The sequence below is a fragment of the Hemiscyllium ocellatum genome, chromosome 14 (assembly GCF_020745735.1).
Source record: "Hemiscyllium ocellatum isolate sHemOce1 chromosome 14, sHemOce1.pat.X.cur, whole genome shotgun sequence".
Taxonomy (NCBI): domain Eukaryota; kingdom Metazoa; phylum Chordata; class Chondrichthyes; order Orectolobiformes; family Hemiscylliidae; genus Hemiscyllium; species Hemiscyllium ocellatum.
This window is the reverse complement of record NC_083414.1, coordinates 29,164,031-29,236,119: the sequence shown is the minus strand read 5'-3', so window position 1 is coordinate 29,236,119 and position 72,089 is coordinate 29,164,031. Positions and strand designations below refer to the sequence as shown.

At 39.3% G+C, this 72,089-nt stretch overlaps 1 protein-coding gene across 2 annotated transcripts; it reads right to left on the bottom strand.

Moving 5' to 3' along the window:
* Positions 1-30,232: 30,232 nt before the first annotated feature.
* On the bottom strand, positions 30,233-59,785 carry fbxw12 (F-box and WD repeat domain containing 12). 2 transcript variants are annotated; one of them, XM_060835156.1, is made up of 10 exons: positions 59,649-59,785; positions 57,625-57,662; positions 48,079-48,242; positions 41,447-41,568; positions 40,326-40,535; positions 38,628-38,792; positions 36,771-36,984; positions 32,268-32,449; positions 32,052-32,182; positions 30,233-31,036 (listed from the first exon to the last, which is right to left on the bottom strand). In XM_060835156.1, the coding sequence occupies exons 1-10, from the start codon at positions 59,748-59,750 to the stop codon at positions 30,937-30,939; spliced, it is 1,428 nt and encodes a 475-aa protein (XP_060691139.1). In that variant the 5' UTR covers positions 59,751-59,785; the 3' UTR covers positions 30,233-30,936. The 2 variants fall into 2 exon arrangements, with proteins under 2 accessions (XP_060691139.1, XP_060691140.1); XM_060835157.1 differs by having other exon boundaries at positions 38,628-38,738.
* Positions 59,786-72,089: the final 12,304 nt, after the last annotated feature.

Below are 72,089 nucleotides of genomic sequence, written 5' to 3'. Positions count from 1 at the left end.
TTCCTATAGCTCAAACCCTGCAAACTGGGTAACATCCTTGAAAATCATTTCTGAACTGTTTCAAGTTTCGCAATATACTTCCTAGAGACCAGAATTGAATGCAGTATTCCAAAAGTAGCCTCACCAATGTCCTGTACAGCTGTCATATGACCTCCCAATTCCTACACTCTGTACATTGACCAATAAAGGAAAGTGTACCAAATATCACCTTCACTGTCCTGTCTACCTGCGATTCCACTTTCAAGGAACTTCTGTTTGGTAGTACTGTACAGGCAGGACCTTACCATTAAGTGTATGAGTCCTATCTTGATTTGCCTTGCCAAATGCAGCGCTTCACATTGGTCCGTCCAATCAAGGTCCTGTTGTATGCTGAGGTAACCTTTGCTGTCCACTGCACTAACAATGTTGATATCCTAACTATCAGAGATACCTCTCCACTTTCTTTTACTTTGCCATTCCAAAGTCGTATGTACCTTCCAGGATTCAGGTCCCAATCCATGTTATCTTGCAGCCAAGTCACTGTAATATCTACTAGTGCTTACTTATTCATTATATATTATGAAAAGATTTTAATGGCAATGCTATTGCAGGGTAAGATCATTGTTTCCATTGCTAAAATTTTAAATGTTGGACTTTACTTTCCAGACTCTGAAGATGTGATGTGGTGATACATGGAATTAATTTCTATGCCTTTTGCATCAAAGTACAATCTAAACAGTTCAGAAAAATGAAGCACACTCCTTGTAAAACCACTGAAGTATAAAAAAATCCAGTTGGTGTACTTTTTATGCATAAAACCATAGCCAATGTTTTTGGATTCCTGTGTGGATATTTTATGTGGGTGTTAATCAATTTGAAGTTAAGAGATAATGGATATGTAGTATAAGGACATTTAAAAGTTTGCACATAATCCTCACTAATTAAATTTCTGCCCTTAATTGGCAAGATCTTTGAAGAAATTATGTTGTTTCTTCATCGCTTGGCCATCATCTGTTTATGTTGTTGAGTGTGTGGTGCTGGAAAAGCACAGCAGGTCAGGCAGCATCTGAGGAGCAGGAGAACCGACATTTCAGGCATAAGCCCTGCATCAGGAATCTGATGCCCGAAATGTTGAATCTCCTGCTCCTCAGATGTTGCCTGACCTGCAGTGCTTTTCCAGCACCACACTCTCAATCTTGATCTCCAGCATCTGCAGTTCCCACTTTCTCCCATCACCTATATATGACAAATTTATTTTTAGTTTCCTCACCATGTCATTCCTAAACATAAATTAAAATTCACCCTGTTACTTCGTATAAAGTGCAGTGAATGTATAAGATATTAGACATAATCCAGATGATTTTGGAGGCATGTGGAATGTGTTTATATTGGGAACACGTTCCCTCTTTCCTTTTACATTATTAAATTATTTGACCAAAAGTGCAGATAATTTACAGATTTCTACTATAATAGATATATCCAAAGTGTTTGCCCTCATAATTTTATTTTAAAACAATTTTACAGAAAGAAATGCCAAAAATAGCAAAGGTTGATGTTCTGTTTTATGGTTCACTTAACTTTGCTATAAGCAAAACTTGGCGGAAGTTACTAGAAAACATTTATTGCTAGTGTGCATTTGCATTTTACGAAGTGCTGCATTATTTTTCAAAATATGAGTAAATATTTTAAAATGCATACTTATGTGAGACCTAACACTTCATTTGGAAATATATTCTAAATTGATTGATGCAAATATTGATAACATTTTTGAAATAACATGGATACAATACGCAGCATATTCAGATATTCTTCGGCATAGTAACAATAAAACATAGAACAGTACAGCACAGAACAGGTCCTTCAGCCTATGATGTTGTGCTGACCACTGATCCTTATGTATGCACCCTCAAATTTCTGTGACCATATGCATGTCCAGTAGTGTCTCAAATGTCCCCAATGACCTTGCTTCCACAACTGCTGCTGGCAACGCATTCCATGCTGTCCCAACTCTCTGTGTAAAGAGTCCGCCTCTGACATCCCCTCTGTACTTTCCTCCAACCAGTTTAAAACTATGACCCCTCGTATTAGTCATTTCTGCCCTGGGAAGTAGTCTCTGGCTATCGACGCTATTTATGGCTCTCATTATCATGTATACCTCAATTAGGTCCCCTCTCCTCCTCTTTTCTCCAATCAAAAATGTCTGAGTTCCGTCAACCTCTCTTCACAAGGTAAGCCCTCCAGTCCAGGCAGCATCCTGGTAAACCTCCTCTGAACCCTCTCCAAAGCATCCACATCTTTCCTATAATAGGGCGACCAGAACTGGACGCAGTATTCCAAGTGCGGTCTAACCAAAGTTTTATAGAGGTGCAACAAGATCTCATGACTCGTAAACTCAATCCCCCTGTTAATGAAAGCCAAAACACCATATGCTTTCTTGACAACCCTGTCCACTTGGATAGCCATTTTAAGGGATCTATGTACCTGCACTCCAAGATCCCTCTGTTCCTCCACACTGCCAAGAATCCTATCCTTAATCCTGTACTCAGCTTTCAAATTCGACCTTCCAAAATGCATTACCTCGCATTTATCCAGGTTGAACTCCATCTGCCACCTCTCAGCCCATCTCTGCATCCTGTCAATATCCTGCTGCAGCCTACAACAGCCCTCTATACTGTCAACGACACCTCCAAGCTTTGTGTCGTCTGCAAATTTGCTGACCCATCCTTCAATCCAAGTCATTAATAAAAATTACAAACAGTAGAGGACCAAGGACAGAGCCCTGTGGAACACCACTCACCACAGACTTCCAGGCAGAATATTTTTTTCCTTCTACTACCACTCGCTGTCTTCTGTTGGCCAGCCAATTCTGTATCCAGACAGCTAAGTTCACCTGTATCCCATTCCTCCTGACCTTCTGAATGAGCCTATCATGGGGAACCTTATCAAATGCCTTGCTGAAGTCCATACACACTACATCCACAGCTCGACCCTCATCAACTTTTCTAGTCACATCCTCAAGGAACTCGATAAGGTTTGTGAGGCATGACCTGCCCCTCACAAAGCCGTGTTGACTGCATTTAATCAAGCCATGCTCTTCCAGATGGTCATAAATCCTATCCCTCAGAATCCTTTCTAACATCTTGCAGACAACAGACGTGAGACTTACTAGTCTGTAGTTGCCGGGGATTTCCCTATTTCCTTTCTTGACGAAAGGAATTACATTTGCCTCTCTCCAGTCGTCAGGTACGACTCCAGTGGAGAGTGAGGATGCAAAGTGGCGAAGCAATTGCGTTTCTCGTTTCCCAAAGCAGCCGAGGACAAATCTGGTCTGGGCCTGGCGACTTGTCAATCTTAATGTTTGACAAACTTTACAGCACATCAGCTTCCTCTATCTCTATCCATTCCAGCATGCACACCTGCTCTTCAAAGGTTTCATTCACTACAAAGTTTGTTTCTTTCGTAAAGACAGAAGCAAAAAACTCATTTAGGACTTCCCCTACCACCTCAGACTCCACACACAAATTCCCTATGCTATCCCTGATCGGTCCTACTCTTTCTTTGACCATTCTCTTATTCCTCACATAAGTGTAAAATGCCTTTTTGTTCTCCCTAATCCGTTCTGCCAAGCCTTTCTCGTGCCCCTTCCTGGCTCTCCTCAGACCATTTTTGAGCCCCTTCCTCGCTTACCTGTAATCCTGTAAGCTGAGCTTGACCCTAGCTACCACCACCTTATGTAAGCTACCTTTTTCCTTTTGGCGAAAAGCTCCACCGCTCTCGTCATCCAAGGTTCCTTTATCTTACCACTCCTTGCCTGTCTCAGAGGGACATATTTATTCATCACTTGCAACAACTGTTCCTTAAACAGTCTCCACATGTCTATAGTGCCTTTACCATGGAACAAATGCTCTCAGTCTATGCTTCCTAACTCATGTCGAATCGCATCATAGTTTCATCTTCCCCAATTAAATATCCTCTCATTTTGCCTAATCTTCTCCTTCTCCATAGCTATGTAGAATGTGAGGCAGTTGTGGTCACTATCACCAAAATGCTCTCCCATCACAAGATCTGATACTTGCCCCAGCTCGTTTCCGAGCATCAAGTCTGCAATGGCCTCTATCCTCGTCGGCCTGTCAACGTACTGAGTTAGGAGACCCTCCTGAACACACCTTACAAAAACAGCTCCATTCAAATCTTCTGCTGGAAGGAGGTTCCAATCAATTTTGGGGTAGTTAAAGTCACTCATTACAGCAACCCTACTACGTCCACACTTTTCAAAAATCTGCCAACCTATGCTTTCTTCCATCTCCCTGCTGCTATTGGGGGGCCTGTAGTAAACCCCTAACGAGGTGACTGCTCCCTAATTTCCACCCATACTGACTCGGTAGGCAGATCTTCCTCGACATTGGAAGCTTCTGTAGCTGTGATACCCTCTCTGATTAGTAGTGCTACGCCCCCTTTTTTTTCCCCTCTCCCCATTCTTTTTAAATGCTCTAAACCCTGGAGCATCCAGCAACTATTCCTGCCCCTGAGAAACCCATGTGTCTGTTATGATCACAACGTCATAGCACCGGGTACTGATCCATGCTCTAAGTTCATCACTTTTATTCCTGATACTCCTTGCGTTCAAGCATACTTTAACTGACCCCTTGATTCCTTCCCAGGAAAATCCTTCCCACTAGCTGGTCTACCTCTTGCTATTGCCTCATCTACATCAACTCTCACCTTCAGTATACAGCTCAGGTTCCCACCCCCTGCCATACTAGTTTAAATCCTCTCGAACTACTCAAGCAAACCTTCCACCCAGGACATTGAGGCTATATTAATAGAAGATAAATGTGCCTAAAAAACAGCTAACACTGTCTATGCATGAGTTCAAGCGATACCCAAAATTTAAGAATATCAAAATAATACCTTCACGTAAAGACTGGATCTTTATTTTTTTGTATTTTTGATTATGGACTGAAAAGGGAAAATAATTGTATTTTCAAAAAGAAAATAAGAACTATTGAAGGATTGTTAAAAGCAAGTCACTTGGCTAGTAAGTACTGTTTTACACAGCTGAACATTCCAGCAGTAGTGGAAGCCCAGTTTGCAGATTAGCTGGAACCAAAAGTTGTGTAGGAATGGAACCTTCATTGACAACAGCTAACTGATAGGTGTGTGGACCAGTGGCATAACTAGGAGCACGAGTAGGCAATTCAGCCCTCAAGCCTGCTGCGTCATTCAATATGATCTTGGCTGATCTTATCTCGGCCTCAAGTCCTCTTTCCTGCCTGCTCTCCATAGTTCTTTAACCCATTATTAATTAAAAATCTGCTTATATCTTCCTTAGATTTGTTCAGTGCACTGCTGGTACTGCCCTATCTGAGAAAGTGTATAAGGTATGAGCAGGTAGGGAAAGAGTTAAGTTCTGAGTTTTGTGAAACATGAGGTTCCGCTGAGCATGACTCAGATCAGATAAGAACTTGCAGTTAACAATGGGGTGCTGCAGGCAATGGTAATGGATTAACAAGGTGAAAAAGAATTCATTATGTCGAGCCATTTAACAATATTAGAAGCATTCAGTATGTAAGGTCAGTTTAGCAAAGTGAAAAGTATGCATTATGTGAAGCCAGTTAAGGTTAAAAACACACATTGTGTAACACTAGATGGCTCAATCTTTGCTATTGACACTGGCTGGTTGCAACGGTTCACCCAATCAAAATATAAGTTGGCTTATCTGGATGCCCCTCCCTGTAAAATGGCTATATAATTCATTAAGAAACTGCTGTTCCAGAAAAGACTGAGAACTTGTGCATGTGGGCATCATTCTCTCTCCCTCCAGGGCTCGGAATAAAAATGAAGGAGGTAAAACTATCCTGTGTCTGAGTGTTTTGCTCTGACTGAGGGGGGAAACAGGATGGCAGTCTGGGGTAGTGAATTCCACAGGTTCACAACCCTTTAAGAGAAGTTTTTCTCCTCATCCCCTGTTTTAAATCTGCTACCCCTTTATTCTAAAATTGAAATGTTGTTCTCAGTTTCTGAGAAGGGGCTACATGTTCTGCATCTACTCTGTCAATTCCCCTTTAACATCCTGAATTCCTCAATTAGATGTCCCGTCATTCTTCCAAATTGTAGAAGGTCTGGGCCTAAACTGCGTAATTTTTCTTTCATTAGATAGACACATCATTTCTGGAATAAATCTAGTGAACCTCATCTCAACTGCCTGCAACAATTGCCTGTGGGTGGCATGGTGGCTCAGTGGTTAGCATTGCTGCATCACAGTGCCAGGGAACTGGTTTGGATTTCTGCCTCTGGCAACTGTCTGTTTGGTGTTTGCACATTCTCCCTGTATCTACATGGGTTTCCTCCAGGTGCTGCGGTTTCCTCCCGCAATCCAAAGATGTGCAGGTCAGGTGAATTGGCCATGCTAAATTGCCCATAGTGTTAGGTCCATTAGTCGGGGTAAATATAGGGGTATGGGTCTGGGTGGGTTACTCTTCAGAGGGTCGGTGTGGACCTGTCTCCATACTGTAGGGAATTTAATCTAATTCCTCCTCGAGTAAAGGAACAAAGCCTGTATGCCAGACGCTAGATGTGATATCAGTAATGCTCTGTGCAGTTGCAGCAATGCAGCCCTACTTTTATACTCTATGCCTTCAGCAATAAGTACTGAAGTTTCATTTGCCTTCCTTATTACCATCTGTATCTGCATACTAATGTGATTCAAGCCGAAGGACACCATGATCCCCCTTGCACCAAAAGCGCTCAAGTTTCTCTCCATTCAGATAATAAATTGCCTTTTTTTTTTGTCCCACCGAACTGCATAATGTTTACACTTATCCGCATGAAATTCCATCTGCCAACTTTTGAAACATCTATTGAGAGCAAGGCCTTCTGCCTGCCGACAGTTATATGATTGGCTTCCAGGTAGCTGAACAGCTTGGGATGTGGATGTTTTGGCAGTAACCATCTGAAGGAGAAGATGCTGCTTTTCCTCTGCAGTAAAAAGGATCAGAAGTCTGAAGGTGGCCTGTTTTTTTTAAATTTCCTCAGCGGTTGATGTAAGCTATGGCTCTTACCTAGTAAAAAGCAGTCACCAAATATTACCTACAAGCAAGTGAAAGTAATTGGAGAAGCAATATAAAGGAGCAGCAACATGTCCTGGCAAGCCAAAAGGATCACCTCTGTAAACTCTGTGAACAGGGACTGTTGAACTGCCTCCCTGATTTTTCCCTCTTTACAAAACCCATCATTGTTTCTATCTGCCTTTGTTTGCATGTGAGAGAGAGCTGAAGTAAAGTTCTAGAGTTATGTCAATGATCATAATTGTTTAAATTTTAACTAGAAACAACCTGATCTGTTCTTTCTGTCAACCTGAGTCTGGAAGACATGTAAAATGGGTAATTTTGCATGCTACTAAAAAAAATCTTGAAATTATGTGAGAATTCTGGAAAAAATGAGTATTGATTTCCAGCTCACTACCCCTGTGGGGTGAAGAATTGCTAGTTTTAAGTCTTAGCTTCTCGGGAGATCTGAACAGCTAGTATTTATATGTAAAAGCATAATCATAATCCGTTAAATATAAATATTTGAGCTTGCACTACTGCTAATTAGGATAATTACAGATTTTTAAAAAACACCTATACCATCCATCCAGCCAGCCACCCAAATAAGTGTGGAAGTATCCATTCTGCCCCACATTGTAGTGAGCAGTAGCTTTTAAAACAAATCTAGTGTTTTCACCCTCACTACCATGTTTGGAAATCAGTTCCATGCATTGTTCACTTTTGTGCAATTTAATTTAAACTGTATTGAAAGTGTATTATTTTTTCTGTTCCCTCAGCAATCTTAAATATTTCTGTACGATTACACCAGACCCATGAGCTGATGAGCAAAGCTTTTTTTTGTTGATAACTCAGTCCTTGGCATTATGAAATATCTTTTGGTTATATTCAGCATGTTTTTGTCTGTCAACACAAGTGCAGGATTCAAAGTATATGTTTGAGTTAAGGTATTCTATAATTTGACTTTTGCTTAGAGTTACATCACTGCTATTTGTTTGGAAAGTTTTCTTTTTATTCCATACTTTATACTGTGCTTTAAAGGTATTTTAAGGGAATTGTGTTCTGCTTGCTTTGTATTGTCTGAAAGGAATATTTTTATAAAGCTTTCTTCTTGTCTGTTTTGTTTCACTTCTGCAGGTGACCTGATATAAAGCTGTAGAATGCTGAATAGCTAGCTGAACATAAATTGCATCCTCATAAAGATTGTGAGTATAGCTGGACTAAGAAAATATTTTCAAGCCTTGTGTGGTAACTTGACTTTTAGAGAATAGTCATGGGATTACTGTTATCACATTTCCTTATTTTCAAAGATATTTGTGTTCATCTTTAAATCTCAGGCCAATGTGCCTTCTTTTGTTAACTTTGCAACACTCTCTCATTGGGAAAGGCACCATATAATTTCACAATTCTTGGATATCTCAAAGCACTTTACAGCCAATTAAATACTTCTGAAATAATATCCACTATTCAAATATGGCAGTCAACTTGCACACAGCAAACAATGTGGTAAGTGGTGGGGCAATGTGGATGTAATGTTGATTGAAGTAGGACAGTAGGGACAACTTACCTGTTTTTGCACATCATGCTATGGGGTAATTTTTTGGGCATTGGTTTAGCATCTCATTTAAAAGACAGCACCTCCAACAGTATGTCACTCCCACAGTGCTGTGCTAGAGCGTGTCATCTTGTTCTTTTGCTCCAAATGGTCACATTTGAGCTGGTGACCATCTGACTAGAAGGGGCAATAGCTGACAACTCAACCATTGTTAACACCATATTTAACCTTAAAGAAGTGACAGTGTTAATGGACCACTGCCTATGATATGCTGTAATGCTGCTTTCATAGCATTAATTATTGGAATTATTTTTGAAGAGATTGAAATGGGCATGTTTACATTCTCTCTGTTAAATTGTTTCTGAACAGAATAGAATAAGTCATATTGTGGATTTCCACTGTTTTGCAGTAGAACCTTTGTTATCCAATATAGCCAAGCAAACCTTCTGGTGGTTAGTGGTAATTGAGTGTAGATATTTTGACTTTATACTTCTAGTCTGGGAGTGAATTCACGTAGAATAGAATTAACAAATTAAATTGATATTTTTCTTGAGCTGTGCAGCTGACTTGGATGTCATTGGGATATCTTCTGGGGAAGTTGAGATCTGTACAAGGAACTATGATATGGCCATTACAAAGACTTGCATATCATAGGGGCAGGAAGGGTTGTTGCATGTTCCAGGATTTAGATGTTTCAGAAAGAATTTGGGGGGAGGTAAAAGAGGTGAAGGACTGGCATTGCTAATCAAGGATAGTATCACAGCTGCAAAAAGAGAGATCGTTGAGGAAGGTTTGCCTGCAGAGTCTGTGTGGGTGGAAGCCAGAAATAGGAAAGGAACAGTTACTTTATTGGGAGTTTAATGAATTGGAGAAGATTCTGGGAGACAAGATTTTTGATTACTTGGAAAACCCTAGTTTGATTCGAGATACTTTACCCACCACAGACGTGAGTCTGACTGGTCTATAATTCCCAGGATTATCCCTATTCCCTTTCTTGAACAAGGGAATAACATGGCTTTGTAAGGTCATGCCTCTCAAACCTTATTGAATTCTTTAAGGATGTGCCAAAACACTTTGAAGGTAGAGCAGTGGATGTGGTGTACTTGAATTTTAGCAAAGGGTTTGGTTGGGTTCCCCATGAAGGCTTATTCAGAAAATAAGGAGATATGGGAGACAGGGAAACCTGGCTGATTGCCTTCTATGGGCCAACCAATTCTGTAACCAGAGGGTGGTAATAGATGGAAAGTATTCTGCCTGGAGCGTGGGGACCAGTGGTGTTCCACAGGATTGGTTCTGGGACCTCTGCTCTTTGTGATTTTTATTATTTGGATGTTTGGGGATGACATGAAGATTGGTGGAGTGGTAGGTAGTGTGGAGGGCTGTTATGGGTTGCAACGGGACATTGACAGGATGCAGACCTGAGCTGGTAAGTGGCAGATGGAGTTCAACCTGGAAAAGTGTGATGTGATTCTCTTTGGAAGGGTGAATTTGAATGCACAATACAGCGTTAAAGGCAGGATTCTTGGCAGTGTGGAGGAACAAAGGGACCTTGGCATCCATGTTCATAGATCCCTCAAAGTTGTCACCCAAGTTGTTAGGGTTGTCAAGAGTCATATATTTTGTTGGCTTTCATTAGCAGGAGGATTGAGTTTAAGAACCATAACATTATGCTGCAGCTCTACAGAGCCCTGGTTAGACCACACTTGGAATAGTATGTTCAGTTCTGGTTGCCTCATGACAGAAATGTTGTGAAAGCTTTAGAGAGGGTGCAGAGGAGATTTACCAGGATGTTACCTGGACTGCAAGGCATGTTATAGAGATGTACAGCATGGAAACAAACCCTTTGGTCCAACCTGTCCATGCTGACCAGATATCCTGACCCAATCTAGTCCCACCTGCCAGCACCCGGCCCATATCCCTCCAAACCCTTCCTATTCTTATACCCATTCAAATGCCTCTTAAATGTTGCAATTTTACCAGTCTCCACCACATCCTCTGGCAGCTCATTCCATTCACATATCACCCTCTGCGTGAAAAAGTTGCCCCTGAGGTCTCTCTTATATCGTTCCCCTCTCACCCTAAACCTATGCCCTCTAATTCTGGACTCCCCGATCCCAGGAAAAAGACTTTGCCTATTTATCCTATCCATGCTCCTCATAATTTTGTAAACCTCTGTAAGGTCACCCCCTCAGCTTCCGATGCTCCAGGGAAAATTGCACCAGCCTGTTCAGCCTCTCCCTCTAGCTCAGATCCTCCAACCCTGGCAACATCCTTGTAAATCTTTTCTGAACCCTTTTAAGTTTCACAACATCTTTCCGATAGGAAGGAGACCAGAATTGCACGCAAAATTCCAATAATGGTCTAACCAATGTCCTGTACAGCCACAACATGTCCTCCCAACCCCTGTACTCAATACTCTGACCAATAAAGGAAAGCATACCAAATGCCTTCTTCACTATCCTATCTACCTGTGATTCCACTTTCAAGGAGATATGAACCTGCACTCCAAGGTCTTTTTGTTCAGCAACACTCCCTAGGACCTTACCATGAAGTGTATAAGTCCTGCTCAGATTTGCTTTCCCAAAATGCAGCGCCTCACATTTATCTGAATTAAATTCCATCTGCCACTTCTCAGCCCATTGGCCCAACTGGTCCAGATCCTGTTGTAATCTGAGGTAACCTTCTTCGCTGTCCACTACACCTTCAATTTTGATGTCATCTGCAAACTTACTAACTGTACCTCTTATGTTTGCACCCAAATCATTTATGTAAATAACAAAAAGTAGAGGGCCCTGCGCCGATCCTTGTGGCACTCCACTGGTCACAGGTCTCCAATCTGAAAAACAACCCTCCACCACCACCACCCTCTGTCCTCTACCTTTGAGCCAGTTCTGTATCCAAATGGCTAGTTCTCCCTGTATTCCATGAGATCTAACCTTGCTAATCAGTCTCCCATGGGGAACCTTGTCAAACGCCTTACTGAAGTCCATATAGATCACATCTACCACTCTGTCCTCATCAATCTTCTTTGTTACTTCATCAAAAAATTCAATCAAGTTTGTGAGACTTGATTTCCCACGCACAAAGCCATGTTGACTATCCCTAATCAGTCCTTGACTTTCCAAATGCATGTATACCCTGTCCCTCCAGATTCCCTCCAGCAACTTGCACACCACTGAGGTCAGGCTCACTGGTCTATAGTTTCCTGGCTTGTCCTTACCACCCTTCTTAAACAGTGGCACCACGTTAGCCAACCTCCAGTCTTCCGGCACCTCACCTGTGACTATCGATGATACAAATATCTCAGCAAGAGGCCCCGCGATCACTTCTCTTGCTTCCCACAGAGTTCTCGGGTACACCTGATCAGGTCCTGGGAATTTATCCACCTTTAACCGTTTCAAGACACCCAGCACTTCCTCCTCTGTAATCTGGACGTTTTGCAAGATGTCACAATCTATTTTCCTACGGTCTATATCTTTCATATCCTTTTCCATAGTAAATACTGTTGCAAAATATTAATTTAGTATCTCCCACATTTTCTGTGGCTCCACACAAAGACCGCCTTGCTGATCTTTGAAGGACCCTATTCTCTCCCTAGTTCCCCTTTTGTCCTTAATATATTTGTAAAACCCCTTCTGGATTCTCCTTAATTCTGTTTGCCAAATCTATCTCATGTCCCCGTTTTGCCCTCCTGATTTCCCTCTTAAGTATACTCCTTATATACTTAAGTATGCTCCTTTCTTTATACTCTTCTAAGGATTCGCTCGATCTATCCTGTCTGTACCTGACATATGCTTCCTCCTTTTCCTTAACCAAACCCTCAATTTCTTTATTCAGCATTCCCTATAGCTACCATCCTTCCCTTTCACCCTGACAAGAATATACTTTCTCTGGATTCTTGTTATCTCATTTCTGAAGGCTTCCCATTTTCCAGCTGTCCCTTTACCTGTGAACATCTGCCTCCAATCAGCTTTTGGAAGTTCTTGCCTAATACAGTCAAAATTGGCCTTCCTCCAATTTAGAACTTCAACTTTGAAGAAGGTTCATCAGGGAGCTAGGGCTTTCCATTATTGGAGTGAAGAAGGATGAGAGGTGACTTTATAGAGGTGCACAAGATGAGAGGCATAGATAGAATGGATAGCCAGAGACCTTTTCTCAGGGTGGAAATGGCTGTCACAAGGAGTGTAATTTTAAGGTGATTGGTGGAAGGTTTAGGGGAGATGTCAGAGGTAGGTTCTTTATACAGAGAGTGGTGGGTGTGTGGAATGCACTGCCAACAGTGATAGTAGAGTCAGATACAATAGTGACATTTAAGCAACTCTTGCATAGGCGCATTGAAGATTAGTACAATGGAGGGTATGTGGGTTAGTCAGATCTTAGAATAGGATAAAAGGCTGGCATAACATCGAGGGCCGAAGGCACAGCACAGTACAGGTCCTATGTATACACTTGGATGTAGATTATGCAGCAAAGACAATATTTTATACAAGGCTCTTTGCCACAAATGTTCTGGCAGATAATCAGGTGAATGACTTGAGGTTAAAAGAGGGTCATGTCATCTTTGCACTTTTTAGATATCTAATAATTATAATGTCAGGGAACATGGAAGTTGTGTACTCAGCTGCCTTTGCTGCTACCCTCCTACAGCCCAACAGGACAAACTGTCCGAAGCTGATGTTTTTCTTTTGTTCCTGTCCTTTCTCCTGCAACATTCTTTCTGACTGCATCTTGACAATCACATTGATCTTATTATGAGAAAACTGTTTACCAATTAATGTCCTTTCCTTGGCTGAAATTTCTGAAATTATTTGCAACTTTAGTATTATGTTTGGATATGAAATGAGTTTCAGGCTACAAAAGCATAATCAATAAATGCCCACTTATATCTGGATAACATTGTTCACCTTTGCTGTCATGCCTTATCTGCTGCTGAGACCCTCATCTGTGCCTACATATCCTTATTTCAAAACTTTGCCCATACCTTGACTCACTCCTAAACTTATTCACCAATGCCCATCTGCTTACAAACCTTTGCTGACTCTCTTTTGCCAATGCCTCAATTTTAAAATCTTTAATTCTTATTTTCAGGCCCCACAGATGGCTTGCACATCTACAATTTTGATTGTTCCACTTTTGGCAGCTATGTTTTCAGTTTCCTTGGGTCTAAACTCTAGATTTAACTTCCTGACTCCACCTGTCTACCTCATCACGGCATTTTTTCATTCATGGGATATAGATGTCAATGGCTAGGCCAGTAGTTATTGTACAACCTGAAATAGCCTTGAGATTTAATTAAAATTTTAGTCATAGGCCTACCATCAGTTGTGTGAGTACCTTCAGACATTGTGCTTTGGTGAATATACAAGTTAATGCAAGTTATTTCAGTGCAGGCAGTTTTATTTGGAAAATGTAATGTTTTTGGTACAGGACAGTATGTGCTATCGTTAATATCTAACTAAAAGTAGTTAACATATGTAAAAGAAGCAGACCACTAATTTTGAGGATTAATAACTTGAGACTTTAATTTTTATTTTCTCTCTCCCCACAGATGGCCTGCTGAGTAGTATTTCTAACATTTTGTTTTATTAATAAAGTAGCTATTGCTACACTACCTGAAATCTTACCAAATTCTTCCTCCAGTGCAACAAATATCAGTAAAAGGTTTATCATGTTTTGAAAAGAGAAAGTCATGTTGTTGATCATCCAGAAGAAACAGAATCCTAATTCTTAACAGGATGTTGAGTCATTAATCCTGAGTGGCATTTGGCAGCTATGCAAGGCAGGTTTGATGGACCAGGTGATTCTTACTCAATCTGTTCTGAGGTTTGTATGATGAGAGGAGAAAATGTCCACAGTGGAAGAACTAGAAATCCATCCTGACCTCTGCAATTGTCATGAGTGGAAATGTATTCCATAATTACTTTGATTCATTATCCTGTCTTGCTTTAATAGATTGTTAACTTTCTATAGTCTTGCCATGGTACTCTGTGATTCTAGTCTCGTCGACAGTTATGTTGAATTGTTTTATTACAGCCAGCTATGTAAACTGTTATTTCTGTGCATTTACCAATCCTACGCCAAAAATTTGGATACTTGTGGCATTTCCAGAATGTTTAAGATTTTTACATTTAAATCTTTGGAGTAAAATGAAGCTTGTGTTAACATGTTCGGCCTTTCTGTTCTGTGCACTGCTTGTCAACAATATATCGCTCTCCCCATTTCCCCCCTCTTCCCCGACCCATTGTTTTCTCTAGTCTTTCCATGGCTTGGTTTCACTGATGCATAAAGATTGTTTGTGGACTTTAGTGTAAAACTAGTTGACTGCATTCATTCTTGTCTGTCTTTTTGTTGAAGAAAATATAGCAAAGGGAGAAAAATATTGATCATAATTTCTATTCATGAATAGGTTGGACAATCTTGTGATAATAATGTATCCTATTTATTTGTCTTAAATACAATTTTAACCTCATAATCTGTTATTAATTCAAGTTGCCTAAGCCGGTATGTTCTTGTTTGCTACTAGAGAAACTTTTGCCCCACTGGGAATTTAAAGGGCTGTGATTTTGACTGCAAGCCAGCAGAAGATATTTAACATTGACATATTCCTGAAAAATTGTTCATTGTCGTCTACACACATTTGAAATTTGCAGATCTGATTGAATATGAATGCTAAAAAAAACACACTTGCCTGGAAAAGATTGGCGATAGCACATAAACAATGTCATTAACACATGAGGAGTAAAATTGCAGACTTGAGAAAGGAGCTGCCACAAAGTACCTCTTTAACCACTGTTACGCTTTTATTGCTGCCACTTCAAATTATTCATGCAGCTTTACGCCCCTGTGCTTTCTATGCATGATCATAACTCTGTTTTTACACAAATAAAAGCTGCAACATCCAGTTGAAATGTTACAGCATGAAGATCTTGAGGCCTTTCATCAAGCAAAATGTTCCTAATACAACCTAACTATGTGATGCTGCTTGCCTTTTTTGACAAAAAAAGGTTTGGTGTTTTTAATACTTATGCCTGGAACAGAACCATGCTACTGAACACAGTAGTGCATAGTTGGTTTTCTACCCTAAACCTCTTGCTGCTGACACATTGAGCCAGGAACAAAGTTTCATAAAATTGTCAAATTCCAACCTGAACATCTCAGACCTAGTTTAAGATTCAAAACATTAATATTTATGGTTGTAGAGAGCAAGCAGGAGAGTGGAATTAATCTAGGAAGCCATAGGGAAGAAACATTGACTTTGATTTTAGGAGCATTATCCTGTCTTTGTGCTTCACTACTCTACATGATTATTGCAGATGTTGAGAACATTTTTTGGGGATTAATAATATAAAATGTTTCTTGAACTGACTACTGGTGATTTAAAGTTTCAAATAGAATACAGTTATGTAAACTTTAAATTATTTTTGTTTTTAATAACTAGAATGAACTGCTTTGTAATATTAAGCATTTGAGGATGAATAGATTAAATAATTTTCTTTTTGGAACTGCCCAGTATCTTGTAAATTTCTTAATATGGATAGTCAGAAATTAATTTTCATTTTGTAAGACTTCGTTTGAGTTAGTTTTCTATATATAGAAAATGTAAAAACATTTCAATAAAGTTGCTAATTCGTGTTTGAACAACAATGTTTTAGTATTTGGTTGCTGTATGCCAAATGATAATCTGCTAATATAGTGTATTGAGGCCAGCAGTTACATGGATAATACACCATTTTGAAAAATAAATCCACATTTCAGAGCTTGTTGATTATGAAATTATTTCTTTAAGGCTGAATTAGATACAGTTGAGAGAGGGCAGCCAATTTGTTCACCATCAGGATTAAGAGGTATGCAAATCAGTATAGAGAAATGGTGGGTATACTGAGTTAAGTCATGCAGCATGTTTTAATTCCAATGATATTACACTCTCCAAACAAAATAAAAGCGCTCAGCTCAGATTTCTATCAGAATTTTTAATGTATTTGTATATTTGTTTTGCAACAGTTTCTGAAACTGGAATAAAATATCAAATTTATGTAATTTTCAGAGCATCAGTTGAATTTATAGTTTGGAAAGGGAAGTGTTCAGGATTTGATGTTTTCATATTTATTTATAACATGCTGTAAAGCAGTTTTTAGATTACTTCGGCCCAACAAGTCCACTCCGACCCTCCGACCCATTCCCCTATGTTTACCCCTTTACCGAATACTCCGGGCAATTTAGCATGGCCAAATAACCTAACCTGCACATTTTTGGACTGTGGGAGGAAACCGGAGCACCTGGAAGAAGCCCACGGGGAGAATGTGCAAACTCCACACAGTTGCCTGAGGCGGGAATTGAACCTGGGTCTCTGGCGCTGTGAGGCAGCAGTGCTAACCACTGTGCCACCATAAATGGTATGCATAAGATTTCCTTATTATGTCTAAATCTTATGACAAATTTTCAAAAGATTTTAAATTCACTTTCTCTTCCCTTCTATTCTTTCTGTATTTGAGCTCATCCAAAACTGTTGCCCATATTCTTACATGCACCAATTCCTGACTGTTCATCACCCTTGTGATTCATTGACATCCAATAATTTCCAATCCAGCATACGTCAATCTTGAAAGCTTGCACACTTGTTTTTGAAATTTTCTTTTTTACTTATCCCTTCCTGTCTCCATTTAACTTCCCCCTAATATGCTTTTGCAATTTTGACCTCTTGTGCACCCCCTATTTTCATTGCTCCACTATTGTTGACTGTGTTAGCTGAATCTTGTACTATGAAATTTCCACTCTCAACTTCTCTGCTTTGCAGTGTCTCATTTATGGTGTTCCTTAAAACATCTCTCTTTACCCAGGAATTTGGTCACCAGTCCTAATGTCTCCATTGTAGCTCAGTGTCTTAGGATGTTGCATTTTATTAAAGACAGATTTATAAATGCAAGCTTTTGTATATTGTTTAACTGAGGTATGTTTACAAGGTAATGTGTTTTGAATTAGATGTGTTTTAGTTTTTTTGATTAAAATGCACCATTATTTCCATTGAAATCTTGAAGTTTGATTGATAGAAATGTTCCCTTATGAGTGAGCTACTCTGCTTTGTGTTTTAGGGTGTTGGTTTACATTATGTTGGTGCGGAAATGTAGCAAGATTAACTACAGCTGCTGATTTATGTTTGAAAGCTTAAATGTTGCTGAGTATATGATTACCAGATAAGTGAAATTCTACTTCTCTGTTGAGAATTTATTTGATTAGGAAACATCGAAAATCTGCTTTGCATCAATCTGTATCCCTTGCGTTGCATTTTGCAGTGAGAATATATGGCTTCCTTAAAAGCTCAAAGAAGAATAAGTAAGTAATTATCAGCTGATGAAAATGTTAAAGCTTTTTAAAAGAAATAAATTAACCATGACATTTGTCTTCATATTTCTGAGGATGTGCTTGAAAGTGTTAGTTCTGGAAATATTTATGTAGATCGATTTTCCCTATTATAAAATTTTGGTGAAGAGTTAGCCAGTGTATTTTAGAAAGCAAATATATTCTTGGTTGTTTTTGGTAATCTGTCTGAATGAACAAAATCAGAATTTGGAAACTTTAAACAGGAAATCAGCATTTTATCTCCCACTTTTTAAGTGGTTTGGAGAAATGGTGAGATGCTGTAATGATAACATCTTTGACAGTAGACTTAGGTGGTGATGCTGTTAAGTTTGTATTTTTTCTGGCAGGCATCTCACATTTATGTATCCGATTTTGGATCTGCATCTTTGGTAGCTGTCCAAAGATTTGGCATTTTGGCTTCAGTCCAGAATTCTCTGAAGTGTGAAGAAACTTAAAAGTAACCATGTTGTAACTTGTATTTGAGTCCTAACTATAAAAAAAGGAGTGCATTCAGGCCAACAAGTAAGGTGTCCTACATTATTTTTTAAAAGATGTGCTTTGTTGCTAGAATACATGGAATTCATAATGCTGCCAATCTCCATATTACATGACCAAATAATACAATGATTTTATTCTTTATATCTTAGCTTAGCCATTAAAGTGGGTATTCACACTGTTAACAGTAGTGAACCGCATAAGTAGAATTATAATTTTTTTTGGCCTTTGTGTCTTTGACTCCAGATTTCTTTTTGTACAATATGGAAAATAATGACTACTTAAATATTAAACCCTCTTTAGAATTTTAGTCAATCCTAACATTTTGCAACTCAAGTTATAACTGATCCATTTCCTGTACATTGGTTTATGAAATAAATTTGATTTTATATTTCCTCACTTCAAAGTGTGACATATACTAAGAATGTGAAATCCCATTGACCACACTTGTTCAGTAATTATAGTAAACTGATAAATTAATGTGTTTTTTTGCAATTGTGATATTGTGGTTAATAATATTGTATTTCATTATCTTTGATCATAATTTAGCCATCACTTGTCAAATTTCTTTGTAATGCTCAATGGCAAAAAATACTTAGCAGTCTTATTGTGTAAACTGTTAAAATTGCGGTGGCTTAATTGACAGATGTCTGATTGTAGTTGCGATAGCTGCACTGTTACAAACAAAACCATAGTAGATATTTTGGAAATACTGCTGCATGGTTTATCCTGTAACTGACGTAGCTGGAGTCAGTAAAGTGGGCATGCATCAGCATGCTCTCTGAAGCAAGCAATGCCTTGGTTACCTTGGATTTGTTTTCCTGTGCGACTGATCTTTATCACCAAAGCAGTATAAAGGCAAGTGAAATAATTTTCTACATAAAATAAAATGTAATGGTTTGTCCACTTGATTTTCTTTCTTCATCTCGAGTTCCTGTAAAATGCTAATCTGAGGAAGGCCCTGTGCCAGTTCCTTGCAAAGGTTCACGTTTTTGTATCGCTGCCAGTGTATTCCTAATATGTATCCATTTGGTTGCTGCTTGTACCAAGTACTCGCTCCCATCTGTGCTCAATGCTAAAACAAATTCTTTGGCGTAGGTTACAGACGGAGGGGTGCAAGGAGTGCATATGAGAGCAAGTCTGGGATTTATGCCAAGCTGTGACCAAACATTAAATAGACGATTAAATAAAATTCATTGTTCGTTTGTCAGCATGAAAGAATATATCAGTATAATAAGGCATACAAGATTTGTTGATCATATACGTGTGTTTTATTTGTAATTTTGGAATTGAGAGCATCCACATTGGATTGTAGAATGACATCCGCCCTTTTGAATATTAATGTAAATGAATACGAGGCTAGTTTTGTAAGGGCGTTAGCATGCATCAGAAGTGCTGCTTGTCTGTTCATCAAGGCTTGTTTTTATAAAGAATTTTGTTTTGTCTGAAAAGCGTATATAAATCATCTTTGTTTAAATTTTCTAGTTGTCAAATGGATCTAAGGTAGCCAAATTAAAGCAGAAGACTTTTTGAAAACGCTTTTAACATCTAATTTTTTTCTCCCATTTTTACAGTCAGTGTTCCACAAAAGAAGCTTGCGGCTTCACTTTTTTTGTTCTACAGAGTGATACCAAGGAGAAGATTCTCTGTCCCTATTTGGCTTGCGTTTGAAGTGCGGCAAGTATCCACCTTTTGGCAATAAACCATTCAGCGTCATGTTACGATTTTTTTCTTTTATAATGAGGCGCAATGTTTTTGTCTCTGAGCCAAGGTTTAAATAATATGCGTTTATTTATATTTTTGTTTTTCAGTGTTAATTTTGTGTTGGTATTTGCTTTGATTTTCTTGAGGGAACACCCTCACAAAGCCAGTGACACATTAACGAGGACTATGACAAAAAAAAACCTGCAGCAAGCATCTTATATTTCTGAAGCGAAATTTTTTTTAATGCCAAAATAAATAATAAACTAATAGAACGTACTATGAGTTGATATAAAAGAAATAAGATGGCTAGTGAATGTCCCTGCAGAGCAGGGACAATACTGCAATGCAGATGTGCATTTTAAATAATCTTCGGTTAAGCCTTCTTGTACTCATGTTTTCTGAAACTCTTCAGTTTAAGTTACATTAAAATATAGAAATAAATACATTATGAATCTAGTATAAATAACGTAAATGCAGGAAATTCGAAAGCTGCACGCACAAAACAAATATGGCTGTTCACTGAATGATCTGGTGCATTGTTAGGTTGAGAGATTCTTTTTCTAAAGTGTTTGTTTAATGGGGAGTGACTTGCTTGTGCAGAAGTTATTATGCAGTTTTATAAAATCACACAAATGAAGGAATCTAGTATTTAAATTGTAGTTGATGTAATATTTCGTTAGTTTATCTGGCGCAATTATCAACCTTTTATGCCGATTTGCCAACAAATTTCCTCTTTTTACAAAAAATGAGTACTCAAAACAATGTTTCAAAAGAGTACTTATTGAAGTTTGGGTGGGCTACTGTGGAATATTTGACAGGGAATTATGGAAAATTTTGATTATGGTATTCCTTTTCTTCCATATTATCATAACAGGCAATTTCAACCTGCTTTATATATTTAGTGGAAGAGTCGCAGAGCTTAAGGCGTAATACAGCTAAAGACATGTAGGACTGAAGATTATTGGCATGCATAGAGAACAAGTTTATTAAGAATTGGAGAAGGAAGAGCAGCAAGTGTTCATTTAAAGATGGATTGATCAGATTAATTATAAAAGGTTGTAGAAATTCTGGAATATCCTTGTACAATAAACGGCTTAAATCACTGGAATGAATTAATATTTAGAGTAATTGGGAATAATCAACTTAAGTTAATCTTGGAATTTAGTCATTCCAAAATGCCCTTCATTGGCAAAACGATGAATTGTGCAATTTTATATTGGGGGCATTTGACAATTTAATAATATGAAATATGCAACTAAATTGTACTGTATAATTTTTGTGGTGGCCTGAAGCTATTTGTTACTGCAGCATTTATTGACTAATGACCAGTGTCCACAATATTGAAGAATGAATTTCAACCATTCTTTTAGAATTAATTCTTTGTGCTGTCTGATACATTAAAATTTATATGAATGCAGTAAATAATCCATGTCAAGTGAGATTAATCAAAATGTTGCTACATTTTAGGGGAGGTACTGTGGTTGACAAACAAAGACCTGTGTCATTCTTGATCCAGTAGATCACCTTACTGCCATATAAGAATTTCCTTGATATCCACCTTGTATCTAGATTTCACCAAGCAAGGAAATGGTCTTGTGCTATTTCTTGACACACTAGTGTAGTGTATCAGGAAGCTACAGTTTGTTCTATATTTGCCTCCTCCACGCTGCTCTTCTGAATGTATTTGTTCATGTCCAAGTGTAGTTCATTGGGTTCTAGTTACCTTCCACTGAATTAGCAAAATACTTTCTGAACTTAAGACAACTGAACTGCAAAAATTCAGTAGCATATTGCCTGTATTATTGGGCCAGCAAATGGTGTCTTGGGTCCAAAATGGTGTCCATTCTGCGCAGATCACTTCTGGTGTGTACTCTGCTCGATGCTATTTTGGGTGAGTAATTAATACTGTCTCTGGAAGAGTGATGTAGAAGTATACAGCTTAAGCAGCTCATACAGTTGGGTAAACATGTAATTATATGAATCTCTTGATGCCTTTTTCAACCTTTGCTTTAATTAAAGATATACTTAGAGCTGAAACTTAATTTAGTTGTGTGAAGCACCACCATTAGTATTACTTAAAGAGATCATTGATTCCTTTCAGGTTAGTTGATATTTGCTGGCTTTTGCTGAGTTAGTAGAAGTATTTGTAGACTTGTAGGTAAATATTTCAGATTGTAGAAATGTGCAGGAAGTAGTATAGCACTTGGTGAAGGCTTTGATTCTCATTTCGAGTTCTGTATTCACTTCTGCTCCTATCGCATATGCTGTATTTTCCATGCTCCATGTCTGTCAGGCTGTAGTCAATGAGCAGAAGTGACTGGACAAGCTACTTGAAGGGATGATGAGGGGGAGAAAGGCTTTTAATAGGATGCCACATCCACCTAGGATTTTCACAGATTGTTCCTTTTTGAGGCAGAGGATAATGTGTGAGATGTCTCCATTACACTCATGAGGTTGCTATAGGAACACCTTTAGTCTGTAAGTAGGATTGTGAATTGGTGAAATTGACCATGGTAATGAATATTCTCATTTGAGATGGTAGCAGTTCCATAGTGCATGTGACATTTACTGCACCCATCACTCTGCGTGTGCCACTTGTAACTTCAGAATTGTACCAAAACTGGAAGGGGGTTCAGTTGCTGATGTGCAACAATACACAGCACAATATTGCAGGTAAAAGCTGGTGACTGGTAGCAGTCATAACGCCTTTGTTTAGTCTGTAATGCACTGTCAACATTTGAACCACCAGAAGAAACCAGAACTTGGCAACTGAACAATGAAGTCTATTTGCTGTCTAAATTAAGGTGTACACCCATGCATGTACATGTTACGCACTTAACAAAACCTATGCTACCACACAAGATATCATCATGCATGGACGTTTTGGAATGTTTAAGAAATATTTCCTTGGCTTGGACCATTCTGGTGAAATTCTTTATTACTCAAAAGTCTGACTCTGTTTGCTGCATAAGCTCATTATTGCCACCAAATATATAGTGAACAGTGGAAGAAGGCTGGATTTAACTCCCCAGCATCTTTCAAAATGGGATTCCCACGATGGGCTCACTTGACTACTGTGCCAGTGAACACAACTCCAATTTCCCATTCAACTTCACTTATCCTCTGTTACTCAGTATAACAGTGTTTTTTGACTGGGATGCTAACATTAAAGTCCCCTACAAAGTGCCTGTTATTAAACTCAGTGAAGTCACACTATTCCATTACAAAAAATACCTAAAAATTCTTAACACATGCTTGTTGTATTTCTGCTTCTGTACAGAGCTACCTAATGACGACTGCTTGACTGGCAGAAGGTTCGCAGTGCAGCAACCATTTTTTTATGTATACAAATCTTTTGTACATGCATGCCCTTCAATCTTTTTCCTGTAAGTTTCATCATTGAAGTCCTCATTCATGTCATGCACAACAGAACTTTTATGCAACATTTCCATCTAACTGGTACCTGTGTTTCTGTTTTCTGCTCGTTGCATGTTTTAAGCTGATGTTTAAAGGAAATACAGTGTTAGTATCTGAGCTGTTGACTATGAGAACCAGTGATGATGTTTCTTCATCGACATTCTTTTCCTACTCCTGGTTTTGCTCTTACTTCATTACCTGGCCAAGTTGTAATTCTTGGGTATCTGAAAGATGAAAGCACAAGGATCGTGTTGTGAAGGAAGGAAAAACAAGGAATTAATGTTTAATCCAGCTATAGTTTGTAAATCAAAACGTCTGATAAAGGAGAAATAGGATGTGAGCAGAAGGCTCTGGTATGACTGTAATATCAATTTCTGGGGTGTCAGTTTTGCTTCTTGGCATGGTCATTTCAGTGGTGTACAGCACCATCTCTCTGAAGGTGAGGGCACACATCTGTACCTGTGTCTACTGCTCCTTGTGGTTTGGACACTCTCTTATCATGCAAGAGAGAGAAAAGTGTGCCATTGAATTTGGTACATTGTGGCTGAGTACTGAGCCTGAATGGTGGCAGTGTGCACCATCTTTGAGATGTGTATGTGTGTGCGTGTGTGAGAGGAGCAGGAATAGGCCGTCTGACCCTTGGAGCCTGCTCCCCCACTCAATAAGATCATGGCCAGTCTTTTCATGGACTCAGCTCCACTTAACCAAGTTTTCACCATATCCCTTAATTCCTTTATTTTTCAAAGAAGTATCTAAAAGCGATCACTGAAGTAGCATGAACAACCTCCCTGGGCAAGGAATTCCATAGATTAACAACCCTCTGGGTGAAGAGGTTCCTTCACAGCTCAGTTCCAAATCTGCTTCCTATTGAGGCCATGCCCTCTTGTCCTAGTTTCACCTACCAGTGGAAACATCCTATCTATTTCTACTTTATCAATTTTCTATATTTCTATAAGATCCCCCCCCATTCTTCTGAAATCTAATGAATATAATCCTAATCTACTCAGCCTTTCTTCATTCATAAGCCAATCCCCTCAACTCCGGAGTCAACCTCGTGAACCTCCTCCGCACCCCTTCCAGTGCCAATATATCCTTCCTTAAGTAAGGAGACCAAATCTGCGCGTATACTCCAGGTGTGCCCTCACCAGCACCTTGTACAGCTGTAACATTTTCTCTCTGCTTTTAAACTCCACCCCTTTTACAAAGAGGACAAAATTCCATTTGCCTTCCTAATTACTTGTTGTGCTTTCAGACCAACCCTCTGCAATTCATGTGCAAAGACACCGAGGTCCCTCCACAAATCAGCAGGCTGCAACCTTTTGCCATTCAAGTAATAATCTATTTTGCTGTTACTCCTACCAAAATGTATGACTTCACATTTACCAACATTGTATTCCATCTTCCAGACCTTTGTCCACTCACTCTATGATTCTCTGCAAAATTTCACAGTCCTCCGCACTTTGCTCTGCCACCATCTTAGTGTATTCGGCAAATTTTGACACCGTACACGTGGTCCTCAACTCCAAATCATCCATATAAATTGTATATAATTGTAGTCCCAATACCGATCCCTGAGGCACACCACTAGTCAATGATTACCACCCAGAATATCACTCATTTATTCCCACTCTTTGCTTCCTGTCAGTCAACCAATCCTCTATCCACGCTAATATTCTACCCTTAACACCATGCATCCTTATCTTATGCAGCAGTCTCATGTACGGCATCTTGTCAAAGGCCTTTTGGAAATTATATGAAGTTGAGGTAAAGCTATGAGTGTTACGCATGAGGCATATATTGCTATCGATTGCTCCCAAATAAAGGGGTGTTACTTGTGTGTGAGGCTAGTGATGCTGTAGGTGGAATTTGTCATTTGAGGATGCACTCGCTGATCTTGATTGCTGTCATGAGATCATTGCATCCAGTTGTCTGTTGTTTCACTGCTGGTTTTAACTGTGTACTGGCTGCTAGTGCAGTGCCTATCTCTCTGTCCTGTTCATCTTCTGCAAGGCTTCCAGTACTGCAATGAAATGTCTGAGCTCATGCTATTTTCTGTAATGCAAGCCCCCTTCAAGAGGCAAAAGTTGGTTCTAAATCGTGTAAGCTAACTTGAACTCATGGGGTTTTGTGACCTTTTGTGCCAATATATCACTTAGGAGTGCATCCCAACTGAACCTGAACACTCTTCATCTTTCTTGGCTGTTTTTTTTTAATTCATTTATGGATATGGACATAGTTGGTTGGACCAGCCAATATTGCTTCACTCTAGTTGCCCTTGAGAAAAGGTGATGAGCTGCCTTCTTGAACTGCTACAGATCATTTGGTATAAGTTTGGTGCAGAATTTCTGAGATATGCTGAATATCGGTGAAAGTTAGCTACTTTTTCTTTCCTACATATCTATCTTCGTCATAAGTAATCTAATTAATTCAACTTGTCTTTTAAGTGAAAGGAGTGAGAAATACATCCGGCATATACTGAGTTCCCCGGACAAAGATTGTTTCGGATTTTTAAAGAATTACACTGCACATTTGATCTGAGCATTCCTACTGTATTAGCAATATTCTTTGAAATAGGTTTAAGTAACCCATTTTAAATTATGCAGCCTGTGGCATCTGTGCACTGACCATAGGTATAGAGTTTAGTTTTTGACTTTTTTTTTATTTGAAGTATATTGTAGAAACTAAAATTGTCAGAAATTCTGAACCTTGATTGGAACAGATTGTCCTGGAGATCCTCTGTTTTTGAATGCTTGGATGACCGTAACCAGATTAGATTACTTACAGTGTGGAAACAGGCCCTTCGGCCCAACAAGTCCACACCGACCCGCCGAAGTGCAACCCACCCATACCCCTACGTTTACCCCTTACCTAACACTACGGGCAATTTAGCATGGCCAATTCACCTGACCCGCACATCTTTGGAGTGTGGGAGGAAACCAGAGGAAACCCACGCAGACACGGGGAGAACATGCAAACTCCACACAGACAGTCGCCCGAGGTGGGAATTGAACCCGTGTCTCTGGTGCTATGAGGCAGCAGTGCTAACCACTGTGCCATCGTGCCGCCCACTAAATGCTGCTTTTTTTCAGCTTGGTGACAGAGAATCAGAAAGCTTAAAGTTCCCAATAGAAATTAGCAAAAAAATGTAATCAGTTGTGTTGAACAACTGTTATCTCTCATTCTCTCTGCAAGGCTATATTTTGCCATTTAGTTATGGTCATCCAAGCATTCAAAAACAGGACCTCCGGAACAATCTGTCAGAAAAATCCGAAACAATCTTCATCCAGGGAACTCAGTATATGCCTGATGCATTTCTCACTCCTTTCACTTTAAAAACAAGTTGAATTAATTAGATTACTTATGATGAAGATAGATATGTAGGAAAGAAAAAGTAGCTAACTTTCACTGATATTCAGCATATCTCAAATTCTGCACCAATGGCCTGAAAGTACTTTTCAGGAAACAATACCTGGGGGAGAAAAGTACACGTTAAATGGCAATTAGCAATAGAATGTAATATAAGACTCAGTGTAGTTTTGGTTCTGATCAATCTTTACACAGTGCATTGTTCAGCTGTGTAGAAATTCTAATCTGAAGAGAGTAGAATCTAAGTAATTTGTCATAGCAAACAATGAAATGATGCTACCAGATAACGTTTTTGCTATTTTAAATTTCATAAATATTAAGTAGATGTGTTTGATTTAACTGATACAAGAGTTTGACTTTGTATTCTAGAACATGTTAAATAATTCATTCTTTCACTGTGTTTCTGCAGAGCACTAATTGCACAAAAAGAATGCAGCAGAAATAGAGTTTGCTCTTTGGGATGAGGTAGTAGGTTGTATAGTTTTAGGGTCACACCCACACTGGGAGATAACTATACAATCTACTGTCTTTCCTAAGGTTGCAGAATATCTTCCACAACCATCTAACACCAATTGATCTGTTGCATGTAATGCTGTTATATATCTATTATAAAGGTCTTGTATCTGTGATTTAAATCTCATTCTAGGATTTGACAGCAAACACTAATTGTAATAATGCAGTACATTTTCTTGGTTTGTGACTTTATTTATTCACTTCTGTGTTATACTTTTTTTAGGAGTCTAGAAATTGCAATAAAGTCTTGTAGTCTAGAAATTCTTGACGTGTGATTTTTGATCAAAAGTTTTCAGTACAAGTATTATCGTGAACTAATTTCCTTGTAGATAACAGTTAATTATTCCTTTCAATGACTTGGGTATATTTTAGATATATTTAGGTAATTAGTGCGGAAAGTTTACCCACCTTATGAATTTAACTACAGAGCTGCTTTTTCTGTATTATGTGATTTGTCCAGATTAATTAGCCCTTTCCTGTCAATTTCCTTTTTTAAAGGTTTTACGTTTTATAGTTCTGGAACAGGTGTGTGGATTCAATCAAAATGGAGTTGGTTGAGAGTTGAGGTACTCAATTCCCTGAGATGCTCACCTCTGTCAAGCATCGGGAGTATTGGTAGATGCTGCATGTTCATTTTCAAAGGGCAGCAAGGCCCTGCATTGAAAAGTGCATTGATGAACATTGTGAGTGCACAATTGGGTTTCATTGTGATACCTTGTATGTTTGAACAGCCTATCAATGTTGATATTGTGATCGTTAATGGCCATTTTGGCAAGATATTGGTGGATGGGTGTCAGCCATAAACTATAAAGCAACAAGAATTCAAAACTAAGCAGAGGTAAAATAGGGGACGGTTGTAAAATAATTGTCATTCCAACAAATAATGTCATTGGTAATCTAATTTTGTAAAGTTATCAGGTAGTGCCAAATTTTCTTGACAAAAAAGAAAAAAGTTCTGATTTCACAACAGACCTATTTTTATGAAAATAAGGACACTTTTTAAAGAAAATAAAATAAACATGGGCCTCTATTTAGACACTGAAGATTGCTTCATTGTATGGTTCTTGTACTTGAAAATGTTGAAGCAATTTCTCTTGACAGACAAAAACCTTAAGATGATCATTGTGGATAATATGGTGTGCTCCTGGGTAGAGGTAGTAGGTTGCATAGTTCGAGGACAGAGATTTTGGCCCAAAAGAGATAACTATACAACTTGCTGCCTTTCCTAGGGCATCATACTGAACATCACAACTGAATCTTCTGCAACCATGACTAGTCAACATAAACTACCTTAAAAAAAGGTGAGTTTTAAGTTCTGATCTTTAAACTTCTGTGTGTTTGAGGACAGCATAGACTTCTATTGTAAGCGTTTATGCTTTTGTGAGAGTTGCCATTATTTATTCATTAAAAAGTTGCTAATATTAATGATGGGAGGATTTTAGGATGTTTATTCCATTTTTTTGATAAACCTACTTTGGAAGTATATTTAATTAGGTGTGTATTTGTAGAATTATTTAAATAAAAAAAATTCTTTCAAAATTGTAGTTTCCTCTTTTTGATTGTAGATAATGTCTCGTTTCCCATATCAGGCAACTGTTAGAATATGGTTGAACCTAAATGGATGGCTAGTTTTTCTTGATGTTCAACATAATTACTATTGAATTCTCCATCATCAATATCCTGGGTGGGGGTTCCCATTAATCAGTAATTACTTGTATACTTAGTCATATTCAATGTGGCTTTAAAAACATCAATGAGAACTCTGCAGTGTGTAACCAAACTGCTGACTGTCCAAAGCCTGTCACCATCTATTAGGCACAAGATGGGCATATGATGAATACTCCCCACTTGCCTGGATGAGTGCAGCTCCAGTGACACTTTAAGTTTCACTGTCTAGGATAAAGCAGCTCGATTGTTTGGCAGTGCTGCCTTAAACATCCACTGATTTGCAGCAGCGTGTACATGTACAAGATACACTACAGCAACTTGCTGATGCTTTTTCAACAACACCATCCCAAATTCAACCTCTGCCACCTAAAGGGAATGACACATAGGAATGCAATCATCCGCAAATTCCCTTCAGGCTGTGCACAATCCTGATGTGGAACTGTTACTGTACCTTCACTCACTGGGTCAAGAACCTGGAATTCCCACCTACCTACATTCCTTCCCATCTCAGCATTCCAGGGTAGTTACAGATGGGCACTAAATGGTGCATTTGTTAGCTATGCTCAAATTCCTTGAAAGAAAGACTTAAAAACTTTCAGAAGTCTTTTTGGGATCATTTAGGCATTGCTATCAAGTTAAAATAGACAGGTCACATTTTTGTCCAAATGTTTCATGGTTCCAGCAGTAGAGTTTATATTCACTAATTCAGTGCTGCAATACATAATACGTTTATAAACACAATCTAGTATTTATAAATGGGATAGATAGTTTGGGGAAAGGTGTTTTGTAGAACAAAATATTCTGATGTTTAAGATCCTCTATAAGAATGATGGCATGGAGCATTCAGGGATATGTCTTGATAATTGAATTTTTAATAATCTCTTTATTTGGCTTGACAGTGTTTTGTGCTGTGCTAGCTGATAACAGCATCACCAGAGCATTAGGCCATCTAGGATTGTGATAAGCAATAGGATCCAACAGTTTATGTCCTAAATAGATTTGAGAAAAAAACAGGAAATCAAAATAATCAAAGCAAAATTTGCTTAAGTAAGAGAAATGAAGAGATCAAGAAAAAATTAATTGACAATGGCAAAAGAAATGTAATTTTAAAAAATAATTTACTATTTGCAAGAATAATTCATAATTCCTTTATGGGCCGAACAGGTTCATTGACATTACAGAAGTGCAAATCTTCAATAATTAGGTACACTGGTAATTTTGCAGCCCTACCATTCTCCAAATTTAATTGAGAATATTGCATTTTATGAAAAATATGTTGAATATCATTTTAAAGGGTCTGATGGAATGGCAAAATTTGTTCAGCAAATTGTAGCAACTCTTAATTCTCAATGTATGCCTTTACTACTAAAGTTCCTGGACATTTCACACATGAATAATGATGCACACATTAAACTTGCCATTACTTCAACACCAAAATCTTGGCCAACATTTTTGCCACTTACAGGGTAAAAGGTTTTTATTTTAAATTATATCTAGGGTATTATAAAGGATTGGCTAAAAGAATTGGCTGTGAGCAGTTTCTTCTTTTCTGGACAATCCTATTAATATTATTTCATTATTCTATACGTTCCCTTAGCAATTAAAATGTTATTTGGGAATCATCTTACAGGGGAAAGTGTATTCAGTGTGGCAGCCACTGAAAACAAACCTGCAGTTTTATTTTCAACTTGCCAGAGTCAATATACAATACACAGCTAAATCAAAAATCAACATGATATTATGAGCCACATGTACATAATGTTTAGTCACTTTGCAAAATAATACTTAACATTCATGCTATACAGATTATGGTAGTCTTTGTGATGGAAGAACTCTTTACAGATTGAAGTTGTATGCTTTTAGAACGTCTTTTCCATCCTTTGATTGAACAGCACCAACAATGCTTACATAGTCACACAATACATTTTTAAATCCCCTGCAAAAAGAGAACATATTTAACATGATGAGCATGTATACCTTTATGGTGGGGCAAAAAACTCCTTAAAATTAGATTCCTCCCTGATTGTAAATGACTAACGATCATGAATTTTCTTTTAATGGACTGGTCTACATCAATGTTATTAGCCTCTTGGTCTTCTAATCTCTACATTCTTACAGACAATATGCGTGCATTGGCTTTTCCAGTATAGTGGTATTACTTCAGTTATGCATAAAGTCCCATCTTTGCTGATCTCCATTCTTTCTCTTTAGCAGAAATAATTATAGGGTTAACTTGCATAATTGCCTCTTTAACCCTAATGTCACTGTTCTATCTGGTCATCAATGAGTCAGAATTTTATGAACTTTAAAACTGGAAAATCAAAAACAAAAAATAACAAATTGTTGAAGAAACTCAGTGGATCTGGCAACATCTGTAGAGATAAAGCAGAGTCAGAGTCAATGCTTCAGGTCCAGTGACCCTTCAGAAAACATGAAATTTTGCTGCTATGTGAAGTTTCACACTGGTTTTCATTGTGTTGTATCTCTGTCCCAAACTGCTTGCTCAGGCTGAACCCAACTTTGTGCAACTGTAGAATCTTAATGACATAAGCCATGTTACCTGTGCATCAAGCAATTTCACTCACCAAGACCATCAAGTTTCAACACCACATTTTATTACCACAGCTGCAGAAATGCTCATTCATAATTTTGCAAATTCCAACTAATGTGGCTTTACTACTTACATTCCCATATTTATTTTCCTCTATTAATAAAGAGCTCTGGTACCTTTTATTCTATCTTTTTCTAGAGCTAGAAAGTGGAACTTAATAATCATAAATCTCTTTTTAAAATTTCATCCTTTTGATAATCATTTTGACTAACCATTATTTGATCATTCCCTATCTCACTTGTGTAATGATTTGGGACATTATAGAACATCTATAACAAAGTACAAAGTTGTGATTCCTCATTATTACCAAATGATTGAAGTGCAAAGAAAGGGATCCTACCTGGACCTCAGGTGAGAACCCCCCAGCAAATGGTAATTACTTTCAAGATTGAGGCATTGATTTGCTTGTCTTTTCCAGGTATATACTCTAAGTGACAAATCCATCGATGCAGTGACCACACGGAAGGGATCCTTCGTATATAAAATTAAAACCTTGTGAGAACAGTTTAAAATTTAACATGGTTATCTAATGATCAAAACAAATTCAAACTCATACCACTGAAATTCCAGTGATTGTTTCCTTGTGGTCACGAAAGCTGGCATAGTGTGTGCCATCAATGGAAAACAGTTTCAGTTCGGTGCTGTGAACTAGAATGATGGTATTAATCCCATGGCCTTCAACAAGTATATTATTATTCCAGCCAGTTGTTTTGCAGCTGAAGTTTCCAACCTGTTTAGCTTTTATAAAGAAAATATCAAGTGATTAACTTCACATAACCATTTAAGGTGTAACTTCAAAAGGGAAAAGACTATAACACTACAGTAGCCCCGTTCCTGGATCTACTCAATTTAATCAATGGGTACATTAGTTGTACCAGTTCCTTCAACTTTTTGAAGCTATGGATCAATGAGAAATATGCACCTGTTAAATCTGACTAGTCATTAGAAACACCAAGATTTGCATCCAAGTACACTGCTGCCCTCCACTATTTCATTAAAGTCTAATTAGCAGGATATGAGAACGAAACAATCCTGTTGTGTTCTTGTGAACTTGCCAAACGTCCCAAGCACTCTGACCATCAAGAGCAGGATATTTAATGTAACTGGTAGGTGCAGTTACAAGACAATTTGAGTGTATTGTTAACAAACTAATCAATCTCCAGCATCTGCAGTCCTCACTACTTCTCCTAAATTATCAGAGATATACTGCTGTTGTCTTATGGTTAAATCTGAACTAACAAATACAAAAAACACAAATTGCACTGAGCTGAAATCATGTTGCTGAAGCTTGCAGAATAATAAATTTCAAACTATAAATAACAGGAAATCAGAAATAAATGCAGTAATGAAACATCTATATGATGGCTTTAATCTGCATATAGATTGGGCAAATCAAATTCCTCCTGTATATATTGGATGGTTGTCTGAGGCAGTCTTAGACTGAGTATTTTACAAAGAGAAATGAATAAATTGGTGATGTAGTTGACAGACACCCCTTGGTGTCCATAAGATGATAGAATTCTTCACCAAGATGGAGAATGAGGTGGGTGATTCTGAGACTGAGCCATAAATTTTATTAAAGGGGAACAATGAAAGATTAGGAATTGCTACTGCAATGAATGACAGTGGATAAGCAATGGCAAACTTTCGAAGACTGAATATGTAAACAACAATAAAAAAATGTTTTGCATAAATACAAGGAGAACAATGGCCAAACCATGGCTTAAAAGCGATGTTAGAGAGTATTATTAGCAAAGAAAAAAGAAGAGTCATAAAAATTGTCAAGAAAACAAATAGACTTGAGGTTGGAAAAAGTTTAGAAACCAAAGGAGAACCAAGGGATTGATTAAGGGGAAAATAGAAGAGAGAGTAAGCTTGCAGTGAACAAAACTAAAAGTTTCTATAGGTGTATAAAAGAAAAAAAAAATTGGTGAAAACTAAAGTAGGTTTAAGTCAGTAGCAGGGAATTTATGATGGGAAACAAAAAAATGGCTGATAAACTTAATTCCTATTCATGAAGGGGGACTAAATAACATACCAGAAATGGAGAACACAGGATTTATTGAAAGGTAGGAAGAAACCAAATCTGTATTAGTAGAGAATGGTGTTGGATAAATTGAGGGATTGAAGGCTGATTAATCATCAGTGCCTGATAATCTTCATCCCTGAGCATTTAGGAAGTGGGCCTAGAAATAGTGGCTGCTATATGGTGGTCATCTTTCAAAATTCTTTAGACTTGGGAACATTTTTTATAAATTGGAGGGCAGCTCATGTAACCCGAATAGTTAATGATGGACCATTAAGTCTGACATCAGTAGTGGGGAACATGCTGGATGACGTGAATCTGCATACAGATTGGGCAAATTGGTCAAATTCCGACAGAAGACACAAAGCTAAGTGAAAGGGTAAGCTGTGAGGATGATGCAAAGATGTTGCAGTGAGATTTGGACAGGCTGAGTGAGTTGTCAAACCTGGCAGGTGCAGGTACCGTGGTTAAATCCATGATCGTAGCAATTCAAGGTTTTCTCAGGCCATCTATTTTCAAGAACTTTACAGACTAGCATTGGGGGATCCAAGTAGATGTGATTTATTTGGAATTTCAGAAGGCTTTCAACAAAGTCCCATGCAAGAGATTAATGCATAAATTTAAAGTGCATGGTATTGGAGGTAGTATATAGAGATAAATTGAAAATTGGTTTACAGACAGCAAATAAAGAGTAGGAATAAATGAGTCTTTCTGAATGGCTTTGAAGTAACATAGAAGATTGATGAGGGCAGAGCAGTGGATGTGATCTGTATGGACTTCAGTAAGGTGTTTGACAACTTTCCCCATGGGAGACTGATTAGCAAGGTTAGATCTCATGCAATACAGGGAAAACTAGCCATTTGGATACAGAACTGGCTCAAAGGTAGAAGGTGGAGGGTTGTTTTTCAGAGTGGAGGCCTGTGACCAGTGGAGTGCCACAAGGATCTGTGCTGGGCCCTCTACTTTTTGTCATTTACATAAATGATTTGGATGCAAGCATGAGAGGTACAGTTAGTAAGTTTGCAGATGACACCAAAATTGGAGGCGTAATGGACAGCGAAGAGGGTTACCTCAGATTACAACAGAATCTGGACCAGATGGGCCAATGGGCTGAGAAGTGGCAGATGGAGTTTAATTCAGATAAACGCAAGGTGCTGCATTTTGGGAAAGCAAATCTTAGCAGGTCTTATACACGTAATGGTAATGTCCTAGGGAGTGTTGCTGAACAAAGAGACCTTGGAGTGCAGATTCATAGCTCCTTGAAAGTGGAGTCACGGGAGATAGGATAGTGAAGAAGGCGTTTGGTATGCTTTCCTTTATTGGTCAGAGTATTGAGTACAGGAGTTTGGAGGTCATATTGCGGCTGTACAGGACATTGGTTAGGCTACTGTTGGAAAATTGCGTGCAATTCTGGTCTCCTTCCTATTGGAAAGATGTTGTGAAGCTTGAAAAGGTTCAGAAAAGATCTACAAGGATGTTGCCAGGGTTGGAGGATTGAGCTCTAGGGAGAAGCTGAACAGGCTAGGGCTGTTTTCCCTGGAGCATCAGAGGCTAAGGGGTGACCTTATAGAGGTTTACAAAGTTATGAGGGGCATGGATAGGGTAAATAGGCAACGTCTTCTCCTTGGGGTCGGGGAGTCCAGAACTAGAGGGCATAGGTTGAGGGTGAGAGGGGAAAGATATAAAAGAGACCTAAGGGGCAACTCTTTGACGCAGAGGGTGGTACGTGTATGGAATGAGTGCCAGAGGATGTGATGGAGGCTGGTACAATTGCAACATTTAAGAGGCATTTGGATGGGTATATGAATAGGAAGGGTTTGGAGGGATATGGGCCGGGTGCTGGCAGGTGGGACTAGATTGGGTTGGGATATCTGGTTGGAATGGACAGGTTGGACCAAAGTGTCTTGATTCCATGCTGTACATCTCTATGGCAGGCAGTGACAAGCAGGATACTCTGGTGATCTATACCAGCAGCTGAAAATGTGTTGCTGGAAAAGCGCAGCAGGTCAGGCAGCATCCAAGGAACAGGAGATTTGACGTTTCGGGCATAAGCCCTTCTTCAGGATCTATACCAGCAATCCAGCTGTTCACAAAATGTGTTAATGATTTAGATGAGGGACCTAAATGTATACTCAAAACTTTAACGTGACACAAAGCTTGGTGGAAGAGTAAGCATTGAGGAGGATGCAGAGATGTTGCAGTGTGATTTAGACAGGCTGAGACAGGTACCAAATACAGGCCAGATGCCGGATAATGTGGTTAAATGTGAGGTTATCCACAAAGATGGCAACAAAAGGAAGGCACATTATGATTTGGCTGGCTGTAAATTAAGGTGTGGGAATGTTCAATAAGACCAGGGTGTCCTAGTTCACCAGTCACTGAACATAAGCATATAGGTGCTATAGGTAGTAAAGAAGGCAAGCTGTATGTCGGCCTGGTTTGACTATAGGAACAAGGATGTCTTGTTGCAATTATAGGCAATTGGCCACATCTGTGTGGAGTATTGATCATCTTATCTGAGGAAGGAGATTCTTGCTAGGTTGGCAGGACTGACGTATTAAGAGAGTTTGAGTCAGTTATGATTGCATTAACTGGAATTTAGAAGAATGAAGTGGATCTCAAACCTATAAAAGTTCTTCAGGACCCCAGACAGGTTAGATGCAGGAAAGATGTTTCCGATGGTGGGATCGTCCAGAACCAAAAGTCATAGTTCAAGGATGTAGGTAAATCATTTAGGATGGAGATGGAGAAATTTCTTTCACCCAGAGAGTGGCAAGCCTATGGTCACTACCACAGAAAGTCTTTGAGACTAAGACACTGTTTTCAAAGAGGATGTAGATATAGCTCTTGAGAACCATATGGAAGGAGAACAGTAGTAAGTTGTTGAGCTCAATAGTCAGCCATGACCATATTGAATGGCGGAGCAGGCTCAAGGGATTGAATCTTCTAGATTTCTAAATCCAAAAGCTTTGAATAAATTAATAAGATTTCACCAAGATATCATTTTAAACACAAAATAGAAATCATTATTACCTTGTATTTCCAGTTTCTGTTTTGTTTTCTGAAGATTGATATCAAATGTAACAATAGTGATTTCAGATGACATGCCATTGCTATGGGTTACAGTAACTACTCTGGATGGTTTTTTTGGTAACCAGCAAGCCATAAAACAACTACTCAGTGGTAGAGAATCTGTTGACAATCTGTCATCAACAACAGAGTTTGATAAGAGTTCTGTTCGCAATACCTGGAAGAAGTACACCTTGTTTTAGTGACTGTTGCTATATGAAATTAAGTATATTTAATGAAATGTCTAGCAATCAAAATTTTTATAAACCACCATAATCAACCTACTGACTTTCCTCTCTAGAAACAACATAGGGAAAGTATCAAAAACAGAAGTTGCTGTAAAAGCTTGGCAGGTCTGGCTGCATCTGTGAAGAAAAAATCAGAGTTAATGTTTAACTGAGGAAGGATCACCAGATCAGAGATACTGACTCTGATTTTTCTTCACAGATACTGCCAGCCTTGCTGAGCTTTTCCAGCAGCTTCTGTTTTTGTTTGATTTACAGCATACCCAGTTCTTTTGGGTTTTTAAAAAATAGGGCAAAGTATCATTTGATTCTTGTTTTAATGTTAAGGAGATTGGTAATAATATTCACTGTAGAAATTGTCCATTGTCATTTTGAATAATATTTGAACTCTTCACAATAATAGGTTCAACTTTATAGTCCAGTGATGACATTAATTGGTTTGGAAATGTTGTAAGTGTTAAATTGATGACACTGACCTCTTGAAATTGATTTCTGACCTGCACTTTCTTTGAACCAGAAGCATTAAATTGTAAAACTTGTTTTTATATCTCCATGCAGATTCTAGAGTGTGATACACAAAGGAAATAATTAAGCTGCATTGTTGCTTGCAATCTCTCACTGTTTTTCGATACTGATTTAAGCAAACATTTTATTCACTGACACTAATGGAGTGCTGATTGATCAAATATTCCAGATAATCAAGAGGTATGCATAAACAATGTAAAAAAACACTAAATAATAGAAGCACAATGCAAGGGGCATACGCACTGTTATACTTTATTTACATCATAAATCACTTAATTAATAAGGCAACTTTGCCTTAAATAAAACCTAATTGCAGAGGACCTTCTCACTTGCACCCTCAACTGACTACATTGGCATTGCAGTAGATTGTGGTGTTGGAGAGAAATTAACTTGAAATTGAACCAACTTTTGATATTTTGTGGCCAATTGATTGAACAAGTATATTTCCACTGAGCTAAGTAAATTAAACAACTATTATATTAGGACAGAAAATTACAATGGACTGTGGTATTGGAGGTATAATTTTTACACTGATCAAGACTGCTGGTTCATTAAGGTGCCAGTTGAAGCAAAGTATACTGTACTATGACACTGTTCATACACAAACATATTACAGCTTCAGTTACTCATCAGCCAATTGTTCATGTTGGGAATAAGAAGGAACATCAGTACTCAATGAACTTCATACAAAAAGGACTAAAATTAATATTTAAATATTCACAGCCTGTCCAGCGACGTGTCTTGTAATATTTTGAAGCCTGCAATTATTTCACAGACAGTATGAAGCCAAACAGTGTCAAATCTGAGACGAGTGTGCAGATCTTTTACTTTGTGCCAATCTGAGTTTCACTTACACTACCACCTTAGCAGCATTGCACATTAAAAGTGTTTTGCCTCAATGTGATCAGTAGTACATTAATGGTTAGAGAGTAGGGTTGATTTCAACAACACTTAGAATTGCTGCTACATTAGAGCAGTAATAACATTTGATATTACAGCATTCTAAATTTATAAAGGACACGTTAGAAAATCATAGGGAGGAAAAGTTTACCTTAGCAGGGATATCATTACTTTCTTCTGTACCGGCGATGATCCATTGCTGATTGGGTGATACCAGTAGAAAATCTACTTGATAATCCTTCACCACTGACAAGTGAGAGATCTGGCTAAGATTAGGAATAGTTAGTGTGATAAGTGCACCCCTTCTAGTGCCAGCCTATAAATGAAAGACAAACTTTTAAAACATGGTATTTCAATTTTTGGTAAAAAAATCAACAATATGGGGAACAAAATTAGAAATTCTGGACAGGTTCAGCAGGTCTGGCAGCATCAGTGGAGAGAAATCATCAGAATTAACATCTCTGGCTCAGTGATGCTTGGTCAGAACAGTGCTTTTGTTTGATTTACAACATCGGCAGTTCTTTCAGTTTTTCAAGAGTTTGTGGAATGGGCGAGAAAGTATATCAGAAGCCCAAAATTAGCTATGATTTTACTATTGGTGGAGCAAGCTTGTTTCACTTCTGGATCTCTTACTTTCCCCATTCTTCACTATTGTGCAAAATTATCCATTCTTTGTGATGATCTTGGATGTACAATTTCCCCTGAAGGGCTCTGGCCCGAAACATCGAATTTCCTGTTCCTTGGATGCTGCCTGACCTGCTGTGCTTTAACCAGCAACACATTTTCAGCTCTGATCTCCAGCATCTGCAGACCTCACTTTTTACTGTACAATTTCCCTGCTTTATTTTAAACTCTGTCCATTTTACCTTTGATTTCACATCCTCCCAGCCATCAGCTGTAGTGGAGAATTAGGAATTCAGTCACTCGAGGAGTTAAGCCATAAGAGATCAAAAGGGTACATGGACTATTGTAAACTGTACACAACTTTCATGCCCTGATTTATTATCAAACAAAAATTTCAGCAGAGCAACTATGATTACCAAAAGGAACTGCCTGGGCAAAACTGATCTGGAAATGAAAAAACAGCATTAATTAGAAAAGGAAAAAATATAATTTCAGAAACTGTGGAAGTTAAATTTAAGAGGGATAAAAATAGAAATATTTGGAAATGTGTGCCAGTGAGTTAAAAAGGCTGAACTCACAATGCCAGTAAGGGAATGTCTTTGCTCATTATCAGTTTAGGTAAAGTGGTACCCACATTTGTTCTACTGGGAATGATAGAAGAGTGTACCTCTAAATTTTTTTTTTGGTCAAAAAGAATCAATTCTGTATGTTTGCATCTTCTGTAAAGCACTTTATCATTCAAATATGTTATAACTTGAGTCAAGCTAACCATGATACACACTGAAGTAGATAAATGCTTTGTATTTCTTTGACTATGGGTTTCGGGAAACAATTGTTCTAAAATGCTAGACTCCCAATCTGAGTGTATTCTCCATTGGGAGCTTAAAAGTCAGAAATTCTTGTCCTGACTAATGCCAATTTTCAAGACTGTATCTTTCCTACTGCATTTGGTATATCTGTCAAACATGTCATAGAATACTGACCTATAGACATGAAAAATGACTGACCAAATTCTGGAGGAATTATTATCATTCAACAGCATACTTATTTATTTAAGAGGGCAAATAAAACTATGGGCAATTAAAATTTCCAAGAAACAATGCAAATTGATTTCACCCCTAATTTAACAAATGAAACTCTGACATCTGATCTAAACTTTTCTCACCTATAGCTGTGCCCATTTTAAAATTAGGGAGCATGAATATTATTTAATACATTAACATACAGTTAGGTAAAGCTGGTTATCCACTTTGCAGGTGACCAAATGACCAACTGTACATGAAGTATCATATGCAGCCAACTCCTCTCCAGTCTGCCCATTCCAAACTTTGATTTTTCCCTTTGAGTCTGCGGTGATAGCAAGGTCTTTTTGTGGAACAGTTATTAATTTCACCAATGGCTCTTCTTGCACTGGAGTTGACCACAATTGTTTACCCTTTAAAAAAACATGTATAGTAATGAGCCTTCTGAACAAAGGACCATATACAGTTTTACATGAAATGTTATGCATATATAAATATATACAGTGAAATACTATATTTAATTAATTTCTCATGTATAAATTGACCCCCAATATTTAACCAAAATATTGGAAACTTTGTAATTACCACCCACTTGCTGAAACATTTGGTGCAGATCTACTCTGACAGAATTATAAAATAGCCCATACCATTAAAGCAAACCTTTGTCTCTTTGTGGTCTACTGTGGAGGAAAAAGTGGAAATAGTCTCCCACAAAGCAATTCTGCAATCACAAGACAATGGGAGATGATGTATTTCAACCCTTGCAATGTTACTCTTGTAAAAGTTGATTTCCTACTTTCTGACAAAAATTGTCTTAGAAGCTAGACTTATATACCAGCATATGGTAATCTTGCTAAATTAATCAAATTCAACACACTGTTCCCAAATTTTGTTCTCTATCTCTTTTGGTAATTGCTGGAATAAAGTAGATACACACTTGATCAGAGGCTTCAGGGCATGTAGGATTGCCGCCATAACAACCTGTTCTATTTATTGACAATTCTCGGTGTGAGGAAATTCTTCAGAAATTTAATTCATAATTGTGATGTGTTTTACTCGCTCTGAAAGTCAACTTTATCAAATGCATTTAATATTTTAAAAATTAACAAGGTTCTTTTCAACTTTTTACATGAAAATAAAGTTTTATTTTATCATAGCAAATTAACAATAATCAACCTCCGATTGTGAAACTCAGCCAGGAGGAAGCTGATTTTACAGGACTAGAGCATTCATAATAAAAGAATTATAATTTTATACACCTTTTGTTACTTGACATTTCATATTGTTCTTAGCATCAAGTGAATTTATAACTGATTGCGCTAACCTCTTGAACGCTCCATGCTCGCAGTGTACCGTCTCTAGATGCTGTGCAAACCAATGATTTACAAATCCCAGTATCAAACTGATGGTCAGGATTACTCAGGTACTGCAGGCCAGTAATACTGTCTTTGAAGATGAAAACAAACAGAGGCACCCATGAACAATTTGCTGTTTTATTATAGTTCGTTAGGAGAGATGTCTGGTTAGAAGCAATGTTCAGATTGAACTTTATTTTCCTTGCATGGAATCCTCTATTCCAAGCTTTTCTTTCAAACTATAGCTGATTTTAATCCATCCTGCATGGCAGAATAGCGCTGGTGGGGTATTAGAATTGTGGCTGGAGAAAACCCCTTTTGTTCTCCAAATTTACCTTATTCTCACAGAACGTAAAGTTGTGAATTTTCGGGGAGTACACCCTGTCAGCTTAGAAGTCTGCACATTAATCCTCAAACTCAGTAGCACCCATGTTCCCCTCCCCCATTCTGCTCTGTGACATTCCCAATTGCCAACATAATAGCTTCCAGCTTAGTGCCCTCAGCTGTCTTGCTCCTGCTTCAGGTAACCAGAAAGTGTATCTGGGAGAGTGAGTGTGACGTGGGTTAGTGGTCAGCATATCATGGCTTTAAGTGGGATGGGGGGGAATAAAAAGGATGACTGCGGTCATGATGGGGGAAAAGAGGGTTGTTCTATGTCAAAAGATAACTTTTATCAGTCTGCACTCTACTGATAGCTTCTGTTCAGTTAACCACACTCCATATAACTCTCACCCCACTGATCATAGTTCCACACATTTATGTAACCATGCTGCACACATACAATGAACCCTTAATTCATATATCCATCGTTCCTCATTTTATTAGGTCTCAGGCATTTCTTTAGACCATTTTAGAAAGTAAGAGTATGGTTGTTGGTGTCAGGAAATTGGCACCTGAATGTACAGAAGTGAAATGGGGAATAGGAGATTGGGAAATGAGATAGCGTAGGCCCCAGTATTCTCTGCTGCAGCACTGCCAGAAGAAGCAGCTATTAGGTGGTGAGTTAAAGGTAGGCTGTTTGTTATGGATAATATTAAAGGGGACAAATGAGAAAGAGGGGAATACAAAGTCTGGGAATTCTTACTGAAAAGAGCAGGGTTTGAGCACCATTAGACCATGGGTTGCTTAAGCATTAGTGGCTATTAAAGTAAGTGTAGAATATTATTTATTAATAAATTGGATAAGTATTTGAAAGGGAGGCATTATAAACTGATCTGAGGGGAAGTCACTGTTCGTATTCAGCATATGGAGAGAGCTTTAGGGGAAAACTTGAGAAAGAGTAAGTGATAGAAGAGAGCAAACGTACACAAGCATATTTAATTAAAAAAGCATTTAGAGTCATAGAGATGTACAGCTTTGAAACAGACCCTCTGTCCAACCCGTCCACGCCAACCAGATATCCCAACCCAATCTAGTCCCACTTGCCAGCACCCGGCCCATATCCCTCCAAACCCTTCTATTCATATTCCCATCCAAATGCCTCTTAAATGTTGCAATTGTACCAGCCTCCACCACTTCCTCTGGCAGCTCATTCCATACATGTATCACCCTCTGTGTGAAAAAGTTGCCCCTTAGGTCTCTTTTATATCTTTCCCCTCGCCCTAAACCTATGCCCTCTAGGTCTGGACTCCCCAACCCCAGGGAAAACACGTTGCCTATTTACCCTACCAATGCCCCTCATAATTTTGTAAACCTCTATAAGGTCACCCCTTAGCCTCTGACGCTCCAGGGAAAACAGCCCCAGCCTGTTCAGCTTCTCCCTATAACTCAAATCCTCCAACCTGGCAACATTCTTGTAGATCTTTTCTGAACCCTTTCAAGTTTCACAACATCTATCTGATAGGAAGGAGACCAGAATTGCACGCAATATTCCAACAGTGGCCTAACCAGTGTCCTGTACAGCCGCAACATGACCTCCCAACTCCTGTACTCAATACTCTGACCAATAAAGGAAAGCATACCAAACGCCGCCTTCACTATCCTATCTACCTGCGACTCCACTTTCAAAGAGCTATGAACCTGCACTCCGAGGTCTCTTTGTTCAGCAACACTCCCTAGGACCTTACCATTATGTGTATAAGACCTGCTAAGATTTGCTTTCCCAAAATGCAGCACATCTCATTTATCTGAATTAAACTCCATCTGCCACTTCTCAGCCCATTGGCCCATCTGGTCAAGATTCTGTTGTAATCTGAGGTAACCCTCTTTGCTGTTAACTACACCTCCAATGTTGCTGTCATCTGCAAACTTAGTAACTGTACCTCTTATGCTCACATCCAAATCATTTATGTAAATGACAAAAAGTAAAGGATCCAGCACCGATCCTTGTGGCAATCCACTGGTCACAGGCCTCCAGTCTGAAAAAGACCCTCCAACACTACCCGGTGTCTTCGACCTTTGAGCCAGTTCTGTATCCAAATGGCTAGTTCTCCCTGTATTCTATGAGATGGACGTTACTAATTAGTGTCCTATGGGGAACGTTGAACATCTTACTGAAGTCCATACAGATCACATCTACCACTCTGCCCTCATCAATCCTCTTTGTTACTTCCTCAAAAAACTCAAGTTTGTGAGACATGATTTCCCACACACAAAGCTATGTTGACTATCCCTAATCAGTCGTTGCCTTTCCAAATACATGTACATCCTGTCCCTCAGGATTCCCTCCAACAATTTGCCCACCACCGACGTCAAGCTCACCGTTCTATAGTTCTCTGGCTTGTCCTTACCGCCCTTCTTAAACAGTGGCACCACATTAGCCAAACTCCAATCTTCCGGCACCTCACCTGTGACTTTCAATGATACAAATATCTCAGCAAGAGGCCCAGCAATCACTTCTCTAGCTTCCCACAGAGTTCTAGGGTACACCTGACCAGGTCCTGGGGATGTATCCACCTTTACTCGTTTCAAGGCATCCAGCACTTCCTCCTCTGTAATATGGACATTTTGCAAGATGTCACCCTCTATTTCCCTATAATCTATATCTTCCATGTCCTTTTCCACAGTAAGTACTGAAGCAAAATACTTGTTTAGTATCTCCCCCATTTTCTGCTGCTCCACACAAAGGCCGCCTTGCTGATCTTTGAGGGGCCCTATTCTCTCCCTAGTTCCCTTTTGTCCTTAATGTATTTGTAAAAACGCTTTGGATTCTCCTTCATTCTATTTGCCAAAGCGATCTCATGTCCCCTTTTTGCCTGATTTCTCTCTTAAGTATACTCCTACTTCCTTTATTCTCTAAGGATTCACTCGATCCATCCTGTTTATACCTGACATATGCTTCCTTCTTTTTCTGAACCAAACCCTCAATTTCTTTAGTCATCCAGCATTCCCTATACCTACCAGCCTTTCCTTTCACCCTAACAGGAATATACTTTCACTGGATTCTCATTATCTCATTTCTGAAGGCTACCCATTTTCCAGCCGTCCCTTTACCTGTGAACATCTGCCCCCAATCAGCTTTCGAAAGTTCTTGCCTAAAACCGTCAAAATTGGCCTTTCTCCAATTTAGAACTTCAACTTTTAGATCTGGTCTATCTAATAGAATTATGGTCGCTGACCCCAAAGTGCTCCTCCACTGACACCTCAATTACCTGCCCTGCCTTATTTCCCAAGAATAGGTCAGATTTTGCACCTTCTCTAGTAGGTATATCCACATATATCAGAAAATTGTCTTGTACATACTTAACAAATTCCTCTCCATCTAAATCCTTAACACTATGGAGGTCCCAGTCTATGTTTGGAAAGTTAATATCCCCTACCATAACCACCATATTATTCTTACAGATAGCTAAGCTCTCCTTACAAGTTTGTTTCTCAGTTTCCCACTGACTATTAGGGGGTCTATAATACAAGCCCAATAAGGTTATCATCACTTTCTTATTTCTCAGTTCCACCCAAATAACTTCACTGGATGTATTTCCGGGAATATCCTCCCTCAGCACAGCTGTAATGCTACCCCTTATCAAAACATCACTCCCCCTCCTCTCTTGCCTCTCTTTCTATGCTTCCTGTAGCATTTGTACCCTGGAACATTAAGCTGCCAGTCCTGCCCATCCCTGAGCCACGTTTCTGTAATTGCTATGATATCCCAGTCCAATGTTCCTTACCATGCCCTAAGTTCATCTGCCTTCCCTGTTAGGCCCCTTACATTGAAATAAATGCTGTTTAATTGATTAGTCCTACCTTGTCCCTGCCTGCCTGACTGTTTGGCTCGCTTCTGTTCTCAACTGTACCAGTCTCAGATTGATCTCTTTCCTTACTATCTCCCTGGGTCCCACCCCCCTACCTTACTAGTGGGTGGCACCTGTCTGTCTGTCCAGCATCTATTCTCCCTGTGTCTGCATGTGTTTCCTCTGGGTGCCCCGGTTTCCTCCCATAATCCAAAAATGTGCAGGTTAGGCCATGTTAAATTGTCTGTAGTGTTAGGTGAAGGGTTAAATGTAGGGGAATGGGTCTGGGTGGGTTGTGCTTCAGTGGGTCAGTGTGGACTTGTTGGGCCGAAGGGCCTGTTTCCACGATGTAAGTAATTTAATCTAATTTTTAAAAAAATCCTCCCGAGCACCTCTAGCAAATTTCCCTGCCAGTATATTAGTCCCTTCCAATTTAGGTGCAATCCATCCTTCTTGTACAGGTCACTTCTACCCCAAGAGAGATTCCAATGATCCAAAAATGTGAATCCTTCTCCATTACACCAGCTCCTCAGCCATGCATTCATCTGCTCTATCCTCCTATTCCTACCCACACTAACTCATAGCACTGGGAGTAATCCAGATATTACTACTCTTGAGGATCTCATTTTTAAATTTCTGCCTAGCTCTATGTAATCTCCCTTCAGAGTCTCAACCTTTTCCCTTCCAATGTTGTTGATTCCAATGTGGACAATGAACTCTTGCTGGCCCCTCTCCCCTGTGAGAACATTCTGCACCCTCGGAGACATCCTTGGTCCTGGCACCAGGGAAACAACATACCATTTTGTTTTCTCGGTGCTGGCCACAGAAACGTCTGTCTGTACCTCGGACAAGAGAATCCCCTAACACAATTGATCTCTTGGAAACCGATGTAGCCCTCGTTGCATTAGAGCCAGTCTCAATACCAGAAACTTGGCTGTTCATGCTATGTTCCCCTGAGAATCCATCACCACCTACATTTTCCAAAACAGCATACCTGTTTGAAATGAGTATATCCACAAAAGACTCCTGCCTACCTCTCTCACCTTTCCTGAAGTTAACCCATCCATGTGATTGTATCTGAGACTTTCCCCTCTTCCTATAACTGCCATCCATCACGTACTACTGCTGCTGCAAATTCCTCATTGCTTCTAACTGTCTCTCCAACTGATCTATAATCCGCAGTAACCCTTAAACTCTCTTTAAACTCCCACATCTGACAAGAAGTACATATCACTCTATTAAAGGCCATTATTTTTGCTCCTTCACGATCTATAGACCCAGAAAATAACACCGTCTTATTCCTGTACAAACAACGCCCCAGGTTAAATTAATAGTTATGGTTTATATTTTAAGTTTACCAGGAGACATATCTCCAAAAACATATAATCAAGAAAGAACCCCTCTACTCACTACTGCAGATTCTCTGTAGGCTACACTTAAAAACAACGATTAAGTTATCTGATTCTGTGCTGTGAACTTCGCCCAACATTTCCTCAAAGATCAATTGTAAATTTCACTGTTTATTCATTTTCCCAGATGTACTCCGATGTCCAGCGATACATGAATTCAAACAGCACAGGCAGTAACTGTGCAGGTTTTCTCTCTGTCTCTCTCTCCTGCAATGACCTCACCATGTGCTTCCTTTGTCTGTTCTTCTCCCTTTTAAGACTGCTGTTGTTTTGCCTTTTTTTTCCTAAGTTCCAAAACAATGCAACAGCATATAAGACAGTAATTGCTGCTCCTGGAATTCGAGGAAATCACCTCCAACACCTAAAATACCTCAAAGAAAGAAGCAGCTCTTACAGCCAGAAATTTTCCCCATCCTCCATCTTGGATTACCCAGAATTTATTCATTTTCATGAGGCAGGAGCTAATTATTCATCTCTTCTGCTCACCAAGTACAGCTGGCCTGTGGCCTGTGTTGCATGTACCTCACCAAAAACCTGCACAACTGCCTAATGGGAGGCTTTGGAACCTGTCTCCCATATTTAATGGATGTTAGGTATGATGAGAGGGAATGTTGTCAAAGAGCTGCACTCTAACTTGCTGCATTAAAGGGGAAATGAGGTGGATGAGCCTACATGTTGGGATATGCTTATGGAAGATTATGTGATTTGATACAGCCATTTAACTCTTTGCTTCCTCATCTAAGTCATCATGCAATAATCTTGCATGTACAGGCATGTTGACAAAAATATGACTGCACATAGGTACTCTGTGTGAAAACAGCCCTAATCGTGCATTTTCAACTTGTCTTTGTTTTGAGATGCTTATTTTCAGCGAGGACAGTTGGAATCACGTTTCGATCATTCTATTTGTTCCCTCCACTGGCTGTATGTCTGACTGCAAATGGTATTATTTCTAAAAAAGGAATAAAATTGATCCAAGAACTATCCTTACTGCAACAAAATCAAACAGAGTATTCAACTTACCACTGTGACCCCTGAAAGTTGTGCAGTTATAGTCAGCAGTGCTACGCCCTGATGCCATGTGCTGCTCTGTTTTGGAACGATGTAAATAATACTTTTTCCAGGAGTTTACTTCACTATCCACATTGGAGATATTGCAGAAAATCCAGCGCTCCAAGCATAACCTTCTGTAAATCCAAACAGCATATTAGATTAGATTACTTACAGTGTGGAAACAGGCCCTTCGGCCCAACAAGTCCACACCGACCCGCCGAAGCGCATCCCACCCATACCCCTACATTTACCCCTTACCTAACACTATGGGCAATTTAGCATGGCCAATTCACCTGACCCGCACATCTTTGTGACTGTGGGAGGAAACCGGAGCACCCGGAGGAAACCCACGCAGACACTGGGAGAACGTGCAAACTCCACACAGTCGCCTGAGTCAGGAATTGAACCCGGGTCTCAGGCGCTGTGAGGCAGCAGTGCTAACCACTGTGCCACCGTGCCGCCCACATATATATATATGTGTCAAACATTTGGTACAGCTGAATCATTAAAAATCAGAAAGGTACAGCATGGATCAGACCCTGTGTTCCAACTTGTCCATGCCGACCAGATATCCCAAATAAATCTAATCCCATTTGCCAGCAGTTGACCCATATCCCTGTAAACCCTTCCTAATTGATTGCCTTTTAAAATGTTGTAATTCTCAACCAGCCTCAACCACTGCCTCCGGCAACTCATTCCATATATGTACCACCTTCTGCGTGAAAAAGTTGCTCCTTAGATCCCTTTTCACTTGTTTCACTTCCCACTTGGTCACTACCTTTGCCACTCTCTTCATCCTTCTTAAAGTGCCATTGTTTTGATTGCCTGCTCCTCCACCTCAAAGTTCCAAAATAATGCAACAGCTTATAAAACAGTGATTACTGTACCTAGAATTCAAGGAAATCAGCTCCAACACTGAAAATACCTAAAAAAAAAGGAGCAGCTCTTTACAGCCACAATTTTATTCTCCACCTTGGATCACCTAAAATTTGTCCCTCTCAGGATATTTTAAAATTTCAAAAAGTAAAGCTATAGGATGACATTGTACTTTAAGTGCTGCCCCATAAAGGATGATAGTTTATTCCCTGGTAATATCTAAACATGATTTCCATTCACTTTGCAAAATACAGGGAATGGGAGACTGTAATGGCATGCTTTACCTATAAGAGGGGCCTGGGATAGGTCGCCATGATTTGGAGATGCCGGTGTTGGACTGGGGTGTACAAAGTTAAAAATCACACAACACCAGGTTATAGTCCAACAGGTTTAATTGGAAGCACTAGCTCTCAGAACACTGCTCCTTCATCAAGTGGTTGTGGAGTACACAATTGTAAGACACAGAATTAATAGCAAAAGTTTACAGTGCAATATAACTGAAATTATACATTGAAAAATACCTTGATTGTTTGTTAAGTCTCTCATCTGTTAGAATGACCATGTTAGTTTCACTTTGTTCATATGTAAATCACACAACCTTTTTTAAAAGTTACATTCTCAGGTTAACTTTATCTGGGCTGTCACCAATTGTTAATGTGCTGAAGGTGTTAGCCCCCTGTGTGCTGCTGTCTGTGCTATAGTGTTTAGACTGACTCTAGTAAAAAATGAGGTCTGCAGATGCTGGGGATCACAGCTGCAAATGTGTTGCTGGTCAAAGCACAGCAGGTTAGGCAGCATCTCAGGAATAGAGAATTCGACGTTTCGAGCATAAGATGAAGGGCTTATGCTCGAAACGTCGAATTCTCTATTCCTGAGATGCTGCCTAACCTGCTGTGCTTTGACCAGCAACACATTTGCAGCTTAGACTGACTCTAATCTAAAAAAATGAATTAACAGAATCTTACATGGATTTGTGCAGTTTTTGAGCAAAGTACAATGTAACCTGAGAATGTAACTTTTAAAAAATGTTTTGTGATTTACATATGAAAGAAGTGAAACTAACATGGTCATTCTAACAGATGAGAGACTTAACAAACAATCAAGGTATTTTTCAATGTATAATTTCAGTTATATCGCACTGTAAACTTTTGCTATTAATTCTGTGTCTTACAATTGTGTACTCCACAACTACCTGATGAAAGAGCAGCGCTCTGAAAGCTAGTGCTTCCAATTAAACCTGTTGGACTATAACCTGGTGTTGTGTGATTTTTAACTGGGATAGTAGGTTCCTTAGGGTCCAACAACTATGAGTCAGGAGACCCACTGAGCTTGGCTCTGGTATGGCAGTCAGGATTAGGGACAGCACCAGGGCCCGGTGATTTCTGTTCCTCCCCTCGCTCAAAAGGTGTCAACTTTGACCCAAGGATAGCACATATGTTTCTGAACCATCACCAAGCCCGTAAGTACTGCAGTAGCTACATAAACACTAGCTACCTGAGCAAGTTAGAGGCTGAATATTTCATTATTCCACAATGATTTTCCACTTGTCAGTGGACCGTAGGGATATTCTCCACTGCCTGGGTGGGTACAACAACAACAATACGGAGGTAAAAAAGCAGTCTACATAATTAGTACTTCATCTACAAGTCACAACATCCAACACTGACAAACAATGGCTTCAGTGTATACTACCTATAGAATACACAGCAGCAATTCATTAAGGCTTCTTCTGCAAAACTTTGCAAACTTGCAATCAATACCACCCTAGTGGAGAAGGACAATCTGCACTGGAACACCATGACAGCAAGTTGCACTCTTTCTGGATTTGGATGCATATAATTGCTTTCTCATTATGGGTCAAAATGTATAGACTTTTCTCCCTGAAAGCATTGTAGGTACACCTTAGCTACAGTTGTTTCAGAGGAAAGTGCACCACCATTTTCTCAAGGGCAACAAGACCAAGTATGTTCATGCTGCAAAAAATGAACTTCAAGAGGATGAGACAATTTAAAGGTATGAATGCATTGTTGTCCCAAACCTCAGATGTCTACTTCACCTACATCACTCAAATACATTGATTCACTCCATTCCACACAAGTAAAAATTTATAATATTTATATCTTAATGTAAATAAAACTCCACACCACACTTAAATCTAAACAAAATAGTAATGAGTGGAACTGCACTGAACAGAATTTTTCAAGGTTTGCTCTGCTAACTTCTAGGTTAGCTACCTTCCTATTAATGAAGGCAAAAACTATAAGGGTTCCTGCTTCTGATGATTATCCAGCAACCACAACTGGAAGTGGGTAGGGATCTCAAATATGATAACCTCTATGATGTTCCCAGGGAGACAAGAGAGCAGCAGAGCAGAAACTTGCTTTTAAATCAGAGCCTTTGATCTATATGAATGTGCTGAAAAGTGCCAGTATGAAAAGGAAAGAAAGGATAGCAAACCAAAGTAAGAGGTTATGTCATATTCTAAAGAGACTTGAGCCAAAGTGTGAGGTACAAACAAAAGTCATTGCTGGATATTGTCAAATTATGATTAAAAAAATTAAGAATGGAGGTAAATCAGCACAGTGTCTCTAAACCAGACAACATAGGGAAGGAAAATACATATTTCTGGAATATTTTTGTGGACTAGGCCAGACCACTCAAATCATTCTCAAACAGACAACCCAGACCATAACTTTGCAATTTGTTTCAGTAAGTGTATAGTGAAAATTACCCAGGGTATGTTAGTGAGGATGACTATCAGGGTTTCAAACAAGACAAAAATTTGTTCACAAAATTACACAAGAAAAGACAAAGAACAGAATAAAGAACCCCTACAGAATTCGGTCTATCCATACTAGACTTAATTATGCTGTTCTGAATACACACAACAGTCCCACAAATCCCCTTAAAACAGTTTACAAAAAATGGAACAGATGCTTACAGGTTGAAGTTAGAAGGGCAGAAAGAGGGACATCCCACTGTTGAACTCCCAACTAGTTCTGGACTGAACTACTCAGCTAGAGAGCTGACCACTCCCCTTCCTTTATACAGGTTATTTCTAAAACATGACCACTTTGGGCTGAAGTCTCATCTGTTTACATATAAACAAAAGGCCTCTCAAAATCCTTTTCATCTCTATACCAAACTAGTCTAATCAGAGCCCGGCCCGTTTACAAACCCTCTGAAAAAAAATCAAGGCGACAGTAACCTTGAGAAAAGGAATAGCTTTGTGACACCTCCCCCCTTTAAAAAAAGAACCATCAATACCAAAAGATGGCTTCCATTTTAAAACCCTTCAAAAACAAACTGGTTAGTAGTCTAAAACTCACACATACACTAACTATTCACATGCAAAACCACATGTGAATTCAGGCCATGGCACATCCGTCACCAAATGCCTCCGTATCTCATTTGAGTCTTGATAACACATCGGCAGTCACATTTTAGCAACCTGCCACATGCACAGTTGTCAAACTGAATGGCTGCAACAACAAGCTCCATCTAAACAGTCTGGCATTTTTGTCCTTAAATATTTCCACAAATGTCAATGGGTTATGATCAGTACACGACTGTCTCAGATGCATTGCTGGTAATATAAACACTGAAATATTGTAATGCCAACACGAAGCTTAAAGTGTCTTTCTCCACCGTTGAATATTTCTGTTGGTGAACGTTCAACTTTCTAGAAAAATACCCGATGAGTCTTTGTATTCCCTCATCATCCTCCTGCAGGAGCACTACATCAACATCCACATCACTGGCATTGATAGCCACCTTGAATGGCTTACTGTAATCTGGTGTGGCTAATACTGGAAATCCATTATTGTTAATAAATACTTATTCCTACTTTTTGTCTGAGGTAGGGGACCTATGCAATTAATCAAGACTCTTGTGAAAGGTTCCTCACATGCTGGAATAAGTATTAGAGGTGCAGGTTTAATTACAGCCTGTAATTTTCCGATTAGCTGACATGTATGACATGTCTGGCAAAATTCAACTACATCCTTGTGTAATCCAGGCCAGTAAAAATGTCTTTGTATTTTAGCCTATGTTTTCCTCACTCCTAAATGACCTCCAAGTGGTAGCTTAAGCGCCACTTGCAGCACCTCCTTCTATACCCTACTGGCAAAACAATTTGATGAATCTCTGTACATTTCTCATCTGCTTGGATGTGTGATGGTCTCCATTTCCTCTTTAAGACATTATTTGTTAAGTAATAACACACAGGTATGCATTCACTCTCCTCTGTATATGCCTTTTGATATAACTATTTTAAGTTCTCATCTTTCTGGTGTAATTCAATCAGCTTAGCAGAGCTAAACATACTTGCACATTTACCTGTTTGCTCCTGCTCTGTTCCACTTACTTGATCAAAAAAAGTTTCTAATAAAGTTATGTCAGCTTCCTTATCTGTGCCTTTTAATCTCTCCTGTTTCAAATTGTGCCTCTGTGATTTTGTGATCTCACAATTTGGGAAAATTCCTGGATAAGCATCCTTCATTTCTTCAGTTGCCTGTGTCTCCACTGGCTTTTCAACTAGAGTAGGCAGCTTCCTACCAGTGAATCAGCTAGATTATTTGCAAGGACAAATTGTATTCCTGGAGCTGAGAGTTTGTTCAGTACTCCTACCACAAATTCTCCACTCTTCTCTGGACTCTCTATCTTCACTTTACATAATTGAGCACTTTGCCTCACCATGAATTCCTGTTACCAGTACCTTTCTGGTAGTAGTCCCTCAGGAGCGCATATCTCCTCATCCTTCAGCATTACAGACTGAGAGGATCCTTTGTCTCTTCATATTGTAACCTCTTTACCTGCTACTCCTGGCCTATGTGAGTAAACTTTACCCTTGCATGTATATTTTTTAAGCATATCTGGCACTTCCTTCTTAATCAACCTCTGATCATCTTGTACATTCTGAGGCAGTTGTCTAACATCCCTTGTGCTCTGTTACTCGTCCAACAAAACTCCCAGGCTTGTCCAGTTTTCCTACATTTGGCTTTCTCCTAGCCCACCACTGATTTCATGTGGCCCACTTTATTACAATGAAAACACTGGAGCTTTTTAACTTCTTTGTTCCCCTCAAGGGTTTCTTTTTAACCTTGTGGTAAATCATCATTATGATCTTCACTGAGATCTACCTTTCCCTTTCCACGTGAGGATTTCTCTTTGCCCGAATTTCTATCCCTCATGGACTGAAATTGGTTCTGGAAGCCAAACCATGTTTTATGGACCAGCTCACAATCATCAGCCACTTCAGCTGCTAACCTTGCCACTTTAACTCTCTGCTCTTCCACATGTGTTCGTACTGCTTCCTCGCTAAGGTTACCTTCAGCCTTTATCTCCAGCCTTCTAAGCTGACTTTCCTTTTTAAGTGTCAGTTTCTGAAGTTCAAAAGCTCTTTCTTCCTCTTTTGCTAAAGCCCTTTGTTCTTTTTCTTTCTCTGCTGCTTTTAACCACAACTCAAACTGTTTCATTTCTGCTGCCCTTTCCTTATTTCTCACCTCTAACTCAAGCTGCTTCATTTGCGATTTAATTTTTGCCATCTCTATAGATTCTGATGGTTTCTTCAGGAAGTTTAAATGCTGAGCTATTGCTGAGCTATCTCTCCTTTCCTCACAGAAGCAGGCAGGTCCAATTCCAACGTCTCCACTGATTCCTGCAGCTTGGTCTTATTCACTTTTTGCAAAACTTTCAAAGTCACCGCATCCACTTCCAGGAAACTTGTGGTGACTAGAAGACCCATTACTATCCCAAGCTTTGTCTACCCAACCAAACCAACACCAAAATAAAGACACTAGCACCTACCACTCGCTGTGTAAAATCCTGCAAAGAGCCCCCAATCTGTTATGGACTAGGCCAGATCATTTAAGCAGGCAGCCCAGACCATGACTTTGCAATTTGTTTCAGTAAGTGTACAGTGAAAATTACCCAGAGTAAATTAGCGTGGTTGACTGTCAGGTTTTAAAACAGACAAAAATATATTCACAAAATTACACAAGAAAAGACAAAGAACATAATAAAGAAGCCCTACAGAACTCAGTCTATCCAAACTAGACTCAATTATGTTTTTACAAAAATACACAACAGCCCCACTAAGCAAACCCCTTTAAAAAAGACAGTAAAATATGGAACAGATGCTTACAGGTTGAAGTTAGAAGAGCAGAACGAGAGAGAGCCTGTTCACACAGCCCACTGCTGAACTCCCAACTAGTTCTGGACTGAACTAGAGATTTGACTACTCCCCTTCCATTATACAGGTCAGTTCCAAAACATGATCACTTTGGCCTGAAGTCTCATCTGTTTACATATAAACAAAAGGCCTCTCAAAATCCTTTTCATCTCTGTACCAAACTAGTCTAATCAGAGCCTGGCCAGTTTATGACCCCTCTGAAAAAAATCAAAGACACAGTATCCTTGAGAAAAGTAACAGCTTTTTGAAAAAAGGGACCAGCTTTGTGACAATATTCAACAGGTCTGATAGCACCTGTAGAGAAAGCAGGCACAAATGTAACCAGATCTATTTGCTTTGTCTTCTATGTTAATTTAAAATTTCCAGCATCTTCAACATTTTGTTTTTGTTATAGTGGGGAGGAAGGGTGATGTGGTCAGTCATTGACTGACTGCTGAGTGATCAGAGAAGGATAATGCTCAGATAATGAGCACAGTCAATTTAACTTATGCATTCATCAATGGGAGATATAAAAACCTGATTGGAAATATATGCACGATTTAATAGGCAGCAGCTGAAAATGTGTTGCTGGTTAAAGCGCAGCAGGTCAGGCAGCATCCAAGGAACAGGAAATTCGACATTTCGGGCATAAGCCCTTCATCAGGAATGAGGAAAGTGTGTCCAGCAGGCTAAGATAAAAGGTAGGGGGGAGGGACTTGGAGGGGCGATGGAGATGTGATAGGTGGAAGGAGGTCAAGGTGAGGGTGATAGGCCGGAGTGGGGTGGGGGCGGAGAGGTCAGGAAGAAAATTGCAGGTTAGGAGGGCGGTGCTGAGTTCGAGGGAATCGACTGAGACAAGGTGGGGGGAGGGGAAATGACGAAACTGGAGAAATCTGAGTTCATCCCTTGTGGTTGGAGGGTTCCCAGGTGGAAGATGAGGCGCTCTTCCTCCAACCATCGTGTTGTTATGTTCTGGCGATGGAGGAGTCCAAGGACCTGCATGTCCTGGTGGAGTGGGAGGGAGAGTTAAAGTGTTGAGCCACGGGGTGGTTGGGTTGGTTGGTCTGGGCGTCCCAGAGGTGAACCCTCCAACCACAAGGGATGAACTCAGATTTCTCCAGTTTCTCATTTCCCCTCCCCCCACCTTGTCTCAGTCGATTCCCTCGAACTCAGCACCGCCCTCCTAACCTGCAATTTTCTTCCTGACCTCTCCGCCCCCACCCCACTCCGGCCTATCATCCTCACCTTGACCTCCTTCCACCTATCACATCTCCATCGCCCCTCCCCCAAGTCCCTCCTCCCTACCTTTTATCTTAGCCTGCTGGACACACTTTCCTCATTCCTGATGAAGGGCTTATGCCCGAAACGTCGAATTTCCTGTTCCTTGGATGCTGCCTGACCTGCTGCGCTTTAACCAGCAACACATTTTCAGCTCTGATCTCCAGCATCTGCAGACCTCACTTTTTACTTAATAGGCAGCAGCCCAATTTATTAACCTGAGAGAGAAGAGCTTAGAAATGGAAAAAACAGTTTGTCAGGACAGAGAGGTCAAGCATAGTATTTGACAAGGGGGATGATAACTCATGATAGGTGGGTTGATGGCCAAGTAGTATTTATTCTTACACTATTAATTCCGAGACCTCGATAATGTTCTGGGAGCCCATGTTTGAATCCTGCCATAGCAGATGGTGGAATTTGAATTCAAGTAATAAAAACCTGGAATTACATGGCTAATGATAACCATAATTGTTGCTGACTGTTGAGAAAAAAAAAGCATTTGATTCACTAATGTCCTTTCGGGAAGAAAATTGCTATCTTTACCTGGTCTGGCCTACATGTGACTCCAGACCTACAGCAATGTGATTGACTTAACTGTCCTCTGGGCAATAAATGCTGACCTAGCCAAAGATGCCCACATCCTGTGAAGTGAATAAAATAAGCTTTTGGAAGTGTATGAGATAGTGCATGACAAGGAAGAATCATTTGCAATATTAGCTGACATTGGCAACATGATGGGTGCTGGATGACAAGGGGTTTAGTGAGGATGTTGTTGATGGAAGAAGCAGTCAACTTGTGCTCAGAGATGGAATGGACTGGCAAAAAGACTACGGCCTTATCTAACCTCTCGGGTCGATGTACAATATCCTATCGCACCATTTCAAAGAACAGTCCTCCTGACCAATAATTATTCATCAACCATCAACATTTGAAGGGGCAGCACTTTGAAAGCTAGTGATTGCAAATAAACCTGTTGGACTATAATCTGGTGCTGTGTGACTTCTGCCCTTATCAACACAAAGTAATATTACATTGTGGTTTGTTTCACCATATTTCCTGCACTACCATGACTTCACCTTATTCACTATTGCTTTGGAATTTCCTGGGATCATGAATGGTTTTACATAAATGCAATTTTTTTTTATTGGGCACAATACAGCATGCATGCGTCAGCAATGGACTCATCTCACCTCCACAGCCAGGGTGTTTCGGCAGCATCATTCCAAGCCTGTAAATCACAAGATATCAATGTTTATTCTCAGTCAGGTTTGAACTTGAAGGAGAAAATCTGTTAGGTTATGGTGTCTTGACAGCTTGGAAAGTTTACGGCTTCCAGACCAAAATGTAGATATTTTAAGTCAGTGTGATTAGATTAGATTCCTTACAGTGTGGAAACAGCCCTTCAGCCCAACAAGTCCACATCAAACTTTCCAACCCACCCAGACCCACCCCTACTCCCTACGAATGCACCTATCACTATGGGCAATTTAGCATGGCCATTCACCTGACCTTTGGACCGTGGGAGGAAACCCATGCAGACACAGGGAGAATGTGCAAACTCCACACAGTCACCTGAGGCTGGAATCGAACCCAGGTCCCTGGCGCTGCGAGGCAGCAGTGGTAATCACTGAGCCACTGTGCCATTCCAGTATAATAATAGCTCAGTCCAATGTCGATTTTATTTTGGTGACTGAGAATCCTTCAATCACAGTGGTTTACAGTTCGATTAGCTGCTTATGAAACCCCCTAACTCTGATATATCAATCCTGCCATTGTTGCTAAATCACTGTAAGATCATTGTTGCAGGTTGGGCTGGAGGAGATCAGTGAGATGTATTGGGACTGTACAGGTAGATCTAAACACAAGGGTAAGAATTTAACTTTGTGTTCAGAGTCACTTCAGATCAACTAAGTCAGATATGATGGCCAAGCAATAGAAGTAGGATTAATGCATCACCATCTCCGTTACAGAGAGATTGCATGAGACTTTGCTTAGCAGGACAGAATAAGAGCATCTTTGGTATCCATAACGCTGCAGGCCAGATCACCTTTCTGATCCAGATTGAACTTGTTCTGTTAGAGCTTCTTTCCAATTTCATGTGTAAAATTCCAGATGAAATTCCAGATTTTTGATTAAAAAAATGTTTAAATGAGTTGATATATTAGATTAGACTTACAGTGTGGAAACAGGCCCTTCGGCCCAACAAGTCCACACCGACCCGCCGAAGCGAAACCCACCCATACCCCAGCATTACCCCTTACCTAACACTACGGGCAATTTAGCATGGCCAATTCACCTGACCCGCACATCTTTGGACTGTGGGAGGAAACCAGAGCACCCGGAGGAAACCCACGCAGACACGGGGAGAACGTGCAAACTCCACACAGTCAGTCGCCTGAGTCGGGAATTGAACCCGGGTCTCTGGCGCTGTGAGGCAGCAGTGCTAACCACTGTGCCACCGTGCCGCCCACGGTGTAGTCACGATTTCTCAAGCTTTAAGCTGGGGTTTCTCTTTAAATTGATGAAGGGCTTATGCCCGAAACGTCGAATTTCCTGTTCCTTGGATGCTGCCTGACCTGCTGCGCTTTTCCAGCAACACATTTTCAGCTCTGATCTCCAGCATCTGCAGTCCTCACTTCCTCCTTTCTCTTTAAATTGTCTAGATTAGACAATTGTCTGCTCTTTGGTTGCAGCCTGACCTGCTGTGCTTTTCCAGCACCACTCTAATCTAGACTCTGATTTCCAGCATCTATAGTCCTCACTTTTGCCTAGTTTCTCTTTAAATTGAGCAGCTTATCCTGTAAACGATCCAAGAGCTCTTCAACTCCCTTTACAAATATTTCATTTTCATCTATACAGCACCTCTCCGTGAAACAGTCTCCCATCCATAGCCTAGAAATTCTTAAGAGATTCCTAACTTCAGATTTGACAAGGCTCATTTACTCGCCCGAGGTAATGTTGTACACCCCGAAGGAAAAATAAACAGAATAAATCAGGTTGCAACATTTCTGGATGCTGCTAAAGGGATGGGATGAAGTAATAACGACTCTCAGATCCAATACCCCTTGTGTTTCCCAGTGTCGGTGTTGGCTGAGAGGGTGTCGCTGAGTGTGTGGAGTTGTGAACAGGTCCGAGATTGCTCAGGACTCAGTTCCGCAATTCCCCGCCCTCTCTGCTAAGTGTTTGGGACCACTCCCCTCGGCCAGTTCTTTACCTCGTTCACTTGAGAAACCCGTCTCAAATCATCAGCCTCCAGGTAACTGAAGATGTAGATTAAACAGTCCCGTGTGAGGACAGGTTCTGGGTCACCCTCCATAGCAGCCAGATCTCCAGAGCACACAGGAGCCGCCTCTTGACACACTGCCAAAGATAGACGGCTTCCGGGCTCTCCCCTCCCACTATGGCATCCTAAAAGGCACAAATATAGAACAAACCCGAGATTTGGAGTCAAAGATCAGTTATTTGAATCAAAGCTGCAAATATACCAAAGCCAATTCGACACATGCAATGGGTGGGGACTATGAGGCAGCTTTAGCTCAGTTTTTAGTTGCGAGTTACCCGTCAGGGAGGTACATTCAACATCGAACTCCGCAATACTTTCAGCACGGAATCTAAGTTGATAATCCGATACAATACTGAGGCAGTGTGACATTGGAGGAGTCGCTGGGTCTTTGAGATTAGATGTGAAACCGAACTATTTCTTAGTTCAAGCTCTGTCCTCATTAAACTGGAGCGTACTTATAATTGTGCTTATAAAAAAAGCCAGAAATTGTTGGAAAAGCTCATCAGATCTGGCAATATCAGTGGAGAGAAATCAGAGTTAACGTTTAGTGTCGAGTGACCCTTTGTTTTTATTTCTGATTTGCAGCATCCGCAGTTCTTTCAGTTTTTTATTATAATTGAGCGTATATTTTCCCCTCTGACAGAAGTTAAGTTGATTGGCCTAAATCTTCCTGCCCTCAAAGAGAAAAAAAATCACTCCATTCCATATCTTTCAACCTAATGATACCTTCCTGGAATCAAATTAAAACCAATGCATCAATTATCTCATTAGCTACTTTGTTGAAGATCGCCGAGAATAGAATGTCCATTAGGACCAGGGCTTGTCAATTTACTCAGTTTTGTTTCTCTGAGGAGTCTGATTGTCCTGTAACCCTGGTACTCTTCCAGACAAACCGACAGAATTCCAAACCTGTTAGACTATTACAAAAGCTACGATTCCTCTTGTTCTCAGAACCTCTAACCTGCCTCGCTTACACCCACACTCTCCTGTTGTGGAACACTGACCAAATCAGAGGGTCAGGGATGTGACTGCCTCCCTGTACAAAGAGTCCAGGCAGCTTTACCCCTTCCTGGTGAATAACAGTGTTTGGAATTCAGTCTGCAACTCATAACCTCTTGGCCAAAGCTGAGCAAATTTCAGCTATGTGCCATAGACTTTGGAACAAATTGGTATCGAGGAAATCCCAAATGCTACAACTGTGACTCACTCGTTGTCCTGCCATCTTTAATGTATTCTAAGGAATTATGTAATTATTTTATTCAACTTTGTAGTTAGTGATGTTTTTGCATATTTCATTAACCTTACCATCAGCTGCTATACTATTTCAAGCCTTAGGAATAGAATTAACTTTAATCACTTACCAGATACCCACCAATTAACCAACTTCTTCACTCAGTGCAGAGCATGCATCAATCTATGGAAGCTGAAAAGGTTTGGGCAACAGCAATAGAACTTTTATTTTCCCTTCCTTTGATAACTCTCTGAGTCATTAAGTCCAGCACTCAAGAGCTAAGTTGCACTAAGTCGGCTGGTTTTATATGCAACTAACAAAAAAGGCCCAGTTAACAAGGATCTGGTTTCAGTTGGTTTTAATTAAGCTGTTATTTCAGTAGTACCACCTGGAACTAGTGGAAAATACCCTGCGTAAGGCTGCAACTGCAAAACTTAAAATGTGGATTTCAACTTATGCCAATTATGTACACAATTAAATTTGTACAAAACTGTAGTGTATTTGTAATTGATCAGAGTGTCATGAAAATGAATAATGTAGAGGAAGGTGCAAGTGTTATTTGAAAAGAATGAAAACTTTATCAGCCAGTATAACCTGTGATCTCAAATGCATCTGGTAATGCTACTGTACTTTAACTGTGATTTCACATGGTTCTGTAACCAGTAAAATTATCAAATTAAATAAGGTATTTTATAAAGTTTAATGATCTTTGTCAAATAATTAAATCTTCTGAAAACTGCTGGATACAAATGTTGGAGGAACTAATAAAATTACAATGTTTTGCTTCATAAAAATGTTCATATTTCAACACAATGATTTGTTCCACAATGTGCCAAAGAAAGGAGTTGGCAACTTTTGCTGAGTCATTGTTTACTAAAACAGGTGTAAACGTAGGCTATTTATGTGACGTCCAAAAAAGTTTCATTGCTGCAATGTGTCAGGCATTGATTGTCCAACAATAGAGAATCTAAGCATCATGTCTTGACAGTTAATGGCATCACCATTGCTGACTCTACCACTGTCAACATTCTGAGGGCTATCTTCGAACAGAAGCTGAACTGGAGCAGCCATATAATAGTATGATTATAAGAGCAGGTCAGAGACTAAGAATTCTATGGCTCTCATTTCCTGCCTCCCCAAAAGCCTGTCCACTGTCTGTAAGGCAGAAGTCTCATGAGTGTTATGGAATACTCTCCACTTCCCTGGATGCTTACAGCTCCAAGAGCATTCATGACAATCAACACCTTCCAGGACAAAGCAGCCAACTTTATTGACATCCCATTCACCATCTTAAACATTTCCTCCCTTCATCACCAATGCACAGAAGCATGTATCATCCATAAGATGCATTGCACTGACTCACATAGATTGCTTCAACTGCACTTTCCAAATCCATGACCTTTACCACCTACATGAGCAAGGGTAGCAGATGCATGAAAACACAATTGTGACTTGGAATTATGTTGTTGTCCCTTCACTGTTGGTGAGTCAAAACCCTCAAACTTTCTATACAACAGCAAAGATTGCAGTGGTTCAAGGAGGCAGCCTATCACTAATTTCTCCATGGCAATTATGGATAAGTAATAAATAATGGCCTAGTTATCAATACACACATCCCGTGAACAAATAAAACATATTTTGAACTTGTTGTACAGTTTCTACTGCTGTAAGATAAGGCATTAAGGGAATTACAGTTATAAAGGAAACCCAACAGTAATGCAGGGCAATTCTTCCGGGGTTTTGCATATTTATATCCCTTTAATTTTTTTTCTCTAATTTGCCAATTAGGGCATAAAAGCCACTCATTATGAAGGTTCAATATTCCATTCATCATTTCAGTACATGTATACCACATTTTGTTTGTATGATTTACAGTTCAAATTAAATAAAGGTTGTCCCCAATATAGCAGTGATATTTTCAGTAAACAAGACATGAGTGCAGCCCATCAGGCTGCTTTATCCTGGACGGTGTCAAGCTTCCTGGGGGTTTTTGAAGCTGCACTCATCCAGGCAAGTGGGGAGTATTCTATCACACTCCTGACTTGTGTCTTATAGATGGTGTACAGGCTTTGGGGAGTCAGGAAGTGAATTCCTTATTGCAGTATGCCTCGCCTCTGACCAGTTCTTGTGGCCCCTGTATTTATATGGCTAGTCTAGTTCAGTTTTTGTTCAATGATAACAACAAAGATGTTAATAGTGGGGATTTAGTGAAGATAATATCATTGAATGTCAAGTGGCGTTGGTTAGATCTTTCTCTTATTAGAGGTGGTCATTGCCTGGTTTTGTGTGGTGCGAATGTCACTTACCACTTGTCAGGATTTTGTCCAATCTAGCTGCATTTGGACATGGGACTGCTTCAGTATCTAAGGATTCAAACAACTTAAGGAGCACAAACCACAACAATATTCCAGTGACATTAGAATGAATAAAATCTATCAGATTTTGCAGGAAACAGTTTTATAATGCTTCCTATCACTTGGGACTTACCAGGTACTTAAGCAACAAATGATATAAGAAGGCAAGCTGCTGATGATTGGAGGAAATTATTTTGCAAGGGAGAATTGAGGGAAGATTGTTTAATATAGGTGGAGTCTGAGTCTGACGATGTACTTCAGCTCTATGAAGGAAAGCTTTGGATTTTGCATGATAATTGCAGGAAAGCTTATGCAAATACAAATACCTCAGACAATCAAATCATTCAACTCCAAGTATACTACACAATCTGACATTCGTCAACTTCAAACCAATAATTTTTCAGATGTTTGCGGCATTTCATGAGACAAGTCCATTTCAGGAGTTGTTTGACTATCTTGGCTTGTGGGCCTCAATCAGGCCACATTCCCTCACTTTCTTCTGTTGTACTAAGGCCACAGTGATACTGCAGCAAGCCATTTCAGAGCCATATATATGGAATGGGATTTGAAATTAGTGACTGAGTTCTACGATTAGCAGAGTTCTATAAGCTAGGATCATCCTTGCGCAGATCCTTAGAAAAGAATGAAACTGAACTTGTTTCTGAGTAGGAGCAATCCTCAAAGCAGCTCTCAATCTGTATGAATGGTCCATTAGCTTTTCTGTTTATATATGTCTGTAGTTTTACAATAATTAATGAATAACTTAAAGAAGAATATTAAACAGTGGAATGAATATTTTTAATAAAAATTATCATTAAGTATTTTAAAAGCAGAGTTATCATTTGAAGTATTTTTGTATGGTAGATTCAGCTATGTAGAGAATCTTTAAATTGTCTATTTTAGTTTAAAGCATGAATATTAAAAATATAAAGTTATTGATTGTAATTCACCAAGCTACTGTAAAAGCTGTTCACTCTGAGTAAACTGAAGTGTGAGCACAGAATCGCAAAATGTGGTTTGCTTTTTATTCAGTTTTTTTACTATTTTTTAAAGTTATTCAATTCATATATTGTTCAGAAGGGGGCAGCAATGTCTCATTTTTTTTTAAACATGCAGACGTAAGATTTGTCATGTCTATGTTGCTATCAACTATAGTGCATCTTGATTGAACAAATAGGATGATACAGAAGTGTAGTGGTCAAACTACTGGATTAGTAATCCAGGAGCCTCAACCAAAAGTTCCATTATGATAATTTCAAATTTTAAAAATCTTTAAAAATTCTAAAAAAAATTTAGAAACAAAAGCTACAATCTATAAGAAAGTTTTGGATTGCTGTAAAAATCCAATGTCTAAATTCTGGTCTTCCCAGGAAAGGTCCAAATAGTAATCTGTTGCTTTATATTGTATTTGGTACAAAGACAGTTTATAAGCATTTGCAGAGTCATTATTGGCTGTTGCTTGATTCAAAGATTATGCTTATCCAGGATTGTGGGCTCTAGCCATGGTCTTCCGGAACAGGCTGAATCTCAGCCCACAGATCTGTGAGCACTTGGGCAGGATGTCCCATGAGATAGTGGGATCTGGAGTGCAGGCATTGTTTCCCTTTCCTTCTTTCTCAATCACCACTGTGCCTCACCATTTAAGACGTTGTAATTCAAAGCGTGCTATAGTTTGATGGACAAGTTATCACCATTTTGAATGGCTGTTATCAACTCTTTATCATCATTATTATCAAGGCTGTCATACTTCAAGGAGAGAGTCGGCAATGCTTGACAGTTCTCTCATTGAAACCAGATTAAGAAGCACATGCATTGCTGGTTGAATTTATCCAGTGCTGGTTTGTATTGTTGATACACAGCCCAGGTCTTATTGTAATTCAGGAGTGTGGTGACCACAGCTGCTCTGTACATTTGGACCTTTGTTAATTTGGAGGGGTTTTTGTTGTCACAAACCTGCTCCCATAGTTTGCTATCATAGCTGATGTGATGATGAATCTCCTGTACTTTAGTGACAGAGGTGGCTGCCAAAGTGTCAGAAGCGCTCAACATATTCCAGAGTCTTCCTTGTAACATATATGGGAGGTGGTATATTTGACTACCAGATATGGACTACTATACATGTTTTGGTAACTTTCTAGGAAAGGGCTAGTTTCTTGTATGCACAATTGAAGAGATCAAGGAATGCATGCAACGTAAATACTGACCCTGCAGTCATCTACATACAGTAAATCATGTATGCCTACGATAGTTTAGTTTTGGCATGGAGGAAGTTGAGGTTGAAGAGTTTTCTGTCTAGGTAGTATTTAATACTGACACCAGAGGGCAGTTCACCTTTAATGGTTTGAGTGCCCACTCTTATTTAAATTATTAATATGATGGGAGCTATCAACCAGTCTTATGTAGTCTTGACCTGAAATTGGAAGTGTGCTGTTTTAGATCTCCCATATAAGACTGTTATAGTATTAACACCAGGAAGCAATTGCAGAATTTCAGAGAATGTTTATTCCTGATAATAAAAAAGACCTTCCAGGAGACAGAACTCTATGCATCTATGTCAGGATTGTGGATAAAAGAGAACATCAGTCCTAGTTAAAATCATGTGGAGTTAGTTGATCTCAGGATGATTTGTCATTTTTGCTATGTATGACGTTCTCGCATGTGCTATTTGGTCTGTGACTACTGGTGGAAAATATGAGATAAATTCATCTCCTTGACAGCATTGGGATGGAATTTGTTAGTCTCTCAGTATAGATCAGTTCCATCAAGTTTTAATCCATTGATTTCTGTAGGTAGTCATAGGAAACACAAAAGATTGTATTCTTCATCTGCCACAAAGAAATTCAGCGCAGGTCAGAACAAAATAAAGCTTTGTACTGCACATTATAATATTGTTAATCCTGATTAAATGATCAGATGCAAATTATCAAAGATGCTTTAAGATACTTTTAGCAATTAGTCAATAACAGCACTATAAGGAATTAATTGTGCATGTGGTGTCATATAAAGAAGGATATTAAAATAATCTTGGCATTTAAGATCCATTTGATTTCTGACAATGATTGTTCTTATCATACAACACTACCATATTTCTAACAATTGTGATTTGCAAGTATTTAATCAGGTCTGTGAAGTGGGATGCAGATTTGTATACATTGTGGACACCACATATGTGTTCTTCTATAGGAGATGCATACAATCATTAACCTTCAAGTAGAGGTTTGTCTTCACTGCTTTTTTCTCTTTTATTATCATCCACTTTACTGAATGTGCAGATTGCTATGGATGTTGGCATCTGTTATTTCAGTGAAGTATCCATTTCATCACTGTGAATAGAAACAACAAGGACTGAATTGTCCCTAGGTCCACACATGTGGGTTAGGAGCTGGGCCTGAGAGTAAAGCTGGTAAATAGCACAGTAACATTGCATTCTGTACCCAAAGGGTTCCCACTTCTGAGCAATTGCTCTGGAGGTGGGGTCACTGTGGCACAGGCTGCCAATCCATCAGAATCTGGTATGGGCTGAATGTGGGCAAGGTGGTGCTGCCAGAGGTATGGCATTGTTCATTCATATCTCAGATCTCTCTTTTCCTATTTACACTGCCATCAGGACACACTTTCAGCACTAAATGCAAAACTTCTTTGAACTGACATGTATGGGGCAGGACTAACTGAAGGCAAATGCAACTTGATGGCTTGCTACTGAAATAGCCATTTAGTAATGCATAAAACATCAATTTGCTGCTCAGGTGAATTTATATTTAAGTCAGCCTTACTTTTAAGTTGAAAATGTTTAATTGTTTGAAGTAAATCATAGCCTGTTTCATTGCCAGTTTAATTGTTGTTTGCAACTCTATAAACTTCAGAATGTGCTTATTAGTGTTATGTTGCAACTAACAGCACCCAGTAAGTTGAGATTGTTTGTGTCTGTAATGCAGTGTGATTTTTTTATATATGGAAAAAGCCCAAATGATATTTGTAGTAATGCTTTACATGCTCTAGGCAGTAGCTGATAGATGGTGAAATTGGTAGTTGTTTAGGAGCCGATGTTGGTTAATGCTAAATTTAGAACTTTCTTTAAAGTAGCAAAATACACCAACAAATGAATCCAGCTTGTTGGAATGAAACTTTTGTTTGCAAAAATGTACCTAGCAATCCTGAACACGTTTGCTTTAAATTCCTGTGAGATGTTAACCTGTTAATTGTTTAATGCCCACATAAAAGAAGCTCAATAGCTGGGAAACATTGAACCCAGGTTCTCCTGATCAAAAATTTCACTCTACTATGTTGAAAATTGTGCAGTTTTTGAATAGCAATAGCTGTATTTTGTTGCCTTCACAAGCTTTGGTTTCCTGTGCTTTTCCAAACACATTCTTGTGTATACAACAGTCTCTAGACAAACGCATGTTTACACTAGTCTACAGTGATTTGAAATCCTTTTCCTTGACCAGCAAGTGGTGCTGTCTGCCCCAACTCAAAGACATGGAACATTATTTTGTGGTAGAATTCCACCCTTGATCAATAGTGCTTACCAGTGATTACCACGCTTACAATTGAGGACAATTTGCAAATAAACAAGTCACAGTGGTCTTTGCTCTAAAATTGAATTAAATCAATGTAATGGATGACCAAAATAACAAACTAAAATCACTCTTCCGACTGGTCCATTAAATCAATGTCATAATTGACAATAGTTCTGACCTGCCTTCAAACCTGTAACCAGGTGCTGCCTCAGGAATGTACTTCAAAGGCAAATTCTGCTGCATTTACAAATGGGAAAGACTGAAAGGTCATTTAGCATTGTACTTACTTTTTGTTTGTGTCCAACTGAGCAAAGCTGCTGTTGTCAGAAACTCCCAAGGTCAAAAAAGGTTTCAATTGTGTTAAATTTTCTTTTAAAAAAGACAGCCTTGTTCTGATTTAATGGTTCACCCAACCAGTCAGTTCATCAATCTGAACTGATTGTTACAACAGCAAAATATTTATTCAAACATGTACGTCAGCTGATAACAATACTTCTTACCAATGAATGAACAGTTACAGCAAATGTAGAAAGTTCATCTGAAGAAAATTGCACACTTGGATTTCTTCTGAATTTCATGCATGATGTCGAAATGTATTTTTTAATGTTAATGATTAACATACACAACTTAGTGAAAACCCAATCTGTTCTCAGGTATTTACACTTTTAAGAGGAAATCAATCTACTTCACTTTGTTTGTTAATGGTACTGATTCCACTCTGCACTGCATGTCTTTAACAATCGTAGAACTGGGAACTGAAGGCAGAGACCAGGGAACCAAATGATTGGAAACATGAAGGTCACAACAGTTACTCAGGTTTGAAAAGCATTTGTAAAAATTCGGACTTACTATTTAGTGACGCATCCTAATATGCACATGAGTACACATATCTAGGAAAGACATGCGTGAGCGCTGGCTGCTGTGTCTCTGTGTACAAGAAAACTCACACTACTGTAAAATACTTTGCACATAAAGAAAAATAAAACGTTGCATGGTACTACCGGAGATATAAGGAGTAAATAAAGTCATAGATTGCATCAGTGTCACTATACATAATACCTTCATTAATATCATCATTTAACTCAATGGGGAAAGATTCACGTACTCAGTGTGTAGCTTATTTATGACTGCACCAATTAAATTATTTTTGGGCTGGTAGCATTGTGCCTAACATTGTGGCTCAATACTTGATAAAGGACCTCAAACATTGTCCAGCTCGCCAAAAGAAAATCTTATGGATGATCCAAAACTTACATACCTATAAGGGCCACCTCTGAACTTAAAAAAAGGTATAAGTTATAAACATAAGTAACAAAAGCCCATGGTCATTCACAAAACTTTAGCCAATAAAGTCATGGCACAATCTGATAAACTGTATTCTAGGCATGGCACCAACCAAGAATTAAGTGGGACCCAGTTCAACCTGACAACTTATATGGGGGCTGAACCCGATTGGCCTCTAATAACATTACATTTTAATTAAAAAAAACTGATTTCTTGATTTGGTGTGCAGCCTGAACCATAAATCCAAAATAACAGCAAATACTTCTTTGAAACCACTGGTTGATTAGACATTATTTTTAATTATCAATTAGAATATCTTTATATGTAGTATAGTGGCATATTTAAATGCAATTCTCTAAACATAAAATCACCTCTTCATTGATGTTGCTAATTGTCCATTTTTCTTGCCAGCACAAATTTCTATTTCACACACTGAAAGTAGGTAACTTTAAAGCAGGTTTATCTGTAGCCTTGCAAAACAAAATAGTCTATATCGTATATGTTCAGCAATACATACCAACTGAATTTGTATATATCTTTATATTTTAAAAGGAATTAAACTAGAACCAATACTGATAAAACTACAATATCCTTACTATGTATTTTGAATAACCCAATTCCCTCTTCCCTTTCCAGCAGCTTAATCATTGCTGTAGTTGTGCTCTTCCTACTGGTGTTGTGATGATGCTGTTCTCAAACTGAACATTTTTCATAAAAGAATTGTCATTGTTTCCTCAGTGATTTTGGCACGCCAGTCTAAATCTGTTGGATGTATTTTCCCTGAGATATGAATACAACATTATATTTAGTATCATATTAACTTGAAGGGAGTGCCTTTGCTAATCTTGACCATATTACACGGAGGTGGATGACATTGAACTATGATGTTTATGGTTGGCATGAATGAAGGTTTCATTATAAACTGTTCTAAGACTTTATGTTTGAATACAATTGAATTATTGATGGCAAGTCCACGCAGCATGTTAAGCAATTTCCTTACCTTGTTGCCTGATCTTTAAATGTCTAAAAGTCTTGATTATGTTCTCATTGTCTGTTTCAACTTATCATTGAATTGTGACTGTTCTTATGTTAAATTCTGAGACGATGGCTGGGATTGTACAGTGCCCCAGGGAGTATTGTAGGGAGGAGTGGGGAGGTTTGTCAAATTAGTTGGGATAGTATGGTTTAGCATGCCTGCTGCTGACATTCTACCAGTGGTGAATGGGCACTTTGCTGTGTGGAGTAGAGCCCACCAACCAGCAGACTCAGCCCTGGATGGCACCTCAGACTGTAGGCTCTGTTCAAAATCTGTCACCCAGATATCACAGTCTCTCACCTTGAACCCTCTTGGTGTCTGCCCGATTGACCCTGATGATCTCAAGCTGACTTAGAGTCATAGAGATGTACAGCATGGAAACAGACCCTTTGGTCCAACTCATCCACGCCAACCAGATATCCTAAATTAATCCAGTTCCATTTGTCAGCACCTGGCCCAGATCTTTCCAACCCCTTCCTATTCATATACCCATCCACATGCCTTTTAAATGTTGTAATTGTATCAGCGTCCACCGCTCCCTCTGGCAGCTCATTCCATACACACATCACCTTCTGCATGAGTAAGTTGACCCTTAGGTCCCTTTTAAATCTTTCCCCTCTCACCTTAAACCTATGCCCTCTAGTTCTGGATTCCCCCAACCCACGGAAAATACCATGTCTGTTTATCCTATTCATAAAAACTCTCATGATTTTATAAATCTGCACACTGGGGTCATCTCCATGGTGACTGACCCAGGACTGGCTGAAAGTCCCAGATGTGGAAACTGCTCCTGGTGGTGCTGCTGGGACCTAAGGTGCTGATGTTTTGATTGTCTGACAGCTCTTGGGGTCATGGTATCACCTTTTATGGGCAGAAGTAAATAGAATCAATGAACCAAAGGACTGCCTGATCAATAAAATTCAGTTGGAGTTACCATCTGTAGTACAAATGGAGTTACCATGAGCATTCCAGGTAGTGACCAGGCCAATAGCACCCTGAAAATCAAGCTGAAAGCACATTACGGCACAGGAACTGGTCCTTTGGTGTGCCACAACTGCACTGACACATGATGCCTTTCAAGTTAAAAACCTTATGCCTCTATGCAGTCCGTACACCTCTATTCCCTGCCTATTCATATATCTGTTAACGTACCTCTTAAATGTTGCTATAGTTTCTGCCTCCACCACTTCCTCTGGCAGCGTATTCCAGGCATCTACCAGCCTCTGTGTATAAAAAAAATGTGCCTCTCACATCTCCTTTAAACTTATTCCCTTTTACCTATGCCCCCTACTCTGGGAAAAAGATTTTGACTATCTATTCTAGCCACGCCTCTCATAATTTTGTAAACTGTTATCCGGTCACCCTTCATCCTTCAACGTTCAAGTGAAAACAAACCCCTTTTTGTCCAATCTCTCCTCATAGCTAATATTCCCCAAAACAGGCAACATCCTGGTAAGCCATTTGTGTACCCTTTACAAAGCCTCCACATCTTTCTGGTAGTATGGTGACCAGAACTGTACGCAATATTCCAAAAGTGGCCTAACTAAAGTGCTGTATAGCTAAAATATGACTTGCCAATTGTTATACTCTATGCTATGACTAATGATGACAAGCCTTCTTGACTTCCTTATCCATTTTTGCTGCCATTTTCAGGGAACTATGGATCTGTAAGTCTATATCACTCTGAATATTGATGGTCCTAAGGCTTCTGCCATTTACTGCATACTTCCCTCCTCTATTAGATCTCCAAAAATGCATCACCTTGCATTTGTTGGGATTAAACTCCATCTGCCATTTCTCCACCCAAACCACCAGCCTCTCTGCATCCTGCTGTATCCTCTGGCTATCCTCCTTACTATCCGCAGCTTTCCCAATCTTTGTGTCATCGGTAAACCTACTGATCAGCCCATCTACATTCACCTCCAAATCATTTATATGTATCACAAA

Bases quoted from the DNA above. Each gene is read 5' to 3' on its own strand.
- fbxw12 (XM_060835156.1), bottom strand. From the start codon at position 59,750: ATGGAGGGTGACCCAGAACCTGTCCTCACACGGGACTGTTTAATCTAC. The intron at 40,536-41,446 runs GTTAGCGCAATC...GTTTTTTTAAAG, and splicing joins GAGCATGGAGCGTTCAAGAG to GGTAAACAATTGTGGTCAAC. The intron at 32,450-36,770 runs GTAATAATGATT...TCTTTATAAAAG, and splicing joins ACAGAAACTGGAAATACAAG to CTAAACAGGTTGGAAACTTC.